Source organism: Coffea arabica, chromosome 5e, assembly GCF_036785885.1.
Source record: "Coffea arabica cultivar ET-39 chromosome 5e, Coffea Arabica ET-39 HiFi, whole genome shotgun sequence".
NCBI lineage: Eukaryota > Viridiplantae > Streptophyta > Magnoliopsida > Gentianales > Rubiaceae > Coffea > Coffea arabica.
In genome coordinates, this window is record NC_092318.1 from 26336940 (window position 1) to 26397887 (window position 60948).

Genomic DNA, 60948 nt, shown 5'->3' on the forward strand with positions numbered 1-60948 from the left:
ACCTATTCATTTGCAGTTCAAGATATATAGCAATAGCAATCAACTAGCACATTAAGCAACATTCCAGCATAACATGTAGTCCTAACATGCACTTAGAACACTCACCAACTTAGTGAGAAATGTACACTTCGGCCTTGAGATCACCATCTTGCCCTCTCTCGAGTCCTAAGACCAAACATAAGTACACACATGCAAGTCAATTCCAGCCATCAATATACCATAAGAAAGTACATATTACATTCAAGTCTCAAACAAACCATCCAACTCCCACTCCCAAATTTCACATGTTTCTCTTTTGTAAAAATCAAGAACTCAATACATAGCCCATTACATATATGGTAGAGCATGCGAAAAGGAATAAGAAATCAAAATTTCATCAAGACCCAAGGTCAAAAGCAACTACAATTGAGTTCGTAAACCATTACTCGAGTTGTCAAATTTCTAGCAAACATATCTCGTATTTTCCTTCAAAGTTCACAAGGTTTTCTCTCTCAAATCAAGTGAAAAACTACGTGTATACTAGATCAACGCTTCAAGTGATATATGGGGCAAAAATATCTTGAATATAGTCAAAAATTTTGAAGAAGTGGAACAAAACTCTCTTGGTTCCAAAGCTGAAATTTTCTATCAAGAAAACAACATAGAAAGTAGATTTTTGGCTCCTCTTAACCGTTTTGTTTACGTTCAACTCCAACATACAAGTAATAATTGAGGTCATTCTAAAGTGGATTGGGCAAGAGTAGAGGTGTCAAAATGGGTGACTTGGGCGGGTTTGGGTTGGGTAATGGGTATAAGTGAGTCAACCCATTTATACCCATTTAATTAGATGGGTATAAATGGGTAAGTCAAAAAATGAATTGGGTAACCCAATTACCCATTTATTTTAACTTTTCGTAAACTCATTTAAATTCATTTTTGCAAACTAAGTTATCAATTTATACCTCTCTTTACACCCGTCATTAGTTTTAAATATTTACTTATAATGCTCAATAAGCCTAATTACCAATTTTTTCCCATCCATACTCTATGTCGCAAAATTACATATTATTTAATAATTGAATAATAAGAATATAAAAATTTAAACTAAGTACTATAAAAGTTAATATAAAAACTTAATCCAAAAATTTTGAACCCCTAACATTTTTTTCATATATAAATTTAAATTTTCATTTTGGAAAGATAAGAAAAGAAGCTAAAACTTATCATAAATTGGTAATGCTGAAAAGTGAGCAAGTTAACAAACTAAGAGAAAATAAAATGATAAGATAAAACCAACAAATAATAATAATAATGAAACAAAAGTAGTTAACATCATGACAAAATGAAATTTTGAAGAAAAAAAAGAGGGTGGGGGGAGAGAGGAGACTTGGGGGAAGAAAATTTTAGATGGGTTAATTGGGTTTAATGAGTTACCCAATAATACTCATTTAATAAATGAGTATTATTGGGTAACCCATTTATACCCATATACAAAAATTTAAGATACCCATACCCATCTATTCATGGGCAGGTATGGGTAAATTTAGTTAAATGGGTTGGTTTGCCACCTATAGGCAAGAGTATGTCAAAAACCACCATAAAACTACTAATATCTCCACATAGAAGCATATGTCAAACTCACAATAATAATTCCCCATCAAACTACTAAGATTTCCGTGGAACATACATGATACTTCTTTTTTATCATATAAAGAGGCATATAGCATGATTCTTACCAAAGAAACCCACCAAAATCCACATATAAAGCTTGTAAACTAATGATCTAACCACACACATAAAGCTGAAAATTTTCCAGCAACAAACTATCAAGAAGACAACTTGAAAACAACTAAAACCCTCCATAAAATTCCTCCCTTTTTGCTTCTATAACATCACACACCAAATAAACTCAAAGATAAGGGAAGAAAGACAGGTTTCCTAGCAAGTTTTACCTCTTTACCTCCAAAACCTAGGATGGAAAGCAAATCAAGAAAGTTGCAAAGCTTCCTCCTCCAAGAGCTTCCTTCCAAGCTTGACTCAAGGATTGATGAAGTAGATTAGGGTTTCTCTCTTGCTTGCTCACTAATTTGACAAGAAAGCAAGGCTAGAAATTGGTTTTTTTCTCTCCCTTTCTGTGACAGCCCCATCTTCCCCTAAGGCGAACCAAAGGGGTTAGCGGACTGCCTGCCCAGCTCTCGTCAGGACTAACGGGACAATTCAATACGGTTTAAACGTTCCGGAACACACAAGCGCGCTTCAACAAGTCAAAATCACAAAATAAAAAAAAAACGAGAACGGAGTCGGTCATGAATAGTAATCGACACGTCAAAATTCAACCACGCATCAATCAAACATATACATCTTGAAATTTAGCATTTACATACCAAAAGGGCATACCCAAGTTGTCCAACAAGTTTATACAAGTACGGTTTGCAAATTACAACTCAACATGTTTGGTTGGATCCAAAATGCACTTAGAGTTTTCTCAAAAGGAGCTATTCAAAATTTCATTCACAAAAGCTCAACTCGGCAACCAACATTCATGGACTTTCCAAAAGTATTCAAATTCCTGTAAGGAAAACAAAAGGAATAGAGTGAGCTTACGCCCAGTGAGATACTATCACTCAAGCAACCAAGTTCATATAAGCATAAGACATTTCACCCCAATTCATTCAATAAAGAAGTAAACCAAGATCACACATTAATAAAATTGGTAAAAGGATACGGACAGCTCTCAAGAGCCCCTTTCCTCGATTGTATACTTGATCGGACTTCATTGACCCTCCGTCAATGTTTACAAGTAACCAACCGTAGGCTCCACTTTACTTCCATTCCTTCCACCCAACATCCCCCTACCGGGCCCGAACTCCAAACAGTAGAAATTTGGTAATACTCGAGTATACCGGAATCAAGAGTCTCACTACTACAAGATTCCATATAACAGTTCCCATGACTCATCAACTTTCACGACCAAGCCCTCGCTGGCTCGATTCGATCGACTACCAATGGGGTTGAGCTCAGTAGCAACAGTAAAAGTAGTTGGATCCTCGTCCAAACAACACCAAATCCAGTTTTCCATTTACATTTCAAGTACCACAGTGAAACAGTAGACAGTCGTGTATAATACAAAAAGGGGGTGAGGGCGATCAAGTACACCCTCACTTTAATCAGTTTTAACAGTGCAAAGAAGCCTTCAAGGCATCAAGTTCAATATAATAAAGCCACATTGTAAACAAACAAGTGAGTAGTATACTCACCAAGCAAGCAAGTGGAATTTCGTAAACTTCTGCCCAAAGAGCGTCTTTACTCACCGTCACGTCCTAAAATATTCAAATAAGCACAATAAGACTTGATTACAGGTCATAAACCAATTCCAAATACCACCAAAATAGGGCTCCATTAGAATGTATAAGCACTAGAGTAAACCAGGGAAATCCGGAAATGGAATTAAGCTCTAAACCATAAAAACAGTTTTTGACATCATTTTGCGGTTTTGGTACCATTGGCACTACGATTATCGGATGGAGGTGCAAGATACACTGTTTCGAAGCTAAGAGGTAGGGCTACAATGTTGAAGAAGGCTATTCAGTCCATTTTTGTGAGAGCCCGTATTTTCCTAATATTTTTCCCTAGGGTTTTTCCCCTTTAATGGCATGTTTTCTGCATTTTCTGGCTTAGAAATACTTTCTTGGTGGATTTTATGAGCAGTTATAGTTTTAGATGGTTTTTCAAGTATTGGAGAGTTTTTGAAAAATTAAGAATATATATTGGACGTGGGACCCACTAGTGTGAAAAGTTCGGAAAAATTCGGCCAATAAGGTTAAGTTTCGGATACTGTGTAAAATTTATCGGGTGTTAAGAGATCGGTAGAGAGTGAGATTGATTGATGTGAGAGGAAAAAAGAAAGATAAGATTGCATTAATGAAGGTGACAAGTGTCACCACTACATTGGTTTTGACTTAAGAGTTACTATTCACTTTTTTTGACTTTTGACCCATTTGAGTTAAATATCTTCAAAAATCACTAAAAATTCACCATTTCTTACCCTTGGATGGCCGGCCCTCTTAGCTCAAGAAGGAAGAAAGTTTCTTCAACATTTCAAGCTTCCAACTAGCTCAATCTTCCAAAATCAATCACATAAATTAGTTTTTACTCCATACAATCTTGCCTTTTTGTGTTAGTGGTGAGTTTGGTGAAGTTTTTGGAAGAGCTAAAGTGGTCTACAACTTCTCTTCTCTTGTTTCCTAGGTAAGTGATGGTTGAACATCCTACTACCCCTAATGATGCTTAAGTGATGCTTAGTAGTAGCTAAAGTGATGGATTATGTGAATTATTTCTTGATTTGAAGTGATTTGGTGAAGTTTTTATATTTATGAGGAATTTTCTGGTTTATTATGAATGAGATGTTGTGGTCATCTATGATGGCTGTTAATGAGTGGAAATGACTCATGTGGGTGTGAATTGGTGATAATAGCAACCAATTTTGGGTTTGGATTGAAAAATGAAAAGTTAGGGTTCATAAACCCCTAATTCTGTCCGGTTTTGGATCATAGGGTTAGAGGCCGAATTGGACTTTTCTCAAAACATGAAAGTTGTAGGTATTGATGAGTTTGAAGTTCCTGCAAAATTTCAGGTCATTTGGATTAGTGTAGAGTGAGATATGTCGTTTTTACTGTTGCTGTTCTGGGTTGATCAGAATGCGGAAACTGCACTAGTAATTGGACATTTTGACTGGAATTGGTTTGGATTTTGTTGTTGGTGTCTTCTGATGAAATGTAGCTGAATGTCTTAGCTACCATATTCCTTTGGAATCAATGCATTTGGACCTGTATAGACCGAGTTGTACTGATTACAGTTTTGTGTGATTTGTAAACCTGCAATTACGGTTCAGGTTGGTTTTCTGCCTTTTTGACCTAGTTGTGTTAGGATTTGGACTGAGTGACCTTCTACATTGTTGTAGCCCTGGTTCTTAGCTTCGAAACGGTGGGTCTTGGACCTCCATCCGATACTCATAGTGCCTTTGGTACCATTACCGCAAAATGACGTCAAAACTGTTTTTCTGGTTTTGAGCTTAACTTTCATTTCCGAACTTTTCCCTAGCTTGACTTGTACTAGTACTACTTGGAGCTTGCTGAATGACTATTAGATGAACTTGTTGTTGTGTGTGTACCTTTGGGACTGGCTGAGGAAATAATGAAGCCTTGATGGCTGGAAAAGTAAAGAAATTTAGGGGAAATGCTGTCCGAATTTTGAATGGGCTTGATTGCTTTGCGTTTGTGCTTTAGGGCTTGGACTTGAGTGAAGTAATGCAATATGATGGATGGTTTCTGAGCCATGGAGGTGAGTGACCCTAAACTATTTCCAAAGTACTTGTGAAATGTTTCTTGCATTATTTACTCGATTGCATCTCATGCGTGCTTGCATGTGAATTCATGATATGATTTTGGCTTCAATGAGTTCTGGGAAAGTCTTGTGCTGGACACCAACGTCTCCACTCTGTTTGTGGTTCATGTTCATGGTTATCTGGAGCTCAAAAAGGGGCTTCCTCTCTCTGTTCGTGTGTTATGATCTATTTGAGCGTTGGGTGTTCTAGTGCAATGATTTCACTAGCTCACGAGAGCAATAAACGTACATTTGATCTCTGAATCATGACATCATCGAAATGATCGAAATGCAACATTGTGAAATATATTTGATTTCTGATTTTACTGGTTACTCGCTGAGCTTCTAGCTCACCCCAAAAATATTTTATTCCCCTCCACAGGGCTCAAGGCGAAGGAAGGACTTATAGTACTTGTGCACGTGAATGGATGGCCTTTATGTGGTACAATTTGGATTTGGAATCATTTTAGGTATAGTTGGGAATTGTTTCCGTTGCATTTGTGACATGTAATTATTGGAGACTTGGATGTATAATTGTGGACCATGTGATGTATATTTGAGATGTATATTGTAATATAGTTGAGGATTGTAGTGAACGACTGAGTCCCGGCGAGAGCTGGGCAGGCGGCCCGCCGAACCCTCTGGTTCGCCTTTTGGGGGAGGTGGGGTCGTGACAGTTGGTATCAGAGCCACTTCGCGTGGTCTCTGCGCGGAGTGAGACTGGGCCAAGTGGTGTTGTGGTCCTAATTTCATGAATTTGTCTAAGTGCTCGTTTGAGCGTAAGTTATGAACCGGGCATGTGATAAGTGTACGAATCATTGTCATGAGACTCGAGGAAGCTAGGTATGTATGTCGGGTAGGAATCCTTAATAAAGATGGTTTACTCTTGGGACCGGCCGGCTCGAGTTGTGAATTATCTTAGATGGGATTCTTGCGCCCGGATACGAAAGATGTGAGGGCCTAGGTTAGAAAGGATTTGGTGAACTAGAAAGGCCTTTCCTCGGTGGATCGTCTATGTTTGTACTTGACTTAACTAGCTGTTTGTATGTGTGCGGCCTAATTTTTACCGGCTTGTATATATATGCTTTGATCTTGTTTGGAATGTATAAATGTGTGTTATCATAAAAGTTTTGAGTGTTACTTACATGCATCGTGCTTATTTTGGTTTAGTATTATTGCCTAGACCAAGTAAAACTCATGGAAGGTACACGGAGTGGACGGGGCCGTCGGGGTGGAAATAGGCAACCTACACCTGAAAGGGGTACTGGGGAAACCTCATCTGGAACAAACCCGGAACTTAGGGTTGACCCCAACGTTCAAATAGCTGCTGCCATGCAGCAAATGACTGCTTTGCTAGCCCAAGTGGTGCACCAACAAGGTCAAAACCCTAACCCTAACCCTGGGAATCCTGGTAATCACATGGAGGGCGAGGATAGAGCCCTTGAGAGATTTCAGAAGTTCTCCCCACCCAAATTTCTTGGAGGCCCTGATCCTGACGTAGCTGAGAAGTGGCTGGAGAAGATGATCGATATTTTCGCTGCCTTACACTATACCGAAGAGAGACAGGTGACATTTGCTGTCTTTCAACTAGAGGGAGCCGCCCGTTCCTGGTGGAATGTCATTCGAATGAAATGGGAAAGAGAACAAACCCCGAGGACGTGGGCGACCTTTATGAGAGAATTTAATGCCAAGTTTTTCCCTCCTCTTATCCAAGAAAAGAAGGAAGATGAATTCATTCGGCTTCGCCAGGGAACACAAACCGTAGCCGAGTATGAGAGTCAATTCACTCGGTTGTCTAAGTTTGCGCCTGAACTGATCATAACCGAACAACGACGGATAAGGCGTTTTATTCAGGGGCTAAATGTTGAGATTCAAAAGGATTTGGCTGTAGCTCAACTTGGTACCTTTAGTGACGCTGTGGAGAAAGCTCAACGAGTTGAAGATGCGAGGCTACAAGTTAGAAACTTCCAAACCAAGAAAAGGGGCTTTCCTGGGAGCAGCTCGGAACAGGAAGATAAGAGCACACCCCCTAAGAGTGGAAAAGGAAATGAGGGAGTACGACAACGGAGGGTGGCCAGTGGTGTCTCACCGGGAGGATCGGTCACAGCTACTCGAGGTCCCTGTGGATATTGCGGAGAGCCAAGGCACACGGAGGCAAATTGTTGGAAGAAAGAAGGAAAATGCCTGCGCTGTGGTAGCGCCGAACATCGAATTGCTAATTGTCCAGCACGACGGCGCGAAGGGAGAGGGACTCCGCCACCAACCAAGACTAATTCTCAGCAACCACCTAAGACCAACCCTGGACAGTCGAAAGGAGAAGGGACTGGAGCGAAAGTACCGGCTCGAGTATATTCCCTGGAGCATCATCAGGTCCCTGACTCGTCTGAGGACGTAGAAGGTACGATCCGTTGGGTACCTTAGATTCGATGGATTCCGCCGATAAGAAAATTTCGAGGACGAAATTTCTTTAAGGGGGAGAGAGTGTGAGAGCCCGTATTTCCCTAATATTTTTCCCTAGGGTTTTTCCCCTTTAATGGCATGTTTTCTGCATTTTCTGGCTTAGAAATACTTTTTTGGTGGATTTTATGAGCAGTTATAGTTTTAGATGGTTTTTCAAGTATTGGAGAGTTTTTGAAAAATTAAGAATATATATTGGACGTGGGACCCACTAGTGCGAAAAGTTCGGAAAAATTCGGCCAATAAGGTTAAGTTTCGGATACTGTGTAAAATTTATCGGGTGTTAAGAGATCGGTAGAGAGTGAGATTGATTGATGTGAGAGGAAAAAAGAAAGATAAGATTGCATTAATGAAGGTGACAAGTGTCACCACTACATTGGTTTTGACTTAAAAGTTACTATTCACTTTTTTTGACTTTTGACCCATTTGAGTTAAATATCTTCAAAAATCACTAAAAATTCACCATTTCTTACCCTTGGATGGCCGGCCCTCTTAGCTCAAGAAGGAAGAAAGTTTCTTCAACATTTCAAGCTTCCAACTAGCTCAATCTTCCAAAATCAATCACATAAATTAGTTTTACTCCATACAATCTTGCCTTTTTGTGTTAGTGGTGAGTTTGGTGAAGTTTTTGGAAGAGCTAAAGTGGTCTACAACTTCTCTTCTCTTGTTTCCTAGGTAAGTGATGGTTGAACATCCTACTACCCCTAATGATGCTTAAGTGATGCTTAGTAGTAGCTAAAGTGATGGATTATGTGAATTATTTCTTGATTTGAAGTGATTTGGTGAAGTTTTTATATTTATGAGGAATTTTCTGGTTTATTATGAATGAGATGTTGTGGTCATCTATGATGGCTGTTAATGAGTGGAAATGACTCATGTGGGTGTGAATTGGTGATAATAGCAACCAATTTTGGGTTTGGATTGAAAAATGAAAAGTTAGGGTTCATAAACCCCTAATTCTGTCCGGTTTTGGATCATAGGGTTAGAGGCCGAATTGGACTTTTCTCAAAACATGAAAGTTGTAGGTATTGATGAGTTTGAAGTTCCTGCAAAATTTCAGGTCATTTGGATTAGTGTAGAGTGAGATATGTCGTTTTTACTGTTGCTGTTCTGGGTTGATCAGAATGCGGAAACTGCACTAGTAATTGGACATTTTGACTGGAATTGGTTTGGATTTTGTTGTTGGTGTCTTCTGATGAAATGTAGCTGAATGTCTTAGCTACCATATTCCTTTGGAATCAATGCATTTGGACCTGTATAGACCGAGTTGTACTGATTACAGTTTTGTGTGATTTGTAAACCTGCAATTACGGTTCAGGTTGGTTTTCTGCCTTTTTGACCTAGTTGTGTTAGGATTTGGACTGAGTGACCTTCTACATTGTTGTAGCCCTGGTTCTTAGCTTCGAAACGGTGGGTCTTGGACCTCCATCCGATACTCATAGTGCCTTTGGTACCATTACCGCAAAATGACGTCAAAACTGTTTTTCTGGTTTTGAGCTTAACTTTCATTTCCGAACTTTTCCCTAGCTTGACTTGTACTAGTACTACTTGGAGCTTGCTGAATGACTATTAGATGAACTTGTTGTTGTGTGTGTACCTTTGGGACTGGCTGAGGAAATAATGAAGCCTTGATGGCTGGAAAAGTAAAGAAATTTAGGGGAAATGCTGTCCGAATTTTGAATGGGCTTGATTGCTTTGCGTTTGTGCTTTAGGGCTTGGACTTGAGTGAAGTAATGCAATATGATGGATGGTTTCTGAGCCATGGAGGTGAGTGACCCTAAACTATTTCCAAAGTACTTGTGAAATGTTTCTTGCATTATTTACTCGATTGCATCTCATGCGTGCTTGCATGTGAATTCATGATATGATTTTGGCTTCAATGAGTTCTGGGAAAGTCTTGTGCTGGACACCAACGTCTCCACTCTGTTTGTGGTTCATGTTCATGGTTATCTGGAGCTCAAAAAGGGGCTTCCTCTCTCTGTTCGTGTGTTATGATCTATTTGAGCGTTGGGTGTTCTAGTGCAATGATTTCACTAGCTCACGAGAGCAATAAACGTACATTTGATCTCTGAATCATGACATCATCGAAATGATCGAAATGCAACATTGTGAAATATATTTGATTTCTGATTTTACTGGTTACTCGCTGAGCTTCTAGCTCACCCCAAAAATATTTTATTCCCCTCCACAGGGCTCAAGGCGAAGGAAGGACTTATAGTACTTGTGCACGTGAATGGATGGCCTTTATGTGGTACAATTTGGATTTGGAATCATTTTAGGTATAGTTGGGAATTGTTTCCGTTGCATTTGTGACATGTAATTATTGGAGACTTGGATGTATAATTGTGGACCATGTGATGTATATTTGAGATGTATATTGTAATATAGTTGAGGATTGTAGTGAACGACTGAGTCCCGGCGAGAGCTGGGCAGGCGGCCCGCCGAACCCTCTGGTTCGCCTTTTGGGGGAGGTGGGGTCGTGACAGTTGGTATCAGAGCCACTTCGCGTGGTCTCTGCGCGGAGTGAGACTGGGCCAAGTGGTGTTGTGGTCCTAATTTCATGAATTTGTCTAAGTGCTCGTTTGAGCGTAAGTTATGAACCGGGCATGTGATAAGTGTACGAATCATTGTCATGAGACTCGAGGAAGCTAGGTATGTATGTCGGGTAGGAATCCTTAATAAAGATGGTTTACTCTTGGGACCGGCCGGCTCGAGTTGTGAATTATCTTAGATGGGATTCTTGCGCCCGGATACGAAAGATGTGAGGGCCTAGGTTAGAAAGGATTTGGTGAACTAGAAAGGCCTTTCCTCGGTGGATCGTCTATGTTTGTACTTGACTTAACTAGCTGTTTGTATGTGTGCGGCCTAATTTTTACCGGCTTGTATATATATGCTTTGATCTTGTTTGGAATGTATAAATGTGTGTTATCATAAAAGTTTTGAGTGTTACTTACATGCATCGTGCTTATTTTGGTTTAGTATTATTGCCTAGACCAAGTAAAACTCATGGAAGGTACACGGAGTGGACGGGGCCGTCGGGGTGGAAATAGGCAACCTACACCTGAAAGGGGTACTGGGGAAACCTCATCTGGAACAAACCCGGAACTTAGGGTTGACCCCAACGTTCAAATAGCTGCTGCCATGCAGCAAATGACTGCTTTGCTAGCCCAAGTGGTGCACCAACAAGGTCAAAACCCTAACCCTAACCCTAACCCTGGGAATCCTGGTAATCACATGGAGGGCGAGGATAGAGCCCTTGAGAGATTTCAGAAGTTCTCCCCACCCAAATTTCTTGGAGGCCCTGATCCTGACGTAGCTGAGAAGTGGCTGGAGAAGATGATCGATATTTTCGCTGCCTTACACTATACCGAAGAGAGACAGGTGACATTTGCTGTCTTTCAACTAGAGGGAGCCGCCCGTTCCTGGTGGAATGTCATTCGAATGAAATGGGAAAGAGAACAAACCCCGAGGACGTGGGCGACCTTTATGAGAGAATTTAATGCCAAGTTTTTCCCTCCTCTTATCCAAGAAAAGAAGGAAGATGAATTCATTCGGCTTCGCCAGGGAACACAAACCGTAGCCGAGTATGAGAGTCAATTCACTCGGTTGTCTAAGTTTGCGCCTGAACTGATCATAACCGAACAACGACGGATAAGGCGTTTTATTCAGGGGCTAAATGTTGAGATTCAAAAGGATTTGGCTGTAGCTCAACTTGGTACCTTTAGTGACGCTGTGGAGAAAGCTCAACGAGTTGAAGATGCGAGGCTACAAGTTAGAAACTTCCAAACCAAGAAAAGGGGCTTTCCTGGGAGCAGCTCGGAACAGGAAGATAAGAGCACACCCCCTAAGAGTGGAAAAGGAAATGAGGGAGTACGACAACGGAGGGTGGCCAGTGGTGTCTCACCGGGAGGATCGGTCACAGCTACTCGAGGTCCCTGTGGATATTGCGGAGAGCCAAGGCACACGGAGGCAAATTGTTGGAAGAAAGAAGGAAAATGCCTGCGCTGTGGTAGCGCCGAACATCGAATTGCTAATTGTCCAGCACGACGGCGCGAAGGGAGAGGGACTCCGCCACCAACCAAGACTAATTCTCAGCAACCACCTAAGACCAACCCTGGACAGTCGAAAGGAGAAGGGACTGGAGCGAAAGTACCGGCTCGAGTATATTCCCTGGAGCATCATCAGGTCCCTGACTCGTCTGAGGACGTAGAAGGTACGATCCGTTGGGTACCTTAGATTCGATGGATTCCGCCGATAAGAAAATTTCGAGGACGAAATTTCTTTAAGGGGGAGAGAGTGTGAGAGCCCGTATTTCCCTAATATTTTTCCCTAGGGTTTTTCCCCTTTAATGGCATGTTTTCTGCATTTTCTGGCTTAGAAATACTTTTTTGGTGGATTTTATGAGCAGTTATAGTTTTAGATGGTTTTTCAAGTATTGGAGAGTTTTTGAAAAATTAAGAATATATATTGGACGTGGGACCCACTAGTGCGAAAAGTTCGGAAAAATTCGGCCAATAAGGTTAAGTTTCGGATACTGTGTAAAATTTATCGGGTGTTAAGAGATCGGTAGAGAGTGAGATTGATTGATGTGAGAGGAAAAAAGAAAGATAAGATTGCATTAATGAAGGTGACAAGTGTCACCACTACATTGGTTTTGACTTAAAAGTTACTATTCACTTTTTTTGACTTTTGACCCATTTGAGTTAAATATCTTCAAAAATCACTAAAAATTCACCATTTCTTACCCTTGGATGGCCGGCCCTCTTAGCTCAAGAAGGAAGAAAGTTTCTTCAACATTTCAAGCTTCCAACTAGCTCAATCTTCCAAAATCAATCACATAAATTAGTTTTACTCCATACAATCTTGCCTTTTTGTGTTAGTGGTGAGTTTGGTGAAGTTTTTGGAAGAGCTAAAGTGGTCTACAACTTCTCTTCTCTTGTTTCCTAGGTAAGTGATGGTTGAACATCCTACTACCCCTAATGATGCTTAAGTGATGCTTAGTAGTAGCTAAAGTGATGGATTATGTGAATTATTTCTTGATTTGAAGTGATTTGGTGAAGTTTTTATATTTATGAGGAATTTTCTGGTTTATTATGAATGAGATGTTGTGGTCATCTATGATGGCTGTTAATGAGTGGAAATGACTCATGTGGGTGTGAATTGGTGATAATAGCAACCAATTTTGGGTTTGGATTGAAAAATGAAAAGTTAGGGTTCATAAACCCCTAATTCTGTCCGGTTTTGGATCATAGGGTTAGAGGCCGAATTGGACTTTTCTCAAAACATGAAAGTTGTAGGTATTGATGAGTTTGAAGTTCCTGCAAAATTTCAGGTCATTTGGATTAGTGTAGAGTGAGATATGTCGTTTTTACTGTTGCTGTTCTGGGTTGATCAGAATGCGGAAACTGCACTAGTAATTGGACATTTTGACTGGAATTGGTTTGGATTTTGTTGTTGGTGTCTTCTGATGAAATGTAGCTGAATGTCTTAGCTACCATATTCCTTTGGAATCAATGCATTTGGACCTGTATAGACCGAGTTGTACTGATTACAGTTTTGTGTGATTTGTAAACCTGCAATTACGGTTCAGGTTGGTTTTCTGCCTTTTTGACCTAGTTGTGTTAGGATTTGGACTGAGTGACCTTCTACATTGTTGTAGCCCTGGTTCTTAGCTTCGAAACGGTGGGTCTTGGACCTCCATCCGATACTCATAGTGCCTTTGGTACCATTACCGCAAAATGACGTCAAAACTGTTTTTCTGGTTTTGAGCTTAACTTTCATTTCCGAACTTTTCCCTAGCTTGACTTGTACTAGTACTACTTGGAGCTTGCTGAATGACTATTAGATGAACTTGTTGTTGTGTGTGTACCTTTGGGACTGGCTGAGGAAATAATGAAGCCTTGATGGCTGGAAAAGTAAAGAAATTTAGGGGAAATGCTGTCCGAATTTTGAATGGGCTTGATTGCTTTGCGTTTGTGCTTTAGGGCTTGGACTTGAGTGAAGTAATGCAATATGATGGATGGTTTCTGAGCCATGGAGGTGAGTGACCCTAAACTATTTCCAAAGTACTTGTGAAATGTTTCTTGCATTATTTACTCGATTGCATCTCATGCGTGCTTGCATGTGAATTCATGATATGATTTTGGCTTCAATGAGTTCTGGGAAAGTCTTGTGCTGGACACCAACGTCTCCACTCTGTTTGTGGTTCATGTTCATGGTTATCTGGAGCTCAAAAAGGGGCTTCCTCTCTCTGTTCGTGTGTTATGATCTATTTGAGCGTTGGGTGTTCTAGTGCAATGATTTCACTAGCTCACGAGAGCAATAAACGTACATTTGATCTCTGAATCATGACATCATCGAAATGATCGAAATGCAACATTGTGAAATATATTTGATTTCTGATTTTACTGGTTACTCGCTGAGCTTCTAGCTCACCCCAAAAATATTTTATTCCCCTCCACAGGGCTCAAGGCGAAGGAAGGACTTATAGTACTTGTGCACGTGAATGGATGGCCTTTATGTGGTACAATTTGGATTTGGAATCATTTTAGGTATAGTTGGGAATTGTTTCCGTTGCATTTGTGACATGTAATTATTGGAGACTTGGATGTATAATTGTGGACCATGTGATGTATATTTGAGATGTATATTGTAATATAGTTGAGGATTGTAGTGAACGACTGAGTCCCGGCGAGAGTTGGGCAGGCGGCCCGGCGAACCCTCTGGTTCGCCTTTGGGGGAGGTGGGGTCGTGACAATTTTCTAGTGCAACCAGGTCAAAAATTCAATATACTAAACCAGAACCGTAAAAACAGGTGAACAAACCGCATTCTGGTTCAAACATCATAAGTCAGCTACCTAAGTCCAAATCAAGTGATTCCAAAGCCATCCGAAAGCTAAGACACCAGGCTACATTTCTTCAGAAGGTGTCAATAACCAAATCAGAAGCATTCCCAATCAAATTAACCAATTACCAAAGCTGATTACCAAGTTCGGGTAGAAACAGGGCAGCAGGGGTATTTCAGTCTTTTCATAAGCTACGCTACTCCGATTGACCTGAACTTTTGTAGCCATCTCTAAAATATCATTCCCTACAACTTTCATGTTTTAATCCAAGGCTAATTCGGCCTCTAACTATGATGAACAGTGCCAGGCAGAATGTGGGGGAATGAAACCCTAACGTTCACAATTTCCTTCCATAACAGAAATTTCCTGCAATTAACCACAATTTACACCTTCTAGTTTCATTCTAGATCAATTCCCATCATCATACAAAGCCACACCATATGAATCATATTAAATCAGAAAAATCATGATTAAAAAGAAAATGTCATCAATCTCCACCAAAATCAAGAAATAACACCTAATCACATCCCTTAAGCTACCACAAGTCATTAATTATACATCATTAGATAGAGGAGAGGGGTTCCTTCACTACTCACCTTAGTAACCAAAGGAAAAGAGCAACTTGGCACCTTAATCCTCCAAACAACTCCACTAATCACCTCACAATCACTCACTTAAGGGTTTTTATGGAACAAAAGCAAGATTCAATGGTTGAGTTGTTGGATTTGAGCAAGATTGAAGCAAGAACTTGGAGAGCTTTTCCTTTCTTTTGCTTGGAGAGAGCCGGCCACCATAAGCTTGGAAATGAAGTGATTTTGATCAATTTTTGGGTTTATTTAGTAAAATGGTAAAAAGGTGAATAGTAGTCAAAATGCAAGATTTAATCATATAGTGACACTTGTCACCCTATTTAATGCATGCATATCACTTTGTTTCCTCTCACACCAATCCACTTGGTAACCTCTAATTATCTCATAACACCCGGTAAATTAAATCTAGTATCCCAAACTTAACTTAATTGGCTGAATTTAACCGAACTTTCCGCACTAGCGGGTCCCACGTCCGATATACGTTCTTAATTTCTCAAAATCTAACCGATACTAGAAAAATCTTCTAAAAACTATATTTACTCATAAAAATTATTTAGAAAATTTTCTAATAAAGAAAATGCATAAAAGGCGTGCAAATAATTAAAATAAGGCCTAGAAATAAGGAAATTTACGAGTTCTCACACTCTCTCCCCCTTAAAAGAATTTCGCCCTCGAAATTTTCTCACCTTAATTCACTAACAGTTCAGGATATTTCTTTCGCATCTCTTCTTCCACCTCCCAGGTAGTCTCTTCTATCCCATGATTTCTCCACTTTTTCCGAGCGAAAACAACTGCGACTAACTCCAAGTCGTGGGTTGGATAGTTTTTGTTCGTGGGGTTTCAATTTCTTAGAGGCAAAAGATTTCACATTCTGGTTTTGCGTCAACACACACCCCAAACCTTCTCTCCTACCCAAACGTGGCAATCCTTACAAACCATACCAGTGCTCAAACGATGTTTTCCCATAGGAGTACTACTTTCAGGTCGTCGGGTAGACGAGCAGGTTTTGTATCTATTCCGTACATAAAATTGGGGTTGACAAATGAATGAGTAACACCGGGATCTACTAAGATTTCACAAATCGGTGAACTACCGAAATCGTACCTTCCTCAATTTCAGAAAAATCGGGGACCTGTTGTGGCTCCAGTGAATACACTCGAGCCGCTACCTTAGGTTTGGTCCCTTCCACCTTGGCCGGTTCGAAATTAGTCCTCGTCGATTGCTGACTCCCCTTTCCATCTCGTGATAGGACTGGACAAGTAGCGAGCTGATGGTTTGCACTTCCACAGCGCAAACATTTTCCCTCCTTCTTCCAGCAATTGTCCTCCGAGTGGTTTGATTTTCCGCAGTACCCGCAAGGTCCGCGTGCTGCAGAAGCCGAGCCTCCTCTCTGGCCTCTCCCTACTTGGCCGCCTCGTGACGGGCCCTCTCGTGACACTCCCGGCATCCTTTCTCCTCCCGTTCCCCGCCCAAACTTGGAAGGGGTACTCTCATCCTCCTGCCCCGAACTACTTCCAGGAACTCCTCGCTTTTTCGCCTGGAAGTTCCTCACCTGTAGCCTAGCATTCTCTACTCGTTGCGTCTTCTCCACCGCATCGCTGAAGGCGTTAATTTGGGCTACCGCGAGGTCCTTCTGGATTTCTACGTTCAGGCCCTGGACAAATCGCCGTATTCTTCTTTGCTCGGTCATGATGAGTTCGGGCGCAAATTTGGATAGGCGGGTGAATTGGCTCTCGTATTCCGCTACAGATTGGGCCCTCTGACGAAGCCAAATAAATTCATCTTCCTTCCGCTCCTGAACTAGAGGAGGGAAGAATTTAGCATTGAATTCCCGCATAAAATTCACCCAGGTCCTGGGCGTTTGTTCCCGTTCCCATTTTTGCCGAACAACGTTCCACCAGGAACGGGCCGCCCCTTCCAGTTGAAAGACGGCGAAGGTCACCTGCCTCTCCTCCGTATAATTAGGGCGGCAAAGATATCCACCATCTTCTCTAGCCACCTTTCGGCCACGTCCGAATCAGGCCCCCCAATAAACTTTGGTGGGGCAAACTTCTGGAACCTCTTGAGAGCCCTATCCTCACTCTCCACGTGATTACCGGGGTTCCCAGGGTTGGGGTTAGGGTTTTGACCCTGTTGGTGCACCGCTTGGGCTAGTAAATTAGTCATTTGCTGCATAGCAGCCGCTATTTGGATGTTAGGATCAACCCTAGGTTCAGGGTTAGGTCCAGATGAGGTTTCCCCAGTGCCCCTTTCAGGCGTGGGTTGCCTACCCCCGCGTCCAATGCCTCTACCACTACAAGTGCCTTCCATCAATCTAAGTCGATCTAGGTCACAAAATAAATATACTGTTAAAGGGCACCTAACCCTCCTTTTCGTAGCACTAAATAGGAACAATTAAACAAGGACAATTAACTAAAATAACTACCTCGTAGAGCATTTAAACATATAACACATATACATAGAACACATAATCGGATCAAGCAATTATACAGAACAGTCAGTCAAGTACATACAAAGTCATCCCATGAAACAAAAGGGGTCCTCCTAAAGTACTAGAGACAGACTAGGTCACGAGTACAAAAGAACTCACGAAAAGCTTTCCCCCCCCCTAGAGCTCCGTCCATAATCTACGAGAACAATACCATTTATATCTTAATCAAGGTTGATCACGCTTAACCATACCCGAACAAACCACACGAAGTTCCATAGAATCGCATTTCTAGTTCGCCCAATCCTTTCTAACCTAGGCTCTCATCTCTTTCATATCCGGGCGCAAGAATCCCATCTAAGATGATTCACAACTCGAGCCGGCCGGTCCCAAGCGTAAATCATCCATATTAAAGATTCCTACCCGACATACATACCTAACTTCCTCAAGTCCCATGATAATGATTCTTACACTTATGACATGCACAGTTCATAGCTTACGCTCAAAAGAGCACTTATACCTTTTGACGCATTCACGAAAGCAGGACCATAACACCACTTGGCCCAAGCTCTCTCCGCGCAGAGACCACGCGAAGTGGCTCTGATACCACCTGTGACAGCCCCACCTTCCCCTAAGGCGAACCAAAGAGGTTAGCGGACTGCCTGCCCAGCTCTCGCCAGGACTAACGGGACAATTCAATACGGTTTAAACGTTCCGGAACACACAAGCGCGCTTCAACAAGTCAAAATCACAAAATAAAAAAAAAGAGAACGGAGTCGGCCATGAATAGTAACTGACACGTCAAAATCCAACCACGCATCAATCAAACATATACATCTTGAAATTTAGCGTTTACATACCAAAAGGGCATACCCAAGTTGTCCAACAAGTTTATACAAGTACGGTTTGCAAATTACAACTCAACATGTTTGGTTGGATCCAAAATGCACTTAGAGTTTTTTCAAAAGGAGCTATTCAAAATTTCATTCACATAAGCTCAACTCGGCAACCAACATTCATGGACTTTCCAAAAGTATTCAAATTCCTGTAAGGAAAACAAAAGGAATAGAGTGAGCTTACGCCCAGTGAGACACTATCACTCAAGCAACCAAGTTATTATAAGCATAAGACTTTTCACCCCAATTCATTCAATAAAGAAGTAAACCAAGATCACACATCAATAAAATTGGTAAAAGGATACGGACGGCTCTCAAGAGCCCCTTTCCTCCGCTGTATACTTGATCGGACTTCATTGACCCTCCGTCAATGTTTACAAGTAACCAACCGTAGGCTCCACTTTACTTCCACTCCTTCCACCCAACATCCCCCTACCGGGCCCGAACTCCAAACAGTAGAAATTTGGTAATACTCGAGTATACTGGAATCAAGAGTCTCACTACTACAAGATTCCATATAACAGTCCCCATGGCTCGTCAACTTTCACGACCAAGCCCTCGCTGGCTCGATTCGATCGACTACCAATGGGGTTGAGCTCAGTAGCAACAGTAAAAGCCGTTGGATCCTCATCCAAACAACACCAAATCCAGTTTTTCATGTACATTTCAAGTACCACAGTGAACACAGTATACAGTCGTGTATAATACAAAAAGGAGGTGAGGGCGATCAAGTACACCCTCACTTTAATCAGTTTTAACAGTGCAAATAAGCCTTCAAGGCATCAAGTTCAATATAATAAAGCCACATTGTAAACAAACAAGTGAGTAGTATACTCACCAAGCAAGCAAGTGGAATTTCGTAAACTTCTGCCCAAAGAGCGTCTTTACTCACCGTCACACCCTAAAATATTCAAATAAGCACAATAAGACTCAATTACAGGTCATAAACCAATTCCAAATACCACCAAAATAGGGCTCCATAAGAATGTATAAGTACTAGAGTAAACCAGGGAAATCCGGAAATGGAATCAAGCTCTAAACCATAAAAATAGTTTTTGACATCATTTTGCGGTTTTGGTACCATTGGCACTACGATTATCGGATGGAGGTGTAAGATACACCATTTCGAAGCTAAGAGGTAGGGCTACAATGTTCAAGAAGGCTACTCAGTCCAGTTTCTAGTGCAACCAGGTCAAAAATTCAATATACTAAACCAGAACCGTAAAAACAGGTGAACAAACCGCATTTTGGTTCAAACATCATAAGTCAGGCTACCTAAGTCCACATTAAGTGATTCCAAAGCCATCCGAAAGCTAAGACACCAGGATAAATTTCTTCAGAAGGCGTCAATAACCAAATCAGAAGCATTCCCAATCAAATTAACCAATTACCAAAGCTGATTACCAAGTTCGTGTAGAAACAGGGCAGCAGGGTTATTTCAGTCTTTTCAAAAGCTACGCTACTCCGATTGACCTGAAATTTTGTATCCTTCTCTAAAATATCATTCCCTACAACTTTCATGTTTTAACCTAAGGCTAATTCAGCCTCTAACTATGATGAACAGTGCCGGGCAGAATGAGGGGGAATGAAACCCTAACGTTCACAATATGATTCCCTACAATATTTTTCTGTTTTAATATGACTCATATGTTGTGGCCATGGATGATGATTGGAAATGATCTTGAATGAAGTTAGAAGGTGTAAATTGTGGTCAATTGCAGAAAATTTCTGCATTGAATAGAAATTTCGGAAGTTAGGGTTTCGATTACCCCCTTTCTGCCTGGTACTGTTCATCATAGTTAGAGGCCGAATTAGCCTTGGTTTAAAACATGACAGTTGTAGGCAATGATATTTTAGAGATGTCTGCAAATTTTCATGTCAATCGGAGTAGCGTAGCTTATAAAAAGACTGAAATACCCCTGCTGCCCTTTTCTACCCGAACTTGGTAATCTGCTTTGGTAATTGGTTAATTTGATTGGGAATGCTTCTGATTTGGTTATTGACACCTTCTGAAGAAATGTATCCTGGTGTCTTAGCTTTCGTATGGGTTTGGAATCACTTGATTTCGACGTAGGTAGCCTGACTTATGATGTTTGAACCAGAATACGGTTTGTTCACCTATTTTTACGGTTCTGGTTTAGTATATTGAATTTTTGACCTAGTTTCACTAGAAAATGGACTGATTAGCCTTCTTCAACATTGTAGCCCTTTCTGTTAGCTTCGAAACGGTGTATATTTCACCTCCATCCGATAATCGTAGCACCGGTTGTGTCCAATACGCTAAATGACGTCAAAACTGTTTTGGGTTTTAGGGCTTAACTTTCATTTCCGGTCATTTTCCTTGCTAAATCTTGTATTTGAATGACTTTAAGCCTAGTGAACGGCTTTTGGAAATGAGATTAATTTGTATGAGATGTTGGGACTGATTTGAGGAAAATAATGAAGCCATGATGGCTGGAAAAGTAAGCAAATTCAGGGAAAATGCTGTCCAATTTTTCTAGGCCGTTTAGTCTCTTTAGGTTTGAGTTGCCTTTTGAAAGAAATGAAGGGCTATTTGGGTCATTCAAACCCTAGTCCTCTCGTTACTTTTGTTTCCAAAATCATGTTTTGCACCCTTGTATTAGTAATTATTTGGCGAGGCATACGACTAGTAGTCAAGCCTCACTTGTGTATTCTGTTTACTCGATTTTGGATGTGAAACCCTCAATTCTTTTACTTTTGTTCTTTTAGGGTTTCTTGGCGATTAAAGCCAGTTTGAAGTGAAAACTTTTGAAGTATCCGTACTTGAACCGGTGAGTGTATCACTCCCCTTATTTGTTGATTAACTTGGGGTCTGTATATGCAATCTGTGATATGACCGAATGTACTATTTGTTTATTCTGTTTGAGACGAAGGTGTACTTTATCACACTCGTTCTCTTGTCTGGTCATATGCCAATTTACTGTGCCAAATTTGAATCTGTTATCTGTATCTATATCTGTTCAGACGTCGTTTGGAGGCTGGTATCCAACGACCTTTCTGTGACCTCTGAGCTCAACACCTGTGGCTAGTTACTCGAGTCGAGCCGGCAAGGGGCCTGGTCGATTAGATAACGAACCACGGTAGTCTGTTTTGGGATCTTTGGGTATTGAGACCCTTGATTCCGGTATACTCGAGTATTACCATTTCTGCACTGATTGGAGTTCGGTCCCGGTAGGGGTATGTGAGGTGGAAGGAATCGGAGAAAGTGGAGTCTACGGTATTGGTTACTCCTTTAGCGTTGACGGAGTGTCAACTATTATTTCGATCAAGCTTCGGTGAAGCAAATGGGAATTTGGCTCCTGAGAGCCACCTGTATCCTTCCTATTTGAATCATTGTGTCTAACTACTTTACTTTACATCTGGCATGTGTACCTGATTTGTTAAACGTGAAATGCCATGATTTTACTGCTACATGTCTGGTACCTCATTGAGCGCAAGCTCACCCCTTTCTGTTACCTTTGTTTTCCTTACAGGGTTCCATGTTTTGAAACCAAGATTTTTGGAAGAAAAGAGTTGAGCTAGTTGTAGGACTTCTTTTGTTTATGCTCCTCTGTAACTGAAACCCTAATTGTATTTCGTGTAGCGTGAATACTCTGGCTTGTATTTTGGTTCATTGGTTCAAGACTCCGATGTAAATATATGTATAAGTGTTTAATCGACATCCCGTACTTCCGTATGGTTTGCTAAGCTCTGTTTAACCCTTGGTGGTCTCCAATTGTTCGTTTTTGTTGAGTTCTCACGCGTACTATATAGGGTTTGTGTGAATCGACTCCGTAGTCCTGGCGAGAGCTGGGCAGGCGGTCCGCCGAACCCTTTGGTTCGCCATAGGGTGAGGTGGGGCTGTCACACTCATAACACCCGGTAAATTAAACCCAGTATCCCAAACTTAACTTAATTGGCCGAATTTAACCGAACTTTCCGCACTAACGGGTCCCACGTCCGATATACGCTCTTAATTTCTCAAAATCTAACCGATACTAGAAAAATCTTCTAAAAACTATATTTACTCATAAAAATTATTTAGAAAATTTTATAATAAAGAAAATGCATAAAAGGCGTGCAAATAATTAAAATAAGGCCTAGAAATAAGGAAATTTACGGGTTCTCACACTTTCTCTCCCTAAATTTCGTCCAAGGCTTGCAAGAAAAGAAGGAAATGGTGCTGAAATGGAAGCTTGGTTTGTGATAAGTATGAAGCTTAGTCTTGGTCAAGGTTAAATGATTGACAAGTGGCAAGATTGCAACTCAAGTCTATCTATTTGTCTCTAATTCACCCTAATCTCTATCTCTTCTCCAATTAACTCTTAACCACATAATCCTTTTTGCACATAACTCCCTCTTGTCCACCAAATTTGTTGCACATACCTCACTAGTGGATCACATTAGTATAATGCACTATGAAACTTAACATGCACCAAGTTGAATAAGGCAATAGGATAAAAATCATGATTCAACTATTAAATCAACCAAGAATTTAAGGCAAGACAATTAAAATAAAAGATATGAAAATAATTTTCAGGGCCTCACATGCTCGCTCTTGAACCACATTGGCATTAGTATTCAGTTTTAAAAAATGGGGTAGAGGTCGTTTCCGCGAAACTGCTACACTTCACCTTCTTCGACTAGAGTGAATTACTAACCCTGCCCATGGATCCTCAAAATCACCCTTAAAATGTGTTACAGAATGTGACAGCCCCACCTTCCCCTAAGGCGAACCAAAGAGGTTAGTGGACTGCCTGCCCAGCTCTCGCCAGGACTAACGATGCAGTTAAACACGATCTAAAACGTTCCGGGAAAATAAAAGCGCGCTCAAACAAGTCAAAATTTCAAAATAGCCAAACGAAAATCAAAAACGTCGATGAATAGTGGGTGTCATGTCATATAACTCGGAAGGACACGTAAACAGGGTTAAACAGTGTTATACACATACTTTTGTAATTTACCAAACAAAAGGAAGATAACTGGATCAAAATACATTTAGGGTTTTTCCAACTATCGAGGAGCTTTACAAAAGATATTAAAACTAGCTCAACTCGTGCTTCAAAACATCATAGTCCCCAAAAGTGGTTCCCTGTAAGGAAAACAAAAGCAACAGAAAGGGGTGAGCTTACGCTCAATGAGGTACCAATCATATAGGGAAAAAATCATGGCCTTTCACGTTAACCAATCAGATACATATTCCAGATTTAAAGGAAAGCAGTTAGACACAGTGATTCAAAGGGAAAGGATACAGGTGGCTCTCAGGAGCGAGATTTCCATGTGCAGTATTTGATCCAAACCCGTTGACTCTCCGTCGATGTACATAGAACCAACATATCCGTAGACCCCACTTTACACCAATTTCCGTGTGACGCCCCGAAAAGTATAAGTGTGAGAACCCGGAAATTTTCTAATTTTCTAGGGTTTATTTTTTTTAATCGCCCGCCTTTTCTACATTTTCTTTATTAGAAAAATTCCCCAGATAAAGTTTATGAGCAAAGATAGTTTTAAAATGATTTTTCTAGTATCGGTTAGTTTTTGAGAAATTAAGAGCGTATTTTGAACGTGGGACCCGCTAGTGCGGTAAATGCATTATATTTTTGACAACTTGTTGGAATTTTGTATTAAGTGATATTATTTTACAAAGTGTTAAGATATTTGTATTGGAGAGACAAAAAGATAAGTTTTAAACCTAAAGGTGACAAGTGTCACCATAAGATTAAGTCTTGGGTTTGACTACTATTCATAACTTTACCATTTAATTAAAATTGGCCAAAAATCTCTTCATTTTGCAAGCTTCTTGGCCGAATGTTCTTGCTCAAGAAAGAAAGAAAAGCTCTCAATTTCTTCCTTCTATCTCTTACTCAATCTTCAAATCCAACCAATAAAACTCCAAATCATTCCATAAAATCTCTTTGCTAAGTGGTCTTGAGGTGTTTTGTGGAGTTGTTTGGAAAGCTAAGGTGACTAGTTGCTCTATCTCTTGTATTGCTAAGGTGAGTTGTGAATGACCCCTCTCCTTCCTCTAATGATGTTCAATTCATGATTGGTGGTGGTATAAGATGCACTTTTATGGATTATATCTTGGTTTTGGTTGAATTGGTGAAGTTTTATAATTATTGGGGATTTTTCTGTTTTCATATGGATATGATTGTGTGGTTATATATGATGATTGGAAATTATATTTAAGGACTCTATGAGGTGGAAAAAGTGGTTAATTGCAAACAATTTCTGTTTTGGAAGAAATCTTGGAAAGTTAGGGTTTGATGTTCTTCATTCTGCCCGAATTTATAGCTCCTAGTTAGAGGCCGAATTGGCCTTGTCTTAAAACATGAAAGTTTTAGGGAATGACATTTTGGAGGTGCTTACAAAATTTAAGGTCAATCGGAGTAGTGTAGAATGAGAAAAGTCTAAATTACTATTGCTGTTCTGGTTTTACCCGAATGTAAGAATTGCGCCTGTAATTGGTTGTTTTGGCTGGAATTGCTTCCGAATTGGTTGTTGAGGTCTTCTGATGAAATTTATCCCTGTTTCTTAGCTTTCAGCTGGTTTTAGAATTTCTGGATTTGGACTTGGAGAGCCTGAGTTATGATGTTTCCGCTAGAATGCGTTCTGTGAATCTGTTTTTGTGATTCTGGTATGGTATCTTGCATTTTGACCTGGTTACACTCGAAACTGGTTGAGTGACCTTCTGTAATGTTGTAGCCCTGTCTTTTAGCTTCGAAACGGTGTATCTTGGACCTTCATCCGACAATCGTACCGCCTTTGGTACCATTACTGCAAAATGACGTCAAAACTGTTTTTCTGGTTTTGAGCTTAACTTTCATTTCCGGACTTTTCCCTAGCTTGACTTGTACTAGTACTACTTGGAGCTTGCTGAATGGCTATTGGATGAACTTGTTGTTGTGTGTGTACCTTTGGGTTGGAATGAGGAAATAATGAAGCCATGATGGCTGAAAAAGTTAGCAAATTCAGGGGAAGTGCTGTCCGAACTTTGAAGGGATTTGTTTGCATTGAGTTTGTGATCTAAGACTTGGATTTGAGCAAGGCAATGTTATATGATGGATGATTTCTGAGCCGTGGAGGTGAGTGACCCTAAACTATTTCCAAAGTACTTGTGAAACGTTTCTTGCATTATTTACTTCTAAACTGTTTCCAAAGTTACTTTTGAACTGTTTTCTTGCGTTATTTACTTTTGAACCGTTTTCTTGCATATCATGCGTGCTTGTATGAGAGTGTTCCTTGTTTGTTATATTTCTTTGACTTATTGGCTTGTTATTATTGATTGATAATGTGTTAAGTGCTTTCACTGATTGTTAAAACGAGTTTTCTAGGCGAGGGTGTACTTTATCGCACTCGACCTAAATAAATGTGAAATTTTCAATGATTAAGGATTCAATGTTACTTGTGCATGAATGTAAGCCTTTTTGGCTGAACTGGCCACTGCCCTTCGTTACCGATCGACTCGAGCCAGAAGCGGACTCGGTCGGGCGATATGGTGACCCTGGGTGAATTTGGTATACTCGAGTATTACCTTGTAGTCGGGCTACTCCGGATGGGCGGAGTCTGGCCAATGGTCGGATGGGTGGAGTCCGGCCAACGTCCGGAAAAGGGATGAACGAACAAAAGGATGAACGAGGGATTCTACTTACAAAAATGTATTTTTAAATGATTGGAGGAATAAGGGGAAATGTTAAGGGATCACACGAACAAACAAATAGCTCCATGTGGGCCCGTATCCTTTTAATGAATGTTACTATCGCTTTCCATTGTAAATGTTCCTTGAATTATTGATACTCAATTTTAATGTATTGTAAATGTTGTAATTGTTTCTGGACTTATCATTTGATTTATGACATCATTGATTTACGACATCATTGAAATGAACTATTGTGAAACCAATTTGATTACTGATTTTAATGGTTACTCGCTGAGCTTCTAGCTCACCCCAAAAATATTTTATTCCCCTCCACAGGGCTCGTGGCGAAGGAAGGACTTGTAGTACTTGTTCACGTGACTGGATGGCATATATTGTGAGAACCCGTATTTTTCCCTAATAATTTTTCCTAGGGTTTTTCCCCTTTAATGGCATGTTTTCTGCATTTTCTGGCTTAGGAAATTTTCCTGGTGAATTTTATGAGTAATTATAGTTTTTAGATGATTTTGCTAGTACTTGATAGTTTTTGAAAAATTAAGGATATATAAAGGACGTGGGACCCACTAATGCGAAAAGTTCGGAAACATTCGGCCAATTAGGTTGAGTTTCGGATACTGGTTGAAATTTATCGGGTATTAAGAGATAAGTAGAGGAGGTGAAGTGATTGATGTGAGAGGGAAAAAGAAGGATAGACTTGCATTTATGGAGTGACAAGTGTCACATGGCCATTGGTTGTCTTTGTTGACAACTATTCACTTTTTGACTTGTCTTACCAAGTGATTAAATATCTCAAAAAAAATCACCAAAATTCACTCTTTTCTTCTCCCTCTTGGTCGGCACTCTTGAGCAAAGGAAGGAAGAGAACTCTTCAAAATTTTAGCTACCATCTAGTGCAAATCATCCAAACCAATTGCTTAAATTTGTTTCTACTCCATAAAATCCCTCCATTTGGTGCTAGTAAGTGATTTTGTGGAAGTGTTCAAGGAAGCTAAGGTGTCCTACAACTCTCCCTCTCTTGTGTTCTAGGTAAGTGGTGTTTGAACTTCCTCCTACACTTAATCAAGCTTAAGTTGTGCTTAATGGTAGCTAAAGTGATGATTTTGTGGTTTATTTCTTGGTTTGAGATGAATTGGTGAAGTTTTCCATTTATTGATGAATTTTCTGGTTTAATGTGATCATGATGTTGTGGCTATCTATGATGGTTGGAAATGATGGTTAATGACTATAGTAGGTGTACATGATTGGTAATTGCAAGCAATTTTGGGTTTGGAAGGAATTTCAGAAAGTTAGGGTTTTATATCCCCAAATTTGTCCGGTTTTGTATCTCATGGTTAGAGGCCGAATTGGCCTTGGCTTAAAACATGAAAGTTGTAGATATTGATGTGTTTGAGGTTCCTGTAAAATTTCAGGTTCATCGGAGTTGTGTAGAGTGAGAAAAGTCGATTTTACTGTTGCTGTTCTGGGTTCTTCAGGATGGCCGAACTGCGCCTGTAATTGGCTGTTTTGACTGGAATTGCTTTGGATTTGGTTGTTGAGGTCTTCTGATGAAATGTAACTTGATGTCTTAGCTACCATATTCCATTGGAATCAATGAATTTGGACTTGTATAGACTGAGTTGGACTAATTACAGCATAGTGTAATTTGTAAACCTGCAATTAAGGTTCTGGTTTGGTATTTTGCATATTTGACCTAGTTGTGCTAGGATTTGGACTGAGTGGCCTTCTACATTGTTGTAGCCCTGTCTTTTAGCGTCGAGATGGTGGGTCTTGTACCCTCATCCGATAAGCGTAGCGCAATTTGTGCCATTACCGCATAATGAGGACAAAACTGTTTTTGTTGTTAGGGCCAAGTTAGTTACATTTCCTGATTTTCTGGTTTGCTATAATGCTTATATATGCATATGAAACCCTATTGGGGTTGTGATTGGCATGGCTTTATGACTCGTTATCGAGTCTCATTGTATTTGTTTGTATGTTCTAGGGCGTGACGGTGGTTCACGACATTCTCTTGACGGAAGTGCATGAAACAACACTTAATTGATAAGTGAGTATACTACTCACTTGAATGTTACAATGTGGCTTTGCTATATGTGATTTTGATGCCTTGAAGGCTTATTTGGCTATTGGAATGGATTGAGGTGAGGGTGTACTTGACCGCCCTCACCCCTTGTGATACCGTTAATGACTGTTTACCGCTTCACTGATATACTGCACTTGCTATATGAGATATTGAATTCACTTCATGAAAACTGATTTGGTGTCGTTTGGACGAGTATCCAACGGCCTTACTGTACTACTGAACTCAACCCCGTTGGTAGTCAATTGAATCGAGCCGGCGAGGGCTTGGTCGTGAAAATTGACATGCCACGGGGACTGTACTGGGGAATCTTGTAGTAATGAGACTCTTGATTCCGGTAAACTCGAGTATTACCAAAAGCTACTGATTGGAGTGCGGGCCCGGTTGGGGTATGTTTGGTGGAAGGGATGGGAGTGAAGTGGGTTCTACGGTTGGTACTCATAAACGTTGACGGAGAGTCAATGAGATTGGATCAAGAATGTAAGCGTGGAAATGGGCTCTTGAGAGCCGTCCGTATCCTTTTACCGACTTGTTTTATTCTTTAATTGTGTACTTGAAATGAAAGGTTATGCTATATGCTCTTTGTTGCTTATGTGGTAGTAACTCACTGGGCTTAAGCTCATTCCGTTCCATTTGTTTTCCTTACAGGAAATGACCACTTTTGGATAAGGTTGTGTTAGTTGGTTGTCAAGTTGAACTCATGTAAATGTCTTTTGAATAGCTCTTTGAATGAAACCCTAATGTGTATTGGGTTCAATTTCTTTTGATTGGCAAACCGAACATGTATATCCATGATGAATCGTTTTGATATGCCGCTTTGGCTTTTGGCTTGTTAATGTTACATTTCAATGTATATATGTTGGATTGATGTTTGGTTGAACTCCGGATTCTGACATGGCCGGTACTGTTCATCATCGGCTTTGATTTTCAATTTTTTTTAGTTTGTGATTTTGACTTGTTTGCGCGCGTTGGTATGTTCCAGAACGTATTAGATCGACGTCAACTGATCCGTTAGTCCTGGCGAGAGCTGGGCAGGCAGTCCGCTAACCCCTTTGGTTCGCCATAGGGAAAGGTGGGGCTGTTACAAGTGGTATCAGAGCCACTTCGCGTGGTCTCTGCGCGGAGTGAGACTGGGCCAAGTGGTGTTGTGGTCCTAATTTCATGAATATGTCTAAGTGCTCGTTTGAGCATAAGTTATGAACCGGGCATGTGATAAGTGTACGAATCATTATCATGGGACTCGTGGAAGCTAGGTATGTATGTCGGGTAGGAATCTTTAATAAGGATGGTTTACTCTTGGGACCGGCCGGCTCGAGTTGTGAATTATCTTAGATGGGATTCTTGCGCCCGGATACGAAAGATATGAGGGCCTAGGTTAGAAAGGATTTGGTGAACTAGAAAGGCCATTCCTCGGTGGATCGTTTATGTTTGTACCTGACTTAACTGGCTGTATATATGTGTGTGGCTTAATTTTGACCGGCTTGTATATATATGTTTTGATCTTGTTTGGAATGTGTAAATGTGTGTTACTATAAAAGTTTTGAGTGTTACTCACATGCATCGTGCTTATTTTGGTTTAGTATTATTGCCTAGACCAAGTAAAACTCATGAAAGGTACACGGAGTAGTCGGGGACGTGGGCGCAGAACTAGACAACCCACACCGGTTAGGGGTACGGGGGAAACCTCTACTGGACCCAATCTGGAACCGCAAGTAAACCCTAATGTGCAAATCCCTGCTGCTATGCAGCAAATGACAGACTTGCTGGCACAAGTGGTGCAGCAACAGGGCCAAAACCCAAACCCTAACCCTGGAAACCCTGGTAACCATATCGAGAGCGAAGACAGAGCTCTCGAACGATTCCAAAAGTTTGCTCCGCCAAAGTTTGTTGGGGGACCCGACCCAGACGTTGCCGAAAGATGGTTTGAAAAGATGGTGGATATATTTGCAGCCTTACACTACCCTGACGAACGGCAGGTGACTTTTGCCGTGTTCCAGCTTGAGGGGGCAGCCCGTTCCTGGTGGAACGTAATTCGGCAGAAGTGGGAACGAGAACAGACACCTAGGACTTGGGTGAACTTCATCAGAGAGTTTAATGCGAAGTTTTTCCCTCCTCTAGTTCAGGAAAGGAAGGAAGACGAGTTCATTCGACTCCGCCAAGGAGCTCAAACTGTGGCGGAATATGAGAGCCAATTCACCCGCCTATCCAAATTTGCGCCTGAACTCATTATGACCGAGCAACGAAGAATACGGCGATTTGTCCAGGGCCTGAACGTAGAAATCCAGAAGGACCTCGCGGCAGCCCAAATTAACGCCTTCAGCGAAGCAGTGGAGCCCAAATTCTCTCCTCTAGAACCTCTCTCCAAACCCTAGCCTCTTCTCACAGCCGACCCCTCTCAGTTTTCTCCAGCCGTCACCTTTTGCTCTCTCAAACCTCTCCGTAGCTTTCTTGTCCTTTTTCCTTTCGGTCTCCCTCTTGTTTTTTTTTTTCCGCCGTCACCGAACTCTCTTTTGTCCCGCCCTCTCTCGGCTCTCTTCACTCTTTCTGGTTTCTGGTTCCTTAGTCGTCACCAGCCTCACTCCCCGAAACCCCAGCTCTCTCCTTTTTTCTTTTTTACCCTCAGCCGTCATTCCTTTTCCCCCTTTGCTGCGTCTTTCTTTTGTTCTATTTATACCCAACCACCCACTCTCAAACCCTCACCTGAAGGGTGAGGATGAGAGTGGAGGTTTACCTGGGCATCCTAGGGCCCTCCGATGGGCGTGTGCTGCTCTCCTTTGCAAGCTGCGTTTTCGCAGCTTTCATGTTAAAAATTTTTTTTTTTCGGAATAATAATTTAAAAAAGTAATAATAAAGCTAAGTAATAAAAAACAACAATTTAAGTAACATCACATCAAAATATACAAACTAAAAACAACAAAGTTGCCATTTTTCAATCGTTTTTCCTTCATTTTTCACTTTTATCTTTTTTCTTTTCTTTTTTCTCTTTTTTTTTAAAATCAAATTAGTAGATAAAATAAATGCTTGTAAACTAATTAAAATACAATAAGAGGCACGAAACAGGAAACAACCAAAATAAACCTAAAATTGAAACAAATAAATCTAAAATTAAACTAATTAAAAAAAATAAAATTCGAAACCAAAAATTTGGTGTCTACAAGAATGACCAATATATTCACCTCCTTAGACTATACTGAGGATAGGCAAGTGAATTTTGTCGCTTTCCAATTTGAGGGAGTGGCTCGTGCTTGGTGGAACACGATAAAAGGAAAATGGGGGAGAGTTCAAACCCCTTGGACTTGGGAGAATTTCACGAGGGAGTTTAATGAAAAATTTCTTCCACCCCTGATTCAAGAAAAGAGGGAGGATGAATTTATCAAGTTGAAACAAGGGACCCTTAGTGTAGCTGAGTACGAAGGGAAATTTACTAAGCTTTCTAAGTATGTCCCTGAATTGGTAACCAATGAAAGGAAGAGGATAAGGCGGTTTGTGCAGGGACTTAACGTAGAGATTCAGGAGGGCTTGGCTGCAGCCCAAATCTCCACCTTTACTGAGACTTTAGAGAAAGCGCAGCGAGTGGAAACTGCAAGAATGCAAGTTAAAGACTTTCACAATAGGAAGAGGAACTTTTCTAGTCGTACTTCTGGACAGACTAGTAAGAGTTCACAGCCTTCTAAAGTTGGAAGAGGAATGGGAGGAATAAGGACTACTGGACCTTCTAGGGGAGCTTTATCTAGAGGAGGTCGTAGTGGATCGGTTCATACTAGGGGAGCGCCTTCTAGTGGTTCAGCCGTGACCCCTCAAGTCACTTGCGAATATTATGGAAAATCCAACCACTCTGACAATGAATGTTGGAGAAAGTCTGGAAAGTGTTTGGCTTGTGGTAGCACGGAGCACCAACTTGTGAACTGTCCAAGTAAAACGAAGATTGGAGGTAACACTCAGAGGCCAGAAAAGTCAACCTCTAAACAGACCAGTGCTAGAGGAAGTCGACCTAAGGTACCGGCTAGGGTTTATGCGCTGGATCATCAGCAAATACCAGATGCAACTGAGGTGGTTGAAGGTACGGTTCCTGTCTTCCACCGTTTAGCTAAGATTTTGATTGATCCGGGTGCGACTCATTCTTTTGTAAACCCTAATTTCATGAATGGAATAGACTTGAAGCCAATTAAGTTACCTTATGATTTGGAAGTTAAAACGCTTACTGGAGACAAAAGTTTAATTGCTAACCTGGTATATAGGGATTGTGAAATCTGCGTTGGGGAACGAAAATTGTTGGCCAATTTGATAGGCTTGGCAATTAAGGGGTATGATGTGATTTTAGAGATGGATTGACTAGCCCGTTATAATGCCCAGTTGAATTGTAGGACAAAGATTGTAGAATTGGGTATTCTAGGGGAGGCAACCCTGAAGCTGGATGTGAGGGGTAAGTTGGCTTCGTCTGCACTTATTTCAGGAATTCGAGTTAGAAAATTATTAAGTAGAGGAGCTCAAGGATATTTGGCCTTCCTTATTAACACCTCTAGTGATAATGTGAATTTGGAGGACATGCCTATAGTGAAAGACTTTCTAGATGTTTTTCCTGAAGAGTTAGAGTCTTTGCCCCCGAAACGGGATATAGCTTTTAAAATTGATTTGACCCCAGGAGTAACACCTATTTCTAAGACGCCATATCGAATGGCTCCTGCCGAATTGAAAGAATTAAAATTACAACTACAAGATTTGTTGGAACGAAATTTTATAAGGGAAAGTGATTCACCGTGGGGAGCCCCGATTTTATTTGTTAAGAAGAAGGATGGGAGTTTGAGACTGTGTATAGATTACCGAGGCTTAAATAACGTTACAGTTAAGAATAAGTACCCACTGCCCCACATTGATGAGCTATTTGACTAATTGCAAGGGGCGATAGTATTCTCGAAGTTGGATTTGAGACAGGGTTACTATCAATTGAGAATTTTGGAGAAGGATATACCCAAGACTACTTTTAACTCGAGATATGGGCACTTTGAATTTGCCGCAATGTCGTTTGGGTTAACGAATGCACCTGCTGCTTTCATGGATTTGATGCATAGGATTTTTAAACCTTATTTGGACCAATTTGTCGTGGTCTTTATTGACGATATTTTGGTGTATTCTAAGAATATGGAGGATCATGAGAAACACTTGAGGATTGTTTTGCAAACTCTAAGGGAGCACCAATTGTATGCTAAGTTTAGCAAGTGTGAGTTTTGGTTAAAAGAATTGACTTTCTTGGGACACATAATTTCTAAGGATGGGATTAAAGTGGATCTAGCTAAAGTTGAAGCTGTTTCGAAGTGGAAACGACCGGAAAACCCTACCGAGATTCGAAGTTTTATAGGATTGGCAGGGTATTACCAGAGATTTATCCAGGATTTTTCTAGGATCGCTGGACCCATGACTGAGTTGACCAAGAAAAGTGGAAAGTTTATTTGGAGTCCTAAATGCGAAGAGAGCTTCCAGGAATTGAAAAGACGTTTGACTAGGGCACCAGTGTTAGCCCTACCGAATGGAAAAGATAGCTTTGTGGTCTACACAGATGCTTCCAAGGAAGGATTAGGCTGTGTTTTAATGCAAAATGACAAAGTGATAGCCTACGCCTCTAGGAAATTGAAACCACATGAAGGAAATTACCCGACCCATGACCTAGAGTTAGCGGCTGTGGTATTTGCTTTAAAGAAATGGAGGCATTACCTATACGGGGTGACATTCGAGGTTTTCACTGATCACAAAAGGCTTAAGTACTTATTTTCTCAGAAGGAGTTGAATTTAAGGCAATGTAGATGGATGGAATTTCTAGAAGACTATGATTGCACGATAAAGTATCATCCAGGAAAAGCCAATGTAGTGGCTGATGCTCTAAGTCGTCAAGTACAAGTGGCCGGATTGATGATTAAGGAGCTTCACTTGTTAGAAGAAATTAGTTATTAGAATCCTCGATTGGAGCCGAGGAAAATAATCCTTGGGAACATTGTAGTGAATTCCACCTTGATGAGACGTATTAAAGAGTCTCAGGAAAAGGACCCTGAAGTGCAAAAGTGGGTGGAAAGTGTCAAAAAGGGAGAAAAGTCGGATTTTGATTTGGGATCAAGTGGTATTTTGAAGTTTCAGAATCGGATAGTGGTGCCAAAAGATGAAGGGCTTAAGAAGGAAATTTTAGAGGAGGCACACCGATCGAAGTTTACGGTACACCCTGGAGGGAATAAAATGTACCAAGATTTGAAGAGATTGTACTGGTGGGAGAGCATGAAAAAGGAAATTTCCCAATTTGTCCAAACCTGTTTAATTTGTCAACAGGTTAAAGCCGAACATCAGAAACCATCAGGACTTTTGCAACCTTTGGAAATACCTGAGTGGAAATAGGAGAACATCACTATGGACTTTGTATCAGGATTACCGAGGACACAAAGAGGTCATGATGCGATTTGGGTGATAGTGGATAGATTGATCAAATCGACTCATTTTCTGCCGATTAACATGAGGTACCCATTGGAGAAGTTGGCCAAGTTGTATTTGGATGAGATCATTAGATTACATGGAACCCCTGTCAGTATCGTGTCGGATAGAGATCCGAGATTTGTTTCGAGGTTCTGGCAAAAGATGCAAGAGGTGTTGGGGACTAAATTGAGTTTCAGTACTACTTACCATCCCCAGACCGATGGACAGTTCGAGCGGACGATTCAAACCCTTGAGGATATGTTGAGGACTTGTGTGTTGGATTTTGGGGAGAGTTGGAACAAGTATTTAACTTTGGTAGAATTTGCTTATAATAATAGTTACCACTCTTCTATTCAAATGGCCCCGTATGAAGTACTTTATGGTTGAAAGTGTAGGTCTCCGATTTGTTGGGACGAAGTAGGTGAATGAAAGATCTTGGACCCGACTACAGTGCCATGGATTGAGGAAGCTAATGAGAAAGTAAAGTTAATACGTCAGAGAATTCAAACCGCACAAAGTCGTCAAAAGAGTTACGCAGATAACCGGAGGAAGGATTTGGAGTTTACGGTTGGAGATCTAGTGTTTCTCAAGATCACACCTTTGAAAGCGAGCTTGATGTCTGGAAAGGGGAAGAAACTACAACCAAGGTTCGTAGGGCCTTATAAGATTATCCAGCGTGTAGGGAGTGTAGCCTATAAGTTGGAATTGCCACCGAGTTTATCTCGGATCCATAATATTTTCCATGTATCCATGCTTAAGAAGTACCATCCTGACCCTTCTCACATATTGCAACCGGAAAATATTGAGATTGATGAGACTTTGACCTATGAGGAGAAACCGGTGAAACTTTCGGATAGAAAGGTGAAAGAATTGAGAAATAAGCAGATACCTTTAGTAAAAGTTCTCTGAAGGAACCACGAGTTAGAGGAAGCGACTTGGGAAGTTGAAGAGGCAATCCGAGGAAAGTATCCAGACTTGTTCGCAGATCAAGGTAAATTTCGAGGACGAAATTTTCTTAAGGGGGAGAGGATGTAAAGACTCACAAAAAAAATTATTTAATTTAAACTCCAAATTCTAACTCATTTAATTATTTATTTGGTCAAATGCTCCGATTATTATTTTCTAACCTTTTTAGGCCTAATTAAATGTATCCATAGCTTAGTTATATTTTTAAAGTGACTCGTTTCAAAATTTAATTTCTGAAGGCTCGTTAAGTGAAAATAGTAAATACGCGACTGGAGTAAATAATCGATTCGAGAATACAATAAGCTTGTAAAATTGGAGACTTGTGCATTAGTCTCAAAATAGGTATTTTTACATTTAAGTGTTTAAAGGTTAATTAGTTATATTACCGTCATAGGAACTTCTTAGAAATTTCACTATCTCAAGCTTAAATTGGAAATACGCGTTTTTACGCACGTGAGTAATTGAGGAACCTTAGGCCATTATTTTGGGACTATTAAGAGTGAATAATAATAATATAAATGTAAGTGCATTAGAGGTTTAGTGCACTAGCGCAATAAACTCGCGAGAAATCGAGCACGAAACACACGCGTACGTGCATTATTTTAGTGGACAGCTTTGAGTACAATTGTGCCACACATTTTAAGTTTACCTTAGAAGCTCATACCATCAGCATTTCCTTCCTCTCATACTCACAAACAGCCGAGCAACAAAGGAAGAGCAAGACCAGAAAATTCCTCCACTCTCTCTCCTCAATTCCTTGCTCAATCACTTCCAAATTTTACAAGCAACCCTCAAATCACTTGGTGATCAAGATAAGCTAGGAAAGGAGCTGCCTCTCACGGTTTTTCTGCAGCTCAAAGTGACCGAAAATTTCTGTCTTGGCTCTCTAAGAAAGTAAGTAATGATCAACCACTTAATTCTTGTTTTATGGAAGATAGAATACACTCATGAGCTCTTGGATTCTCATGGGCAGCTTTAAATTGTTGGAAAATTAGTGAGTGGGCTCTATGAAATCCCACAATGACTTTGATGATCTGATTTGATAGGATTGAATGCTAATTGTGTTGATTAAGTGCTAATTTAGTAGAGTTAAGTGGCAAAAATGAAAAGGAAGTCAACTGAGGAGTTGCATGTGAAGGTGCCGATTCTGCCCTGCTATTTTCGTGCATTTTAGTGTACTTTCTTGAAGTCCAATTGACTTTTTTCTGATGCAAATGTGAAATATAGGTTGTGTTTAAAGTTTCCTCAAAATTTTACGTGATTTGGGTGGGTGCATGTTGAGATTTAGAAAATCTGTCAAAACTGGGAAATGATTCCCGTCACTACCAGACAGCCATCTTGTTTCAGCTATAATTCATCGCTCCGATGTTGGAATCGAGTCCCGTTTGCGGCAATGGAAACTAGACATTCCCAAATTTCATTTGGTATAAAATTCAATCCCTAATTCCACCCGAGTACCCCATACCAACCGTTTAAAGATGACTGTCCTGTTTCTCTGTTTTCCTGGAGTGAAGTTCAGAACCTACAACTTGAGGCTCGAATTTGAGCTAGTTGTGTGCTGAATTTCAAAATGATTTCTTCTGTGAAATTATATTTTTATGAATGTATTTTCCAACGCCACCAACCATGCTCAATTCTGAGTTGAATTGAGTGATTTTTCATCAAAATACGAAACCTGCTCTGTTCTTGAAAACCCTAAATTTTGGGCAGAATTGATGCTAGACTTGGTGTGGACTTGCCAATTGAGTTTCTTGGAGTTAAAAAAATTACCAAATGTACCACGAATGTTCCTTAGGATTTTCCTACACCAATGAACCTTGTTTGAAGGATTTTCCTTGGCCAAATGTTTGGAATGGAAAACAAAAAGCTCAAGACAGTTTTGCCTTAGGATTCTTCGAAACTTGGGTTGTTTGGTTGACTACCTTTCCGAAGTTATTTCTCCATGAAATTTGGTAGAGGGACAACCCTTATATGCTAGTATTATACTGCTAATTATGGTTTTATTCTGAGGCCATTTAATGGCTCAAATAAATTACCAAAGTTCATGAGTCGAGTTTGGAAAACCCATGTTTCACAAGGGAATTTTGGTAAATTTGAGTTGCCATATCTTAGTACTCAAAACTCCGTTTCTCATTCCGCTTGTTTTGTTGTAAACTTGGATTGCGACTCTAAAAGAGTTCCAAATTTCAAAAGCTAGTTCCAATCAAGTGAATTTTGCCGAATTTTCAAAGTTGGCCAAAAACCAACCTAAATCTGCCTTATGAACCAAAATAGCGACTTTGAGCTTATTTTTAAATATTTTCCATTTGGAATCTTAGAGAAGTGTATTCTAGGAACTTTTAGTACCTTGGAAGAGGTTTCCAACAGTACCAAATTTTCCAATTTTTGACTTGTAAACGTGAGATACGATTTTTCTAATGTATCGTATCAAAACTGAAATTTTCCCAATTCCAAGGAAATGGAATTTTCAAGTACTCCTTAATCCTTCAATATTACTTGAACGATTTATACTTAATTTCCAAGATGAAAACTAAATTTCTCCTGTACTTTGAAACCCCACTTGAGAGCCTCGATTTAGGATAAGTTAGGCTCGTTTCACGAGACTTTCTAAGATTGTACTATGGTACGATCTTCTTTAATAGTAGGGGTTTGTGAATGATAGTTTATTATTATTTTCTCAGGCGCACACGAGAACCTTCAAGAGGATCCTACAGTGAACACCTAAAGCTCCGAGGGACATTTCTTTCTCATTACTTATATTGGTGAGTGTCAAGTGCATGTTTACTTGCACTTCGCTTGAGATCTGTTGCTTACATGAACTCTACTTGAACCTGTTGTTACTTGAACTGTACTTGTTGGGGAAAGTGTGTACTTTACCGCACTTTATCTCCTTTACTTGGATCAATACATGACTTGCTACATGAATTACATGAAATTGACATGAATTACGTGAAATTGATGGATTTTACATGTACATGACCTAAAGTCGAATGCAGAGAAATCTCTTCGGCTAAAACTTGATTTGTTTCTGAAAACCTGACCCGTGGGGATGCCCAAAACCCAATGGTTTTACCTCGTAATCTCGTAGCCAATCGTGAGGTCTTGCTCGGGAGAACTTGGTAAATCTTGGGACCTGAAGCTTGATCTTTTGAGATCTTGCTTGGCATACTTGTATAGTATCGCCTTTACATGCCTATTGGTTACGGATCCGAGAGGGTGAAATGATGGATGGAGGGATGTAAGTAGTGATCTACGGATTGGAAATACCCACCGGTTGACGGAGAGTCATCGCGGGAAGGTATACGAATGACCCTGGCAATGCAAGTGGAACTTAGCTCTTGAGAGCTACCATATCCTTGAATTGTTTCTGTTTACATTTCATTGGAATTGGTAATTACTTGTACTTTATTATTTGACCTGTTAATTGGGCTTGTTACTTGAACTATTTGCTTGCATGTGTGTCCTTGGCCTCACGAGCGTTTCGCTCACCCTGTAGATTTGTTTTCCTTAACAGGATTGGGCATGGAATGATACTTGGAGGAACTCTTTTGATACACTTCTGGCTTAGGGTTTTAATATATTTTGGGCTAGACCTCTTACTGGTTGTACTTCGGAAACCTAATATATGGTTTGGATATTTGATGTACCCGGATGTAGTATATTTTGGGTAATGATGTACCTTTTGGGAATTTAATGTAATGATTGGATAAGCGTTATGTATATTGTTAAGTTTGGGAGTTTTCCGCACTTTCTTACTTATCTAGTGTTGTTGAATGATTTTGCTTTAAGCTTGAATGGAAACTGCTTGAGTCCTGACGAGAGTTGGGCAGACGTTCCGTGGATACCCTCTGGTTCGCCTTAGGGAGAAGTGGGGACGTCACATTATCTCACTCGACCTACTAAAATGATAAATTTTTACCAGACACCAATTTACTTGATTACTTGTGCATGTTGTAAGTTCTAAGCTGAACTGGGCCCTGCCCTTGGTTACTAACCTACTCGAGCCAGGACTGGACTCGGTCGGGTAGGTTGGAACCCTGGGCACCGTTTCGGTATACTCGAGTATTACCATTGGAGGGATAAGGTGATGGCCAGACAATACCAAGGGGACCGGAAGTTATAAGGTGAAGTTGACCGAAATGGTTCTACTGGAACACCGTATATTTCAATGTGTGTTTATTTTTGCATACTGATAACTGTATCATGCTAATGTGCCAAGATGCAATATTGAACCATGCTTGTGTTATGCTCAAATTACTCGTACAATGATAACTATCTCATGTTAATGTATCAAATATGCAACCTGGAACCATACATGTGGTATGCTCAAATTACTTGATTTATTAGAACTGCTAGAGTGTTTTGGAATCTCACTGGGCTGTGTAGCTCATTCCACGTTTTTGTTTTCCTTAGCAGGGTTCGAGACCAAGAGTGCTCGTGAATGGTACTAGATTGTTTTCTTTTGAAGACCTTAAGTTGTTTTATAACGGATGGTTGTAGTACATTTTCTTTTGGATTGTATTAGGCTTGAAAGCTAACTAATTGTAAGCATGCAATATTTTGGAGTACTTTAATTATATGTTGAAATTATTTGAAGTATTTCGAGCTTTTGAACTATGGATTGTAGTGAGTCCTGGCAAGAGCTGAGCAGGCGTCCTGCTGATACCCTCTGGTTCGCCTTAGGGAGAAGTGGGGGCGTCACACTCACTCCTTCAACCTATCAACTTTCCAACCTCTTTCACCATAAAACTCGGCCACTAACATATGGGGGGGATTGAGCAGTGTAATAGCGTCTGCTAGCGGCGAGTCCGAGAGCCATCGATCATACCAAAAATCAACAAACCCTCTACATACACACCATCGGATCTGATGTTTTCTCCAGTCGCCTCGAAGACAAGGCCGGTCTATGCACTTGAACTATAAAGGGGTGACTCTCTCTAATGTATTTAGCATGCATAAATTCTACCCAAATAGACTCCTTTTCCGTAATCTCCACACAACTTGCAAGCAAATGCTAAACTCATATCTTCATAGGAATGAAAGCCAAGTGCTCCCTCTTCAGTAGGATAATAGAGTTTCTCCCACGCTGTCCAATGAATACTCTTGACTTCAACCGACTTATCCCACAAGAAAGAGTTACAAATTTTCCCCAACTTGATGAATACTACCTTGGGAGGCTGTAGCACCTGCAATTAATACATAGGGATTGAACTAAGCAATGTCTAAGAAGCACCAACTTACCCCCAGGGGATAGTAGCCGCGCACTCCAATGAATCAACCTTTCTCGTATTTTAGCCACAATCGAATCAAACAAGATACAAGTAGCTCGATCCCTAGCAATAGATGTCCCCAAATAGGTGAAGGGGAAAAACTATTGCTGGAAGCCTAGTTTCGAAACCACAAGTGTGCATGTTCCTCCGATGCCTGCTTCGAGATAATGAATGAACTCTTGTCTGCATTAATCCTCTACCCGGAATAAGACTGATAACGCTCAAACAAGCAGGTCAGTGCCTCCAGACAATCGCTTAAGCATCTAGTAAAAATTAAAATATCGTCTGCGAAGGCTAGATAGGGTATTCGAGACCCAGCCGACACAAGATATCAGTCATCTTTTTGGCCAAACAATCTTTGTAACCCCTGCCCTAGGAGTTCAGCTTCCAACAAAATGGCCGGAGAGAGTGGATCATCTTGACGAACTCCTCTTGAAGATTTAAAATAGCCGGCAAGACAACCATTAATCAATATTGAGAACCAATTATTGGACAACGTTTCGAAAATTAAATCTATCACCCACTTCACGAAGCCAAAGCTTCTCATCATAAAAATTAAGAACTTCCACTCCACCCTATCATATGCTTTCTCCATATCTAACTTCAGTAATAAATTTGGGCTACCCAACCTATGTAAATCCAACGCCAATTCTTGTACCAGAAGGATGTTATCAACTATACCCCTTCCCGGAATGAAGCCAGACTACCAAGGAGAGATTAGTTTGGGAAACAATGAGTAAAGCCGATTAGCCAAAATTTTTTAAATAACTTTAGAGCTGAAATTACAAAGACTAATAGGTCGAAATTCTCTCAATTGAGATGCCCCAGCAACCTTTGGGATAAGAATTAATATAGCAGTAGAGAAACCCCTTGGTTGTTGAGCTCCCTTAAAGAAATCCTGAATGGCTTGCAACAAATCATCATGAATGACAGCCTAACAACCTTGACAAAAACTTATTCCAAACCCATCCGGCCCAGAAGTACTATCCATCGACATCGAGAAGGCCACTTCCTTCAACTCCTCCAATGTTGGCATCTTTTGCAATAACTCATTTTCTTCCTGGCTCACTGTTGGCAATGTAACAACTATTACCGGTTTGACTCTACCCTCCCGCGCCAAAGCAAATAATTTAGCAAAATACTGGGTAGCCGAGTTCTTAATCCCCTCCTCATCTTTTATCCATTGCCCTGCTTCCTCTCTGATTCTAGCGGTAAAATTCATACTCGTTCGCTGCTTAACCACTGAATGAACATACATAGTATTTGCATCTCCCATTTGGACCCATCTAATAGCAGATTTTTGTTTCCAATACTCACATTCAATAGCCAAAGCACATGCATGATGAGCCGAGCCTCACCCAATGCAGCTCTCAAAGCCTCATCCCTCACCAAGTCAAACTCTTGTTCCCTTATCTGTAGATCTTCCCCTGCCTCTCACACATTCTGGAAAATATTCCCAAACACCTGTGCACGCCAACTTCAAAGCTTCATCTTAGTAATCATTAACTTCTGATGGAAGCCTGGCATTCCATCTCTATTAACTGGAGTCTGCCAAGCTTCTTTAACCACATCCAAAAATCTGGGATGATTCCTCCACATATTTAAAAACCTGAACACTGAACCTCGAGTCGGCTCATGACCACATTTAATTAATAAAGGAGCATGATCTAACCTTCCTTGTAGCAAGTGAGAAAATGGATCCAACCAAGCCTTATTCACCAAAGCCCTAACTAAACGTTGCCACACTATTCCATTTTGTCCCTATAAATGCTAGACCATCAAAATCTATTTCTGACAATATGCAATTAAATACTACATCATTGAACTCCTCCATGGTCCACGTATTTGGAGGGGCCCCACCTAACCTTTCGGCAGTATCGAAAATTACATTAAAATCTCCAGCTACTATCCATGGACCCGACAACGTATCATAAATGTCTGTCATTGCTCTCCAAAGATTTCTTCTGCCCACTCTTGTACACTTTGCATAAACTGCCGAAAACTTGAAAGAAAACCCAACCTAAGTCACTTCTATATGGACCAATTGCTTACCCCTTTCACTAAAAACAATTGATAAATTGTCATTCCGGAAGATCCAAATCTTCCCATCCCAGAAAGCTTGAGAACTAGAAAATCGAAGTCTACGAGTAATAGAGTCCAATTGCACAACATCCGTCATAGGTTCCAACAAAACCAACATCCACATAGCATTTTGGAAGCACATTTTATGAAGAAAACGCTGAGAAGCAGCTTGAGAGGTACCTCGTATATTCCACCCCAAGATATTAATTGGATTAATCATTGAAACACTAACGATGATTTAGCTTGCGCAAGAAACTGTTGCAGCTTCTAATTGTAATTAGTAGGTCGCCCTAATTTTTTGGCAAGGTGATTGAGCAATTCTACATCCTTAGCATCCATGACAACCTCACGAGGAAGATTTAAGTCCTGCAACTCTAACTTATGTAACTATCGTTCCGTGATAGTTTGAAAAGCATCGAATTGAGTCACCCACCCCTTCGAATTGAGTCACCCATCCTATAACTTGAACTCCCACGTTGCAGCAAAGGAGGAGAAGGACTTCCAATTGAATGACTTCTGCATGGTTGTTTAATCATGACCCGAGCCAAGTCGCACTTTGAGTTTGCCAGAACCGAAAAGGAGTTTGACACGCGCACCAAATTCGAGTTTGATTCTAGGTTAGTAATAGCTCCCTCGACATGTTGATCTCCCACATTGACAGGCAGCCATTATTTTGGTTGTTGAGCAGAATTCTTGATCGCTGCTGGACCCAAAATTTTCCCAAGCATAACCTCATTGCTATGCAGTTGTCCCTAGTTTGCTGCAAGCTTTAAGATTTCTACAGCCGCAAACGAATGTGACTCGCAAACCCTTTTCAACCCAGCTTCTGAATCAGTTCCTTCGACTTGCTGATCCCCACTTTGTCACCTAGCCAAGGCATAGCCATACTGCTATGCGTTTGTCCCTGATTTGCAGCAATCCCCGTCCACAACACCACAACTTGCAGCTCCAAATTCTGTGACGTTTCTCCAGTTTCTACGACTAGTTTATTCGCGGCTTCCAAATTCACAGGACCATCCATGAGAGCTATAGGTATCTTCTCTCTTTTCTCCGAAACCACAATCTCCTTCCCCTTTCCCTTGTCTGTGTTAACCTATGGCACATAAAATTGGGGAGTCACTTTGTCCAATTTCCGGTGCAGCCATTGTAAGGACTCAAATTTTTCTTATTTATATTTTAGTTTACTGGCTTAATTAATTATTTACTCACCCATTTTCTCTGAATAATTTATTTCAATCATTTTAAACTTATTTACATGGAATAATGTCTCAATTATATTTTTAACACGTCTCGTTAGTAAAATTAATTTTTTTAGGGCTCGTTTAGCGAGAAATAAGGAATACATGTTTTTCGAGGCTATGTTCAATCCGAGAGTACATTAGTCTTGGAGAATTAAGAATGATCAATAATAGATTAAGAAAATTTAATTGAGAGATTAGATGTGAGTAAGTTAAAATTAAGCTTATACCGTGCGCGCGTCGAAAGTTTTTCGAAAGACGCGCTGGTACAAATTAATTGGAGATTTGAGGAATTAATACTAGACTCATGCGAGAACTCATGTTTTTATTTCTAAAATAGTTATTTTCATGATTATTTACCCTAGTATTAGTTAGTTATATCATCGTTACAAGAATTCTTTAGAATTTCGCTCTATCGCGCACAAATCGAAAGTACGCGTTTTCGCGCGCGCGATTAATTTAGGGACTTTAGACCTTTCTTTTTAGACTATTAAGTGTGAATAATAATAGTATCAATGGAAGTGCATTAGAGGTTTAGTGCACAAGTGAAACAAATCCGAGAGGAAACGAGCACGAATCGCGCGCGTACGCGCACTATTCTTAGTTGACTTTTGAAGGAATCTTAACCACAAAACCTCAAGCTTCTCAAGGAAGCATCACACCAGATCAAAACCCTTCTCTTCTCACCTCAAGTGCCGGCTGGAACTCTCTTTTCTCTCATCTCAAGTGCCGGCCAAAAACAAGAAAAAAAAGAAGGAAAGAAAACTCTTCATTTCTACCTCAAATCTTACTCCAAATCACCTCAAATTTTGCATCCAACTTGCAAATCACTTGGAGATTCACTTGGACTAGGAAAGGAGCACCATTTCCACGGTTTCTTGGAGCTTCTTAGTGGCCGAAATTCTGGTCTTCAACATCTAAGAAGGTAGCAAATGATCTAACCCTTGAATCTTAGCTTTTGTAAGTTAGATTACACTTAGAAGCTTGTAGCTTCATGTGGGTAGCTTTGGATTGTTGAAAATCATGTGAGTAGGCTCTATGAAATCCCACAATGGACTTGATGATCTGATTGGATGAGTTTGGATGTTATTTTTGTTGATTAAGTGTTAATCTAGTGGATTTAAGTTGAAAGAGTGAAAAGAAAATCAAAGAAAGTGATGCATGTTGAAGGGCCGAATCTGCCCTGTTTTTACCGAACCCTTGGTGTGATTTTTTTGTGGTTAAATTGCCTTTATTTTGATGTAGATATGTTTTATAGGTTGTGTGGAAAGTTTCCACCAAAAATCACTTGATTTGGTTGGCTAAAAGTTGAATTTCGAAATGATTTCAAAGCTGGAAAACGTGTACAGAGGTGCTCTGGCAGCGAATTTTAAATGACTATACCTCTTTGGTTTGATGTCGAAATCGAGCGTCGTTTGCAGTATTAGAAACTAGACACTTCCAGTTTTCTAACGGTATAAAATTTATCCCCTGATTCAACCTGAGTGAACCGTACCAACTCTTCAAAGTTACCTGTCCTGTTTCACAACTGTACTAGAGAGACAGTGAGGTGCTGGAAATTGTTACTTGAATTTGAGCTAGCTATGGACAGAATTTCAGAATGATTTCTTCTGAGAAATTGTAGCCCTATGAATCTAGTTTCCAACACTACCAACCATGCCCAATTCCAAGTTGAATTGAGTGAGTTGTGGCCAAATTAAGAAACTGTCTTAGTGATGAAAAACCCTGTTTTTTGCTAGTTGAATGCCTTAATTTGAATTGGGACTTGTTATATTGAAACTTTAGATGTCATCACCTACCAAATGTGTATTGGATGTTCTTAGACCTTTCCTTTATAAATGGACCAGATTTGAAATGATTTCATTGGTCAAAAGTTAGAAAAACGGAAAATGGAAGTACAAGGCAGATTGGAACCCTGGGACACCGTTTCGGTATACTCGAGTATTACCACTGGAGGGATAAGGTGATGGCCAGACAATACCAAGGGGACCCGAAGTTATAAGTGAAGTTGACCGAAATGGTTCCACTGGAACACCATATCCTTCAATGTGTGTTTATTTTTGCATAATGATAACCGTTTCATGCTAATGTGCCAATGTGCAACCTCGAACTATACCTGTGCTATGCTCAAATTACTCGTACAATGATAACTATCTCATGTTAATGTGCCAAATATGCAACCTGGAACCATACATGTGGTATGCTCAAATTACTTGATTTATTAGAACTGTTAGAGTGTCTTGGAACCTCACTGGGTTGTGTAGCTCATTCCACGTTTTTGTTTTCCTTAACAGGGTTCAAGACCGAGAGTGCTCATGAATAGTACTAGATTGTTTTCTTTTGAAGACCTTAAGTTGTATTATAACGGATGGTTGTAGTACATATTCTTTTGGATTGTATTAAGCTTGAAAGTTAACTAATTGTAAGCATGCAATATTTTGGAGTACTTTAATTATATATTGAAGTTATTTGAAGTATTTCGAGCTTTTGAATTATGGATTGTAGTGAGTCCTGACGAGAGATGGGTAGGCGTCCCGCGGATACCCTTTGATTCGCCTTAGGGAGAAGTGGGGGCATCACAGCCGTGAAGGTCGAATAACAGGGTTCTTTTTTAAGAAATCACTTTCCAAAAGTCCTATTTGCTCACAAAAGCCGCAGAAATCTGGTCAATAATCATACTCCACTTTCTGCCAATGACCAAAATCGTCAACCCCAATCCAAATACAATTCACTAGAGGCTTCGCCACATCGAACTCAATCAATAACCATGCAATTGAGGGGCGCTTAAGATTGGATGTTGCCAAATCCACTTGTAAAGGTCTACCCATCAAAGAGCCTATTTTGAATAAAAGTTTCTTGTCGAAAAAGGGCAATGGTTATCCCGGCAGCATCACCCACACTGGTGCAATGGAGTCCTAATTAATTTTAAAGTCAATCATCCATTTAGAGATTGTCATTGGGACATTCGATGTAAACCATGTACATCGAACAAACAGTCTTGTGTAATCCTCTTCCAAGGATCTTTGGAGGAAGCCACAAGACCCCTCCTCAGTATATCCGCAAAGGACTTTTCCGGAGGGCGCGGAGGACCTCCAGTCAAACATTCAGGCGGCCAAGAGGCCGCCATAGATGTACTACAGAACCCGACAGCTCCTACGGAACCCTAATTCTCTTAGATTATTTATCGAAACAATTTAGAGATAAAATACTTGTTCGTAATTTAGAATTTCATCCTATTACCTTTCATCCTCGATTAGGACCAAAATTTATTGACTTGATTTTGTAAGAGATGTAAAGTTAGCATTTCAAAAGTAAAGGATAAAAAATTCATTTGGCGAAATGTGATAGACATTTTAAACTAACTTTCCTATTAGTTATGCTTCTCTGAAATACTCTATTATTCTTGAATTCTCTTTTTCTGATTGCAATAGACCAAAAAAATAATGTCAGAGATGAAAGTATTAGAGTTGTCAAAGGTTCAGGGGTGACATGTAAAAAAACCATTTATTAATTGAATAGCATATTTCTGTTTTGCTCACAAATTGCACATGGGTTGTATTCATGGTTAGTCAAGTGGATTAAGTTCTCAAAAGATAATATTTCAGACTAAATGTTCAGACTCTGAAGGATAATGGACATTGAATTCCCTTTAAAGCATTATTTTCTTTATCTTCTTCCTCTACCTTCCCTCTATCAGATGTATAAGATTCAATTATACATTTTTGCAATGTATGTGCCTTTTCGTAGTTTTCATGCTTGGGTATTAAGAGAAAAAGCAAGAAAAAGGAAGGGTAAGAGAAGAAAACGACAAAATTTTGGTGTTGGTGAGGGGGGAAACACTCCACCATCATTTACAGTGAAACTACACAATCTAGACGCAAAATGCAACTTGTTGAGAGAGTTGATTTGCCGAAGAGGAGATCCACGAGACAAACAAAAGGTAGCGCAACATGTGAAATTGTGAATCACTCAGGTAATAAACATGTGACGTTTGATAAGCGTCATCACTTAGTTATCATTTTCATATTTTGACAAGCGAAGAGACAAGGAGACAAAGTTGAAAACAGATAATGCAACTTACAACAAATTTATCTACCTTATTTTGAACGATGCAAGAAGAACGATCGACAGGTGCTAGGGGTTTTGGGTCCTTTGCAGCTGTAGAAGTCGCTTTCCACAAATGTCATTGTTGCGAAATCGTAATTCACATTCACGGTCGTCAAATGCAAGTGGCAAAAGTTTATGTTTCATGAAAGATAGATGCAACTATTAAAACACAGAAATTAACAGTGAACGGAATAATACGCTTAACATTCTCTAACACCTAAAATACAAATACCAGCCTGAAGCTAAGATCAAAATTACATATTTCCAACACATATTTACAACTTCAAAGGCAGCTACAACAGATGCGTGTCAGCATAAGAGGCACAAAAAAAGTCATGGAAGAAATTTTGATCTTCACACATCCCAAGGTTTAAATGGTCTGTCTGGAGGAGAGATGCTCTAGAAGCATTAGATGCAAAACAAAAACAAGATTTAAGTAAATGTATCCTCGCGGTCCCCCTCTGCAGTCTCACCCTCCTCCAAATTGCTAAACTCCAAGAAATGAGTTGGCCGATGATCCTCCTGATAGTATTCCCTAGGCGTTCCCAGTTTGACTCCATACTTCATGCTTACAGTATGCTTTACGCCCATGAAGTTGTAATTCCATGGTCCGTTATCCGGAATCTGGAAAATTAGGATGCAGAAAGATCGCATTAGATACAATAACAAGTACCATGAAATATGGAATTATATCAAAGAAAATCATTATAGAAGAATTATGTATCACCAGAAATATCAAGCACATTCTTACCATGTAAAAACCAAAGAAACGATCGCTTAGGAGCATCTGGACCTTCTCATAGTGTGTTGGCAAGTAACCATGAGGATTACTTCCTGTATCCTTGTTGGCGCGTCCCCACTCATAGCCAGATGGCGTCAGCTTATATGCAGTTAATGAGCACGACCCAGGTGTAAAACTACAAGTTAGAATAATGCACTTCTCTCCATCCCATTGCTTGTTGTTCTCCAAAATTCGAGCATGATTTGTTAGATCCTGAATTAGCCAAATAAAAATTATAGACAACAAAACGATGCATGATATAAAGACACAGAGCATCACAAGGACCTGCTCACTAAACAAATGTAAAAACAGAACTAAATCCAACCTGAGGTGACAATTGAGGAAGTTCATTTGGCTGGGTATGCATCCATCCCAAAGGCTCCAAATCATTAAGGAAGTCATGCTCTGGAAGAGCTGACGGCAGATGCACTTGCTGATGAGTTCCCCATTGTGGTGGCATGGCAATGCAACGAATTTCCTTTACCTGAGGATTGTCAGGAGGGCTAATGCCATACAAATAACCTGCAATTTGAGTCCGTAAGTCGGCAATGCAGATGAACTTCTTCAAGATGTTTTTGGGCATTATGTAAGTGTAACCAGTTTCCTGCAAAGGCAGCATCACAAATGCATCATCAAAATTGATCCTAGTTATTAAAAAAAGGGAAACAAAAAAAACTGCTACTGCTATGATTTATACCCTTGGAGTGGGAAGCACATAATTACCTTTATATCCTCAGAATTAACATAAATGTGATTCACTCGAAGATAAAGATTTGTCGCCGAAATTGCTCTAACACGCCAGTCAGTTTTAGACCCAAATGCAGCTTGCTCATATGGGCTTGTAGTTGTAACAATCAGTTCATCCCCATGTACATTTGTGGTTCTTGTGGTGACTGCTGTCAGTTGACTTGCTTCCTTAGCCTAAAACAACATATTGCGTTAAATTCCACAATAGCATGCAGCTGATTACGAATCACGCAACTACAAATAACTAGATAGGACACAACCTAAACACTTATCACAAACAAACGCAAATGTCACCTGCTTTTCTATCTCTGCAATTTGTTGTCGCTGCTGAGAAGGGGGAGTAATTTCAGCTCCAAGGATTATATCACGGATCTCTGACTGTGTAAGTGCTGAAGTGTTCACATTGTTCTTCTTGGCATAATCCGACAAGATGAGATCCCTCAAAGCAACCTCAACCTATATAACAGAATAAGTCCATCCTCAATTTGATTCAAAGAAAAGGTCCAGAGGGGAACCCTCTTTCTACTACGACTATTGTCATTTTCTTTTTCTTTTTTTTTAATTGGGCCTTGGGTTGTCTTTCTATTCTTTATTTCTTTTTTTATTAGGGGAATTGTTTCGGTAAAGTAAATTTACCTTCATCCACTGATCATCTGTAAGAGAGGGCCAAATATGATGCGGTTCAGTAACAATTGTCTTGTCTGGCTTCAGTAACATCTTTGCCTTCTCATTGTTTACATGAAGTGCGCGCAAGATCAAGATCAATCTGGAGAAAGCCGTGTATGAAGAAATACTTTTAAGCCAATCATCATAGATGTTGAACAAGACCATTTGTGGTTCTGTGGCTTTCAGGATCAGATCACCAAATTTTTCAATTTTCAAGCATGCTTGGAATGGCAGCTGAAGCTCACTTCCTTTAATGACAATATTAGGAAAATCCAGTAGGTGAACCTCCAAGGGATCCAACATTCCCTTCCGAGTGACAATTATCTGCTTTGGCTGTTCTTCCACCGGTAAAGAACGCACCAGGGCAGCCACTTCTTCAGCAGTCTTCCACTTGGCCAGCTGCCCTAAACGCTTTTGCCCAGCCCAAACACTCGTGTGAATAACCTGCAGAAGTAAACATCAGTCTGATACCAGAAGATCAAAGTGAAGACCACAAGAAATAATGTCAAACAACAAACCTTAAGAAATAGCTGTCCTGTCCTCGGATTGAAAATGAAGATGGCACCATTGATGGGTTTCGTCGTGAGATTGCCTTCAAATGTCTTGTGGATGGTCACTCTGTAGACATTAGTGTCATCAACAAACCAGATTATCTGGTTACTGAAGATTTCACCATAGTTTTGAGATGACAGGTATGGCTCTGTTGGCTCTGAAGAATACAATTGCAAACCTTTCCTTATCCGTTCCCTCAGAACATATAAAGCAGGATTTGACTGCATAAAACAAGAAGCCAGTTAGCGATCTTTGCAAGAACACTATCATTAATGAATCAAATGAAAATAAAATCCTAACAAGATCTAACTAGAGTCCAAAATTCAAAGCACCTTCATGATTTTGTTCATGGCCTGAGCAAGCAACGGTTTAGAGCCAGGGAACCAGTTACCAAAGGCAGAATGCAGGTTGTAAGCAAGATCAATTCCAATCATAACCCCTGTGAAGAGAAAAATAACATATTAAGATTAATTTTTAAAAAAAAAGAAAAGAAGAAGATAGCAATAAATTTTTGTTGACATACCAGTGGGTGAAGGATATATAGACATGTTATCTGTTGTGTAATCCATAAATTTTGCCCTTGTATACCTCTCAATGTCATGAGAGTCATAATCACCCCAACGAAGTTGAACATCTATCCAATATTTATTGCTAGCCTTCTGATCAAACACATCCTTTGACTCAGCCACAAGACTAGGCTTTGACATAGGCCACCTATGGGCTGCAAATAAAAGAATGTCAGCACACGAGCTGTTCATTTTATAGCTTTTCCTTGGATGGATTGTTTCCTTCTGCACTGTCTCAATTTCCAATGCATCAAGTTCTTGATCCAAGACCTGGCAAAGATCCATCACAACACTTTCATGAATCTTCTGCCACAAGTGCGCACGGAAAATCTGTATTAGAGATATCTTCAAAGTTGGGATCTTTCCATGCATAAATATCCCTGTCAAATCCAGCTGCACTTGGAAACCAACATAAACATTTGCTCGATTTATTGTAGGTGACCACCAAAGTGTAAATCTACGATTAGGAATTTGATTAAGCCCAGATCTTTGTGCATTGGTCAGCTTCTTATACTTCATGGATTCTTCAAAACCTGATGCCTTTTCCCAGAAGAGACCCTCCCAAGTAGGGAAGCTGAAACGAAAAGACAAGAAATTAGACCCAGTCCAAGAACAACAATATATACAGTCTAACTAAAAATGTACTAAGGCTATCCAGCTTGCTGAGACATATTAGAAATCAACTGCTCAATATATTTGAGCACAAGGAGTAAGAGAAGTACTTCCAGATGGGCTAAGCAATTTAATGAAATACAAGTTTCTTGCATAATACTCCCTCCATCCCATTGAAGTTGTCATGCTTTCCGTTATTATCTGTCCCAAAATGATTGTCACTTACCAAAATTGGCAATGAAAACTTACATACATCTCCGTTCCATACCCTTTAATGTGACAGCCCTTTCTTATCTTTTAGTGGGCCCAATTATGCACTTACCAAGTACAAACACTGCACTCAATAGTGCGTGACTCCCACGTGAAATGCAAATAACACTTGTGCATGACACTTTCCTCTAAAGCAGTCCGGAGACATTTCATTCTTTTGAGTCCCACGTCTTATCACACCTCGTGGCCCTTTTATCATTCAACCACGTATGAATACATTGAAAGTCAAGCGGGGTATTACCGGAACTTAAATCCAAATCATTTAAAAGTCTTGCACTGTTGATAATAATTGCAAGTCCCGAAGTGCGACAAACTTTTTGGGACGGAGGGAGCAGCAACTAGACAATGAAATATAAATACTTGTTTCTTTACTTTTGATGCAAAACATGTAAACTGCTTTGTCAGAATCTTCTTTAGAGCTCATTTAGAAAGCAATGAGACCCAAATAGCCAAAGGAAGACATGCAATGACACTTACTAAGTTCCTTTAAATAAAGTGTGCTCCAGAATTCCTTCAACTCCTCCAAGTGCTTGAATAACGTCAGTCCTATAATTGTTCAAGTTCCATAGCTTTCCATCATGCCTCTGGTGGGTCCACCAGAATGGATTCTGCTTCAGAACTTGATATTGCTTAAAATCTGTTCTCACTCTCCATCCTTTGTCATATGCAAGGGTGTGTCTATCTTTCTGAAACAAAGTGTTGATTCGAGGAATTCCACGGTCCCATGAATCCTATAAATAAAATGATAAATGTTAAAGAGTAAAGAAAAAAGTTTGAATAAAGCCTTCCACACCTATATTTGCCTTCTTTTTTAAAAACAAGAATTAACTGGCCCATACTTCAAACTAAATCACTCAATTCTCTGTCCAAGAACTATCTAATTAATTAATCCATCTTAACCAAGGCAAAGGATACAACAGTACTAACGCCCGGATTATTTCATCTAACATCTTTTATTCACCCTTAGATAATACAAGCAAAAGAAAATGCATTCCAATCAGCAGTAACACTTACTTCCAGATCTTCAAGAGTCAAACGTCTATTCTGTGCCTGCGCCTCTTGTCTCTTTAAAGCATATTCAGCCCAAACTCGTTGCGAATCAATGAATTCACTCTCCCAAGGCTGTTACATTAAGGCAGAGATTAGGCCAATTTATTCAAAGAAATACAGAATAAAAAGCATGGCAGCCAATGCAGTCAACATACCTGTATGTAACGATAAAGATTTGGAATCAACTGGTCTTCTTCATGACTCATTCCGCTCCTGAAATGTGTTACACCTACATCTGTCTGCTGACTATATCGGAGATCACTCTGTGGAATCAATATGTGACCCATTGACAACATCCCTAATCCCCCAATTTCTTTTGGTGTGTAAAAGATTACAGGAGGAAACCTACAATGGAGATCATTATTTTAGAACAAGTATACAGCATAATTTAGAAAGCAGTAGAAAAATAACTGACATGAATAATCTTACCTGCTTGGCATTTTTGAATTTAACCCAATCTTAATACGGGTCTGAATTTTATTTTCACATTTGACCAGTAAATCTAACAATTCCTGTGTATGCACAGTGGCTTCACGGAAATATGTCATCAGACCTGTGATATCAATATTAAAGTGCTTCAGCAGATGGTAGCACAAGATAGCAGTAAATGTCATTTTGGAAAAGTATAACTAAAGACCAAGGGACTGTACTTAGTACCTATCAAAGCTGTATTCCATTTGTTGACGATCTTGGTGAATGTTGTAGAACCTGATGACATAAGGATCTGCCTTACACGATTCTCGAAAACTTTCATGTGCTCATCATCAACACGTAAGAAAGCAACTGCAGTACGCTCTTTAGTCTGCTCATTCTGCAAGTTCCAAACCCCATCTCTTGTATTGCTAAATGCTTCCTGACTCATCCTTATCTTTGGCAGTATACGAACCTCGAAACCGCACATGCTAAAAAGCAAGTTGGGATTATCTTTGCTGTAAACAGAGACAAAGCTGTTCTCCCACTCCAATGTGGTGATACTTCTGGGAAGACGATTCTTCATGTCCCAAAACACACTTCTCCCAAGATTGACTGCATCATAAGATTAAGCAAACAATAATTGCGTACACAGATCACAATATAAAACAATTATAGAAGAACTGTAAAGAAAGAAATCCAGTACAACATTCAATTAAAAAAATCACCATCATGTTTCATGAGCCTCATGCGTGCATCCCTTGGCCAGCACTTCTTGTTGTTATAACCAACCATATTCTCATTGTTGGGATCAGGATGCTCAGTAAGGTACCGTTGGATAAGGTCCCGTGCCTCTTCATGAGTGAACCGAAACAATATGTGCACCTTATCAATGTAACGGGAGTACAATCTTATGGGGTGTCGTGTCTCCACTTTAGCGTCCCAGTAAGTGATAAACTCATTAGGCATCTGTGGTGGACCAGCGATTTCACTGGCTCTAGTTAAACCAAGAAGTAAAAGATCGAGCACTAAGCCATAGTACTGTACGACAAAGGAAGCAAATTGCAGACCACGAATAAGACCATAAGAGTTGGTATGACTCATGTCCTTGTAAGACAGCACGACATTGTTCTTGGCCGTGACATAATCAGCAATATTATGGTCCAGAACCAAGCGAAGAAGTCTATTTAGCATAGTCAAATCAATCTTTTCAAAGAATTTCTCAAATTTGGTTTGAAGCATCACAACACATTGACCTTCACTTGTATCCCATATGCCTTGCAAGTTATTTATACCCTGACACCATTTATAGACCAATAGTGGTGGAGGTTCTGAATCCGCTGGCTTTATCCAATTGGGAAACAGATGGCGCTTGTCACCTTCATACCATAGATATTGGTCTAGATATGCATCTGTGATCTTCTCAAGCGGTTCAATCTCATACACAGGTATCAAGTAACTGTATAAATCCATGAACTCGATGCCAACTTCTTTGAAGGCACGTTGGGTCAGAAGATGACGCTTAATCCGTGACAAGGCCTCATGCGGGTTATCATAAGCTTGTTCAATGAGACCCAACTCTTCTCTTTGTAGTTGATTTAACCTGACAGCCACGCTATAAGATTCTTTCAACCTTTCAAGGGCAAGGATAAGTAGTTTTGTATCATGCTTGTATGACAAGGGAGGAAATGGAATAGGTGAGAATTTTCTGGACTCCAACCAGTGCACAGTGGTAGTGTATATGGCCACTGCTTCTTCCGGTGTCACATATGGACCATCTTTTAGATAATTATGCTGACGTTCCTGCTCAGCTTTCAACCAAAGACGGGTCAATCTTCCAAGATTCTTCCGACAGACTGTTTTGTCCACAGTTGCACCTCTTCGTATACGTTCACGATTATAATGAGCAACATTTGTCCACCAATCAGCTTTTGACTTGACATAGCGAAGAATCATGTTCTCAATTGGTACAGGCAGACCAGGCACTTTCCAGGGAATATTGGCTTTCCAACAACGCCATGCTTCACTCAGATGCTGCAAGATCGTTCTTGCCTTATTTTGCTTAATGCCCTCTGGCATGGCATCAAGAACATCATGCATCACAGCAGCACGAAGTTCCAAGTCAAAATGGCTTTCAACACGCTGTTTGGTAACAGTTTTAGCAACCCCTTTAGAATGCCGTCCCTCAAATTGTCTTGCCAGTAGGTTCCCCAACCACCGCTCCAGAAGAGGCACTATTCCACGAAGGAAGAATAACCACACTCTCCACATAGGTGCCCAGAAACCACATCCAGGTCCTTTCCCAACAGGCCCAGTATTAAATCGGTAATAAATCAAGTGTTTCAAATCCTTGCACATCCGTATCTGCCGCATGAGCCTGTATTTATATCTGTACATACCCGTCAACTGCCCAACATGTGAAAATATGTATTGCAAGCCATCTGCCAACTGAAATGCATCCACATTTCCTAACCGGAACTGGATATTTGCATCCACTACAAGCTTTGTCAGTCTAAGTATTTCACGACAAAGATGAAAAGCATTACCAAAACGAGACTTCTTGCGCTCCTTTGTTGTGAGAGTCTTCACAGGTTTCAAGTTGAAATTATAGTCAAGATGAAGGTAATTCAGATTTTTCCTGTGAATCAACAGATTCAACATATTGTAACCCTGCTTACAAACTTGGAGTCCAGCTTCAGCCCAATCAAGTTCTGTGGTTTGGAAAAACTTTGTGGCTGCAAGAGAACGAAACAGGTGCTTCTTTTTCTGAGCCTTAGGCGGCCTATGATGCAGCTCATTTAACACAAAACATTTCAACAACTTCTGATAACTCACACGAACTTTGACAGGATATGATGGAGGACTGCAAAATGTACAGCAAGAAAAAGTAAGGACAATTGACAACCACAGCTAGTGGAAAAGCAATGTGCCAGAACCATAATTACCATAACTCACCAGTGTTCCTTGTACCACTCAGACACAAGAGGTATGTCTTCAGCACGGCGCATACGACCTGATCTCATGTTAAAAGGTCGTGGTGCAAACAGAAGTGATATACCTGCAGCAGTAGTATCAGTATATATGGGAGTACTTTTGAGCAATGGTTCAACCCCTTCAGGCAAAGAAAAGTCATCATCCTCCTCCTCTTCATAATTCTTCTTCTCCCGTCTATCCTTATTGGAGCTAGTTATGGGGTGAATTAGAGGATCATAGTAAAATGCAGGTAGATCAGGATCCTCTGTCTTTATGTACATAACCATAGGGGTGTGATACACTCCAAGCTTCACCTTCCGGGGTCTGTTGTTATACAGATGAGGGAATGCAATTCTGTACTCTGTCCTTAGAGGTGACCTGATGATAAGCTTGTTTATATCATTAAACTCATTCCAGTCTTCATCTCCTTTTTCCATGTCCCGATACAAAGGTTCAAACTTAGGGCCGCCTGAAGAAAAATAAGCTAAAGAGTTACTGAAGAAAAGAAAATCAAGAGAAGAAATAAACACATGCAAGTACATGAGTTGACAGAAGATGGGGTCTAAATTTTCACAAATATCTCCAACTTATGGAAACTAGAAGTCATATTAGGCAGACAAATACCAGGAATGCACATGTTCAGTGCTTTGGCAGTAAAAAATGACTCCATATCAAATAGGTAGAAATAGTTGCGATCAATCAGATCAGAGAGAAGCTGTCCAGCAAGACGGTGAAGTGTTGCCATGATTGGAAGGGACAAATGCCATTTTTGATAACTAGGGCCATTTATAAGCTTAGTTTTTACAAGAGGCTTATGATCATAAAACCAAGTATACACAGCAGAATCTTCTTCCTCATCTAACTCTAACTGAATTGGCTCCAATGGGTCCACATCCAACAGATTATCGGCGTAATCAAGAGGAGGCTCCTCATCATCGAATGGAGGAAAGCGCATCCTCTTGAAGTGTCGCCGATCTCTCTTCTCCCGCCGCATCATTATCCACATCGTACCCCACTGCAGAAAAGTTTGGAACAAAGTCACAAAAATACCAAAGGTGCCAAGTAAATGTGTAAAATGGAAAAGATCAAAGAAGTAAAGGGAAAAGTACAGGGTTTTCCAACACTACAACCCACTGAAATGTACAGAACCTTAAGAAAATTTATAGAAAGAAGACCAGGAATGGAATCTTAAAGTCAGATAATATACCTGTGCTAGATAAATGGGCTCAACCACCCATGGTATTTCATTGACAAATGTAATAGCTCCAGTTATATGGTACAAGACCTTCACATCACGGACCTACAAATACATATAGCAATAGAGATCAAGACAGAATGTCTCAAAGTAACCAAACAAGATTAAAAGTTGAAATTCATTAAGCAGACATGTGCTTGGTACCTGTTCCCAAGGCATTGGCATGTTCTCAAGAAGCTTGTACACAGCATGCGGAACAAACTTAAGAGCTCCAAGATAGACACGTTTATCATGACGATATTTTTTTGAGGACATGTCACCATGATCTCTGTACGAAGTCCAAGACAGTTTAATACGTAAAAGACCGATAATGAAAACCCAGACCATTTATTACAGTAAAATGACATTTAAGTTCGGTAAAGCACACAGATCAGTATCTAATTAGTAGAGAAAAAGACTATCAAGATTTAGCAATTGAAATTGTTCAGATAGAAGCTGCTCAAACTAATTAAAAATAGGTATTCTTGATAAAGAACCAATGAAAAAGCCAAAATTCCACCAGGTAAGAAAAAACATTAAATCCTATATACATGTAGCAAATATCAAGAAAGCAACCTCACCAGACAAAGCATTGCTGTCATACAGTCATTAATAGATAACAATCATGCTCATAAAGGTATTAATTTACTCAAGTAGTGGACATGAAAAAAATAACATAATAAGTTCCGGCAGTGTTCTGGTGGACATGAAAAAAGCATTAACATTACAAGTGTTCTTGTGGACACGAAAACAGTAACATAATTTGGAAAAGCAAATAAATATATCAACTTCCTGTAGTCAAACACAAGTTTAAGCTACTATGATCTCCAGGTTAGGCTAAGATCAAATAATGGAAATTCAAATGGAATCACTCCAGCTTCATAAATTATGCAAAACCTGAAACACATAAGTAGGCAGCAGCACTTTTGCATAAAAACCCCAATCAATACATTGAAAGTTTTGATACAAAATAGACATGTGGATATTAAATATATCAAAGCTCTTAGAAGAAAAAGCAGTTTGAATCCTCCCAACCTTATAATTATTAGAGCATATCTAAAATAAGTAAGATTGAGTAGTATAAATGTATAACCAAACGCTATCAACTTCTTACATGACAGACTTTTGGAAAAAGAATCAGGATGGAACTTCAATTCTAGAAGTCAGACGATTTCTTGCAAGCCACCATCTAAGAATTGCGTTTATTTATTTAAAAGGCAATTTCGTCAATGTGCATTACAGCTCCATATCACATGTAAACAGAGGCCGACTAATCCTACCTCAATGAACCCATTGTGGAACACCAAAATCCCAAGCATATGTGGAAACTAAAGACCTTAGCCCAAAACTCGTACAATAATTCCAGAATCCACCTTGCTACACTCGTGCCTCATGATCTTTTTTGAGAACAATTAACAAACTTGGACCCAGGACTTAATTAGACATTTGACCATCCCAAATCCTCTAAGAAATAATTCAACTAAAAGACAACAATTCCTTATAAATCAAAACCCAGGTCAAAAGAGTTCCTAATTGCAAAACAAAAAAAAATGAAGAAAGTAGCCCGGCAGACAAAGCAAATATTCAAAGCAAGTGCCTGATTAAAAACAACGATTACACATTTCAGCCCTCCAGGATCCATCAAACAACAATTAACAGTACTTGCATTGACCAAAAAACCAATCTAATAAGATAACTAAATAACCAGAGCAAACGATATATTTTACTAATTAAAGAAAAATAAACTGACCTAATAATCTTCCTCACATGCTCTGGCGGCATGTCCTCCTTCTGCGTTTCGACAAAACCAAACTTCCTCTTGTCGCTATACCTCTTCGAGTTAAGCTGCATCCATTTCCGAGCTTTCTCCTCGAGCTGTGCCTCCGTCGGCAAAACAGTATAAGAAGGCGGAGGTGGAAGAGGAGGCGGACCACTAGGTCCAGCTCCTCCACTAGTCCCCGGTGGCATTAACGGTGGAGGTATGCCTGGAGGCGGCGGCGCCGCCACCATATTTCCACCATTACCGTCGCTATTACCACTGTTTCCCCACATATCTTGCGGATTTCCGCCCCACATATTTCTCTACAGCATCTACGAACAAACCCTAATTGGAGACTACCTCGACAACAATCGGGGAATTGAATTCAGTATCGAGCAGGAAATCGGTTTCTAGGGTTTTTGGAGATAAAGTAATCAGAGAGTGGAGAGCGCGAAACACCTCTCTGGATGACAGGAAATAGGAATGAACCCACGCTCTCGGGTTTTGGGTTCAATACTGATGGATAGATTAGACTCTCGAGGATTAAGGCGGTTTTAGAACCGAAAATTGGGTCGGATCTGGACGAGCCGAAGCCCGAAGCCGAGCCGACGAAGATAGGTCTACTTGAGAGCGGCCTGCCTAGAGCCCAAATATGTGAGACTGGACTTTGGCCAATTTGATCACGTGCTTCAGGCATGAGATTCAGCCTCTCTGCATGGCATCAAAAAAGTGATTCTGAAATTTTTTTTTATTGGATTGATGATTATTGATAAGTGCATATTTTACATGTTTTTAGTGTATCTTATTAATTAGTGTTTGTGTGTTTTAACTACTTTTATAGCTAATTAACTAAGTTTTCAGTAAAAATATGCATTTTGTGGTTTAAAGTGTGAAAATTAT

At 40.1% G+C, this 60948-nt stretch overlaps 1 protein-coding gene across 1 annotated transcript; it reads right to left on the reverse strand.

Annotated features, from left to right (window-relative positions):
• Nucleotides 1-48603: 48603 nt before the first annotated feature.
• Nucleotides 48604-60694, reverse strand: LOC113743604 (pre-mRNA-processing-splicing factor 8A-like). Its single transcript, XM_027271654.2, has 20 exons — nt 60040-60694; nt 58455-58578; nt 58263-58355; nt 57680-58070; nt 57038-57524; nt 54811-56945; nt 54329-54697; nt 54101-54224; nt 53827-54016; nt 53636-53743; nt 53099-53352; nt 51697-52313; nt 51506-51612; nt 51140-51394; nt 50592-51065; nt 50250-50411; nt 49932-50129; nt 49534-49812; nt 49179-49421; nt 48604-49051 (listed from the first exon to the last, which is right to left on the reverse strand). The coding sequence occupies exons 1-20, from the start codon at nt 60363-60365 to the stop codon at nt 48860-48862; spliced, it is 7128 nt and encodes a 2375-aa protein (XP_027127455.1). The 5' UTR covers nt 60366-60694; the 3' UTR covers nt 48604-48859.
• Nucleotides 60695-60948: the final 254 nt, after the last annotated feature.

Excerpts from the sequence above, each read along its gene's own strand:
- LOC113743604 (XM_027271654.2), bottom strand. The coding sequence starts at position 60,365 with ATGTGGGGCGGAAATCCGCAAGATATGTGGGGAAACAGTGGTAATAGC. Across the intron at positions 58,579-60,039 it reads CATGTGAGGAAGATTATTAG|AGATCATGGTGACATGTCCT; the intron begins GTCAGTTTATTT and ends GACTTCGTACAG. Across the intron at positions 51,613-51,696 it reads TATATATCCTTCACCCACTG|GGGTTATGATTGGAATTGAT; the intron begins GTATGTCAACAA and ends TTCTCTTCACAG.